Source organism: Coffea eugenioides, chromosome 6 (genome assembly GCF_003713205.1).
Source record: "Coffea eugenioides isolate CCC68of chromosome 6, Ceug_1.0, whole genome shotgun sequence".
In the NCBI taxonomy this organism is placed as follows: domain Eukaryota; kingdom Viridiplantae; phylum Streptophyta; class Magnoliopsida; order Gentianales; family Rubiaceae; genus Coffea; species Coffea eugenioides.
Window position 1 is genome coordinate 9,818,940 of NC_040040.1, and position 69,970 is coordinate 9,888,909.

General features: G+C 37.4%; 8 protein-coding genes and 1 pseudogene across 16 annotated transcripts in view; 2 read left to right on the plus strand and 7 right to left on the minus strand.

Moving 5' to 3' along the window:
* Positions 1–879: 879 nt before the first annotated feature.
* On the minus strand, positions 880–3,949 carry LOC113773508. The gene is made up of 3 exons (XM_027318151.1): positions 3,836–3,949; positions 2,260–2,862; positions 880–1,935 (listed from the first exon to the last, which is right to left on the minus strand). The coding sequence occupies exons 1-3, from the start codon at positions 3,947–3,949 to the stop codon at positions 880–882; spliced, it is 1,773 nt and encodes a 590-aa protein (XP_027173952.1).
* Positions 3,950–5,222: 1,273 nt separating this feature from the next.
* On the minus strand, positions 5,223–10,076 carry LOC113776411 (2-oxoglutarate-Fe(II) type oxidoreductase hxnY-like). 2 transcript variants are annotated; one of them, XM_027321558.1, is made up of 11 exons: positions 9,868–10,076; positions 9,159–9,354; positions 8,692–8,790; positions 8,538–8,589; positions 7,466–7,587; positions 7,297–7,397; positions 7,151–7,209; positions 6,734–6,790; positions 6,228–6,273; positions 5,887–5,966; positions 5,223–5,525 (listed from the first exon to the last, which is right to left on the minus strand). In XM_027321558.1, exons 1-11 carry the CDS (start codon positions 9,976–9,978, stop codon positions 5,498–5,500), a joined length of 951 nt encoding a protein of 316 aa, XP_027177359.1. In that variant the 5' UTR covers positions 9,979–10,076; the 3' UTR covers positions 5,223–5,497. The 2 variants fall into 2 exon arrangements, with proteins under 2 accessions (XP_027177359.1, XP_027177358.1); XM_027321557.1 differs by having other exon boundaries at positions 5,223–5,562; positions 9,868–10,075.
* Positions 10,077–21,529: 11,453 nt separating this feature from the next.
* Positions 21,530–28,279, minus strand: LOC113773509 (putative ABC transporter B family member 8). The gene is made up of 9 exons (XM_027318152.1): positions 28,034–28,279; positions 27,804–27,858; positions 27,242–27,420; positions 26,626–27,083; positions 24,675–25,215; positions 24,342–24,521; positions 22,768–24,048; positions 22,227–22,642; positions 21,530–22,111 (listed from the first exon to the last, which is right to left on the minus strand). Exons 1-9 carry the CDS (start codon positions 28,277–28,279, stop codon positions 21,757–21,759), a joined length of 3,711 nt encoding a protein of 1,236 aa, XP_027173953.1. The 3' UTR covers positions 21,530–21,756.
* An 8,519-nt stretch (positions 28,280–36,798) lies between these two features.
* LOC113775642 (uncharacterized protein C3F10.06c-like) lies at positions 36,799–41,602 on the minus strand. Of its 4 annotated transcripts, XM_027320595.1 has the most exons (8): positions 41,223–41,602; positions 40,577–40,740; positions 39,493–40,159; positions 38,650–38,750; positions 38,441–38,549; positions 37,823–37,882; positions 37,432–37,587; positions 36,799–37,100 (listed from the first exon to the last, which is right to left on the minus strand). In XM_027320595.1, exons 1-8 carry the CDS (start codon positions 41,521–41,523, stop codon positions 37,096–37,098), a joined length of 1,563 nt encoding a protein of 520 aa, XP_027176396.1. In that variant the 5' UTR covers positions 41,524–41,602; the 3' UTR covers positions 36,799–37,095. The 4 variants fall into 4 exon arrangements, with proteins under 4 accessions (XP_027176396.1, XP_027176394.1, XP_027176398.1 ...); XM_027320593.1 differs by lacking the exon at positions 36,799–37,100 and having other exon boundaries at positions 37,257–37,587; XM_027320597.1 differs by lacking the exon at positions 36,799–37,100 and having other exon boundaries at positions 37,257–37,587; positions 40,577–40,735; positions 41,223–41,380.
* Positions 41,603–42,798: 1,196 nt separating this feature from the next.
* LOC113775878 (senescence/dehydration-associated protein At4g35985, chloroplastic-like) lies at positions 42,799–45,059 on the minus strand. The gene is made up of 5 exons (XM_027320921.1): positions 44,460–45,059; positions 44,044–44,165; positions 43,698–43,864; positions 43,481–43,565; positions 42,799–43,156 (listed from the first exon to the last, which is right to left on the minus strand). Exons 1-5 carry the CDS (start codon positions 45,042–45,044, stop codon positions 42,991–42,993), a joined length of 1,125 nt encoding a protein of 374 aa, XP_027176722.1. The 5' UTR covers positions 45,045–45,059; the 3' UTR covers positions 42,799–42,990.
* Positions 45,060–46,920: 1,861 nt separating this feature from the next.
* LOC113775517 (cytochrome B5-like protein) lies at positions 46,921–49,061 on the plus strand. Of its 3 annotated transcripts, none has more exons than XM_027320428.1 (6): positions 46,921–47,116; positions 47,280–47,431; positions 47,546–47,583; positions 48,217–48,294; positions 48,409–48,500; positions 48,842–49,061. In XM_027320428.1, exons 2-6 carry the CDS (start codon positions 47,350–47,352, stop codon positions 48,906–48,908), a joined length of 357 nt encoding a protein of 118 aa, XP_027176229.1. In that variant the 5' UTR covers positions 46,921–47,116; positions 47,280–47,349; the 3' UTR covers positions 48,909–49,061. The 3 variants fall into 3 exon arrangements, with proteins under 3 accessions (XP_027176229.1, XP_027176230.1, XP_027176231.1); XM_027320429.1 differs by having other exon boundaries at positions 47,280–47,428; XM_027320430.1 differs by having other exon boundaries at positions 47,280–47,361; positions 47,491–47,583.
* Positions 49,062–49,492: 431 nt separating this feature from the next.
* LOC113773510 lies at positions 49,493–57,392 on the minus strand (annotated as a pseudogene).
* A 4,309-nt stretch (positions 57,393–61,701) lies between these two features.
* LOC113776207 (rRNA methyltransferase 1, mitochondrial-like) lies at positions 61,702–64,238 on the minus strand. Its single transcript, XM_027321314.1, is given in 2 exon segments — positions 61,702–63,193; positions 63,195–64,238. Coding segments are annotated over 2 exon segments (1,614 nt in total). The 5' UTR covers positions 63,938–64,238; the 3' UTR covers positions 61,702–62,322.
* A 5,192-nt stretch (positions 64,239–69,430) lies between these two features.
* Positions 69,431–69,970, plus strand: part of LOC113773052 (probable 3-hydroxyisobutyrate dehydrogenase-like 1, mitochondrial) — a 31,876-nt gene continuing 31,336 nt past the window's right edge. For all 3 annotated transcript variants that reach the window (XM_027317573.1, XM_027317572.1, XM_027317574.1), the window contains exon 1: positions 69,431–69,970. This exon is cut by the window's right edge and continues 537 nt beyond it. In XM_027317573.1, the coding sequence (XP_027173374.1) occupies positions 69,432–69,970 (539 nt within the window). In that variant the 5' untranslated portion in view covers position 69,431.

Sequence of the window (69,970 nt, forward strand, 5' to 3'; positions counted from 1 at the left end):
CGGCCTCGTTGCAAGCAGACAAGTATAGGAACAGGGTCTCTCCCTGATCCGAGGCGGTCAGAGCTGGCAGTTCGGCCAAGTATGCTTTTAGGTCGGTGAAGGCTGTCTGGCACTCCTCCGTCCATTGGAAGTCCTTTGGTGCTTTCAGGATTCGAAAGAAGGACAGCCCCCTCACCGCGGAGCGCGAGAGAAACCTGTTCAGGGCGGCCATTCTCCCCGCGAGCCGTTGGACCTCCTTGACGCTCCTTGGGGGGGCCATGTCCATGATGGCCTGGAACTTATCCGGGTTGGCCCGGATCCCCTTTCGGGAGACCAGGAAGCCCAGGAACTTCCCGACCTGACCCCGAAAGTACATTTCTTTGGGTTCAGCCGCATCCGGTTTTCCCGCAGAATGTTCAAGATTCCCCTAAGGTCGGGGACGAGCTGCCGACCAGTCCGGCTCTTGACGATCATATCGTCCACGTAGACCTCCATACTCTTGCCGATCTGATCCTGGAACAGTTTGTTGACCAGACGTTGGTAGGTAGCTCCAGCGTTCTTTAGCCCAAACGGCATGGTCCGGTAGCAGTAAGTTCCTTCCTCGGTGATGAAGGAGGTCTTCTCCCGGTCTTCTTCGGCCATTTCTATCTGGTGGTATCCCTTGAAAGCATCCAGGAAATACAAAACGTCAAAACCAACCGTAGAGTCTACTAACCTGTCGATTCTCGGCAGGGGGAAACAGTCCTTCGGGCAGGCTTTATTGAGATCCGTGAAGTCCACGCACATCCTCCAGGACTGGTCCTCCTTCTTCACCAGAACGGGGTTGGCTAACCAGGTCGGGTAGTACACCTCCAGGATGATTTTGGATTCCAACAACTTGCCCACCTCCTTCCGGATCACCTAATTCCTCTCAGGGGCGAAACTCCTCTTCTTCTGCTTCACTGGCTTGAAGCTGGGGTCTACGTTGAGGTGGTGGACAGCCAGGTCGGTAGGAATCCCAGGCATGTCCTCTACCGTCCACGCGAAAACCTGGGCATACTCCCATAGTAGGGCCTTCAAGCCCTCCTTCTCTTCGGGGGGTAGCGACGCACCGACGCGGAGGACCTGGTCAGGCCTGTCCTCTCTCAATGGGAACTCCTCGATCTGGTCCTGGGTGCCCAGCTGCCGGGCCTCCTCCCCCGGGATGTAAGGCTCCAAGCTGGTTGTCTGGGCGACCACCTTCTCATGTCCCCGGAGCACGGCCAGGTAGCAAGCTCTGGCCACCTCTGGATCCCCATGCACCTCAGCTATTCCTCCCGGGGTGGGAAATTTGACGCTGAGGTGGAGAGACGAGGGGATAGCTCTGAGGGCATTCAAGGCGGGCCGTCCCAAGAACACGTTGTACGAGGATTGTTGTTTGACCACCACGAAATTGACGGGGATGGTACGGCATTTGGGCGCTTGCCCTACCGTGACCATCAGGGTGATCATCCCCTCCGGAGTGATGGGCGGTCCGGTGAAGCCCATCAGGGGTGTCCGAACCGGGGTTAGCTGTCCGTCCTCCAAGCCGAGCTCCTTGAACACCCGGTAAAACAGGATGTCCACCGCGTTCCCCTGGTCGACGTACACTTTCTTCACCCGGTAGTTATTGGTCACGATGTCTATCACGATGGCCTCGTGGTTTCCAGACGCCAGGGGAACCGCATCCTTTGGTCCGAAGGTAATCTCTTCGTTCATACGCAGGCGCTTCAAGGAGTCATCCCCCTCCGGAGGAGGTCGCCTGTTCTTCCGAGCTGTATGGCTGTCCCCTCCCGTGGGGCCCCCAGCGATGGTGTTTATTACCCCTACCAAGTTCTGGGTGTCTTGGTCGGGGAAGTGGGCCCGAGGGACGTCACGCCGCTCAGGGCGGTCACGACGCTGGCCCTCGCCCCTGTCTCCGCGGTAGGTGCGTCCCGGACCCTGGCCTGGTCGACCTTGCTGCATGAATCACCCCAGGAAGCCGCGCTGGATCAGATCCTCTATCTCTTTTCGCAGGGCCCAGCACCCCTCCGTATCATACCCAACATCACGGTGGAAGGCACAGTACCGGTCCTGGTTCCTCTTGTTCCGGGGTGTCCCCATCTTAGGTGGCCGCCCCACTAGGCCCTTCGCCTCCATAACGGCCAGAACTTGGGCTCTGGGCCGAGTTAAGGGGATGTAGCTTTTTTCTGGAAGCTGCGGTTGAGCGAGGGATTCATCTTTTGAGAGCCGGTCGAAAACATTCTTCTTGGTCGGGCCGTCCTTAATTTAGGGCGGGTTTACCCGTCCTCTCCGATTTCCGAACTCCCGATCTAACTCTCTTTTCAGGCGAGCAGCTTCCTCCACTTTAGCGGTTGCGTGCGCCCTATTCAAGAACTCTTCCAGGTCCCCGGGAGGCTTCTCGGCGAGCTTGAGAAAGAGCTCTTCCACCCTGAGCCCGTTCATGAAAGCGGCCATGACTACCTTTTCATCATTGTCGCTGATCTGCAAGCTCTCCGTGTTGAAGCGGGTCATGAAGTTCCTCAGGGACTCATCCGGCTTCTGCCTGATTGCCATAAGATGAGTCGCATTTTTCGAGTAAGTTTTCGAGAAGACAAACTGGGCGGCGAACTGCCTGGCCAGCTCGGGGAAATTCCGGATGGACCCTGGGGCCAGACCTTGGAACCAGAGTCGGGCCTTCCCCTTCAGGAACATGGGGAAGGTTTTGCAGCGGACCCTATCCGCAGCGATTTGTAGGCGCATATGCGTCAGGAAGACCGAAAGGTGATCTTCCGGGTCGGTCAAGCCGTCGTACAGTTCGATGTTCGGGATCTTGAACCTCCGAGGTAGTGGGTAGTCCTCTATCTCCCGGGTAAAGGGCGAGGTGGTGTAGTTGTCCTCGTACAACTGCGGTTGCAAGATCTGCTCAAGCTCGTCTCGGACAGGCTTCCACTGGGGGTGGTCCCGCGGCCGGCTCTTGATGGATCAGGCGGGGGAGCGCTCAGGCTCCTTCCGCGCAAGCTTCCACGAGGAGGGATTCCTTGGTCGGCCCCCAGCGGACTGGTCGCGAAAGTACCCCTCGCTATCCCCGACCACCGAGGCCCGCGGCCGAAGGGGAGTCCGTGGCCGTTTCCTCCTGGGGTGCTGGTCCCGTGACTTATCCTCCGAGGGAACGGGAGGTGATTCCCTCTCCTTCCCCTTCGCCTTGGAGGTTTGGGCGCCCCCGGTTTCACCCCCTCCTTTGCTTGCCGAATTATGTCTTCTAGCATGGGAAGGTTCTCCGTCACGAACTGAAAAATCTGCTGTCTCCGTTCCCCTGAAAGTGCTGAGCCCCCGGCGCCCCGAGCCGCCTCGGTCTCCACTCGCCGGGACCCCTCGCCGGCTCCGGGATCGGTGTTCTCTACAGTTCGCTTTGAACGCGTTCTCGCTATCAACACAACTACTCGTACCTTCGTTCCCACAGACGGCGCCAACTGAAAAAGCACGGAACTTCCCCGGACCGAGCTGACCTGATGAGCTCGGCGTGCTGATGAGAAGAGCGCGTCCTAAGCCTGAAAAACGAACAAGAAAGTGATCCAATGGGGGAGCCCCGAGGTCGTCCCCGAGGGCACTCCGACGGTCAAGTTAGTTTTCCGGCGAGTGAGATCCACGGGAAGTAAAAATGGTCGGGAGTAATTGTCCAATAGGGAGCGTACCTTGCGCAGCCGGTGTGCGTTATTATTTATACCTGCTTAGGAGCCCGACCTCCATACGTTTCTGGACCTGCCCAGAATAGCCTCAATCCCGCACTGAGGGGGAGCAATCCCGACCTATGCGGGATTGTTCTCTGGAGCCCCTTGGAGCCCTAGCAGCGGAGGGCCGCGGGACGGTTCCCATGGACCTGGGGGTCTAAGCCCAGCTCAGGCCTCCCTGAGCTGCCACGTGTGTGGGCCCAGGACGGGGCCTCTGCAGTTGTCATGGACAGAGCCATCTCCAGATCAAACATTCCTTCCATTGGCTTCAAACAACTTTGTCCGGTTATAGTCCATTTGACCCTGTTGAATTCAACGGCAAAGTTTACGTCCCTGGCCAGGTTTAATAAATTTCTCATGTTCCTGATTTTGTCACAGTTTCCTTCATTAACCGAGCGAACAGTAATTAAATTATGCTGTCTTGGGAATGCAGGCAAACAATTGCTACATATTTCTTGGATTTGGTTTTGGTTTGGTCATGTGTGGTGCAATTCGTGTTCATGATGATATGCTTCTGGCAGCATGTAAGTATTTGCATCTCAAGTTTTGCTGTCATGTGCGGTGCCGTTTGGCGATTTTTCGCTTAATTCTCCAATATCTTCATATTTTAGGCCTTGATATTTGCTTATGATAATTGTAGTGTAGTATGTTGATACGTTTAGTCTCTATATTGGAACAGCGGAAGCTTTGGCTAAGCAAGTTACAGACGAGCATTATGCACGGGGAATGATTTATATCAGAAAAATCTCAGCTCATATTGCTGCAAAAGCATATGAGCTCGGTGGGTGCTCTTGACATATTTTCTTATGCGGGTGCTTAAAAGCCCCTCCTTTTTTATCTCTAAAACTCAAACGAGATTTGTGCCTAAATGCTGTTTGCTTATTATGTAGGTGTGGCAACACGGCTTCCTCGACCTGCGGATCTGGTGAAGTTCGCTGAGAGCTGCATGTACACTCCAAACTACCGAAGTTACCGGTGATTTCTCAGTTTTTTCCTGCTGCTGGTGTGCCTTCATCCAATGGTTTGTCTTATGATGGAGGACTCGGGTATCACAGTGGTCTCTAATAAGCTGCGACGAAATGTGTGCGTACACTCTGCCACGTTGTCAGCTGATTTGTTGTAAAAATATGACGCTTGCACTGGTCTGTGTTTCTACAATTTATCTCACAATGAGCAGGTTTCTCCTTGCTGTTGTGAGATCAATAAAATATTTTCCAAAGTTTGCTTGCCCTTCAAATCGAATATTGTTGCTCCTTAACGAGTCCGGGAAATTATTATTATTATTGTTTTTGTTCGGAGCAACAAGTTGAGAAGATCTAGAAGTGCAACACACAGATGCACTACATAATTTCTAGTTAGAAAAAAAATGCAGGGGAAAAGGGAAGGGATTTCTTTTGACACTGCAGAACTTGCAATTTGCATAACGTGATTTTTTTTTTTTTTTTTTTTGTCAGCAACGATACATTTGTATAAGCTACTCTATCTTAATCTAGGGAAGAGGAGGAGCCTAAGGAGGCTGTTGTAAAGGCTAGTGGGTATACAGATCCAACTAGATCAAGGGAGTGCTATGGCACAACCCTTTGATTTTTTGCATAACGTGATTGATATAGACAAAGTGAAAATGCCGGACGGAAAAGGCATTTTCATTTGTTTCGTACTCCGTACTAAGTCATAATTTTTGTGTTCCTAACCATCAAATACTAGGGAAAAACCAACAGATAGAATGTATATCCACCATTCGTTACATGAAACAACTGATCAGCAAAAGGTTCAACAACCATTGCCAATCCGGGTCGAACCATCCTAGGAGCTCAGATCAGCATGCGTATCTTCATATCTCTGCATCAAGTAAGCTCCACATGTGACGGGTGGGAACCTGAATACAGATACGATAAATCAATGGCACAATGACACCATTATATCTGGCCAAAACATACAAAGGTTTTCCGCTGATCCACCTTGGAAGTTAGAGGTCAAACTAAATTTACTAACTAAACACCTTGGCATCTACTATTACCGGTTCCAAGAGCGATTTTGACGAAAAAGAAAAAACTTGTAATTGAGAATTAACGACCAAACCTTTCACGTACGTGAACATTGCAACCAATAGCAGATCTCTTCTGGCCAAAACAACTAAAAGAAGATAATAATGATAATGACCTACAAAATCCCATATCATGTATCTAAATGCAATACATACTTCGGAGGATTATCCTCTGAGTGGCAGGTTGGCAGGCATTTGACAACACAATTGAAACTCGGCAGCATGAAGAAAGCAATCTGCCCACCATCACAGAGAGAAGAAGTTAGCAAGGCACTGATCGCTGCTTACAGAACTAAATTTCTTATGGAGAAATCAGCTGAGCTTGTAACGTCCACTCTATCTGTAAAGCTATGGCTTGAGAAAGATTTAACTATTTAGAACTACGTTTGAAACTTTCCTCGTGCTAATATATTTGACGCATACACTGTTTAAGATGAGGATCTCATTCCAACAAAACATTGCTGTTACAGAACATAAGGAGATTCAGAAAGCCTTACAGAATATCTTTCTTGACCGCAAACCAAGACTCGATGTAGTGTTGACCTGAAATGAAAGTTCAGTAAATTAGATATTCAATCATTTTATCTCCAAGAAACCATAAATTCCAGGCCCTCAACTATAAATTTTCAGGTTTCCTGAATTATCAAACCTCATAACCCGACCAGTGAATATGGATGACTGCTTTTACGGAGAGTTTGTAACTTCAGACATCAGGGATTGTTTTTCTTACAACGAAACCACCGTAAAGATAATTAGGTTCAATGTGTGCTAGAACATGAGAACTCCTTGACTGAAACAGCTGTCTAATTAAAAACTTAATGCTTCTAGAAAAGACTGGTAAAATATGGGAACTCCTTGTCTGTGTTAGACATTCAATTATTGGTGCATAATTTGTGTTAAAACACAGATAAGAAAAATGCAGTTGCAATAGCTCAAGATCCATTCTCATTTTTTCAGGAGGGGGAAAAAAGGATTACTGTGCTTAGTAGAAACTCATAATTACCTGAAAGAACAATTGCTCCAGCGCTCCAGTAAATCTCCAAGATTCACAATAAATGCTCTGCATACCGTGCATCAACTATTTATTTGCAGCCATCATAGAATGCAGCATGATACTTATCATTGGGACTAATCTATAACAGTTATGCTGCAACAATAATTTAACAAGTAGTCCTCAAATAAAAATAAGAATGGCAGAATGCCAAGAGCATAACCATAAGAAAGTTCTTTAGGTTAATGACCTATACTAATTCATGAGCTGAAGACTTTTTGATCTATGGAGTGACTGCATAATATCCTTTTTTTAATTTTTTTTTAATATATGTATGATGAAATGTCCAAACACACCAAACAAGGAATCATGAACAGAAAATTCGTTTCTACTTGAGAGAAACTGATCGTTGAGAGAAAAAGGCCTTACCCTTTTACCGGTGACACGTATTCCCAAATCTGAGGCTCAACATGCTTGCCCTTGCATATCTGCAATGGAACGGCAGGTTCATGGTCCCACTCAAGAATAATTATGGGATCATTCCTAAGCAATCTAATTCCAACGTTTGTGGATACCTGAAGACCAATGACATCATCTGTGGCTAAGAAGGTAAGCAATCCAAAGTCAGTGTGGGCACCTGCACCATATATTCCTCTTTCTGGTTCAGAGATTTTACCTGAAATTAATCAAGCTCATGTCAGCTTATAAATACAGCCTTCTTTAGGAAACTGTCCACAACCTGACCTTCATAATGTAGCAGCCGCAAAATTGCAATAGGATCGTCTAGCATTTCTGATTGATCAAAAGAGTTTCCATCCAGGTCAAGTGCTAGGGCTATAATTCTAGCAACTGCCCTTGCAACCTCACTGAACGCAAGAATAAAGATAGAGAGGATGTCAGTATCAAACAAGCTGTAAAAGCAGTCTGCAAGATGTAGAGCTAAATGTAGGAAGATTTGGAAAGAACTACTGAAAGTACATCACAAGATAATAATCAAGAACCTTTCAAATTTGGCAGTAGAAAAGATGCAGAACCAGACAACGACTTCAGTTTCATTTCAACATCATTGACTAGTATTATACCTTGGAACAAGATAAGCCTTTCCAAAATGAAAAGCACCAATATTTCAATAGTCAAACGATGAACAAAATGATAGGTTCTCGCTTGAGAAATGTGGTGATCATTGTTTAATTACCTGATAATTAAACACAGAATTCCATTCTTCAAACTAGGAAGAATTAACAGTGAATGTGTGGATTCAAGCAAGTGCTTAATGACATCATAGGGAAGACAAAAAATTGTGTCTAAGTCTAATCAATTAATGTATTAGAAATGAAAGCAAATACAAAAGCTATGTATTTGGACTTACTCAACGCGATTTGATGACACATATTCATCAATAATGACTGTTCCACTAAAAGAAATAATGATTTATCTGATTTTGTAAATATACAACCACATGGGAGCAGAGATATAACATCTTATGCATCAGTGACATCAAAATAAGTGATTTAACCGGATGGCCAGCAATTTGCAATCTAAATGGCCCAACAACCAATTTCATCAGAATTTAACACATCAAATGTTGTTAAGGTGATGGAAATGCAGATTGGTTAAGAAAAAAATATACCCTTGCACGCAAAGATGATTAATCAATATGATTAACTAAACTGACCTGCTGCTTACTCATACAACAGCAAAGATGATTCTGGTCAATACTTGACATTAAGTTACTTCTGCAGCACCGATGAGTACAACCACATGCAAGAGAAATAGATAGTTTTTCTATATACATAATAGGCATCTCAATACTTACAGTGCTTCGCGGTGGTATCTCTCCATAGTTTCTCTCCATCCAGGCAAAATATCTTTACAGAAAAAAAAAATTCCACTTGTAACCAAAAGATTTGCAAGATTTATGAAGCAAGATTGATGTTCACCATGTAACAATAATTGCGTAGCAAAGTTACCTGCCGTAGGCCACAAGTTTGGTCCATGAAATGGTTTTTCGGCTTGAGGATCATCTTCTGGTACTTCCACACCAATGTAATATCCTTCTTTATAATCTCCTACAAGAACATCAGGGCGCAGAAATGCTTAGCTCAAATAAAAACACGAACTTAGTTCTGCTGCTCATTCTGGTAAGTGGCATGTACAAACAACACATAAGAGAACAGAGGACGCAGAAAGAAAAGGAGCATATAAACAACATCAAAAGAGGCCTGATAAGTGACATTTGATAACAATGCAAAAATAGCCACAACCAGGAGTTGATACAGTCAACATGTAGGGCCGGAAGGTGTTGAAAATGAAAATATTCTAGAGCAACAAGAGAATGAACTCCAACTATTCACTTGTTTAATGCATTGGCTACACCTGTCCTTGTATTCTGGTATATAAAAATTAGGATAAACGCAGTAGGTATGAGAAAACAAACCATGTATCTGGTTGACAGGATCCAGATGCTCATCTAGAAGAGGAGTGTAACCACGGTTTTTTTCATTCCTGAGAAGCTTCATCTTTTCACCAAGTGGTAGACTAAAGAACCTTTTGCTTTGAGAAAAGACCTCATCCATAAATTCTGGGCTGATACCATGATTGACTACATAAAAAAATCCAGAGTCCGAGCAAGCCTAAATAAACGATAACATCATTAGAAGTAAGCAAATCAACTCCCAAAACGATGCCAATCATTGGTAAGCCCTGATATGGAAAATGGAAACGGCTTTAGATAAGGGTGTATATTATTGTAAGAGTATTTGTACAGGCACGAACAGGTTATCCATGTATAGCTGCAATAACAAATTAATGCAGCACTAATCGATAAAAGTGATCATAGAATTGAGATGCAGAGCTACGTTACTTGCTGTATCTATTACATCGTTGCATGGAAATACTATATACTAACTTAACAACTGAACAATTCATTACTTGCTAAGAAGTATTAGTCCTACTCTCTACTCATATATTCACTCCTTTAGTTCTTCAATCTTCAAACTAAATTACTCATCATCGGAAAAAACTGTAAATTTACCCCCACAGATAGACCAAAGAATGCACAAAAATAAACTTAAATCGAACGATAGCAGGTGTTGGGGGGGGGGGGGGGGAGGGAATAAAAAGAAAAGGAGGAGTGGAGTGCCTGCCTGTCTGAGGAGAGAAACAGATTTTTGTATGTCGGAATCGGAGAGGTCTATACAATTCAGTGCCGCCATATTTGCAGATGCTGCCGGAAGCTTTTGTTCGTCGAGATTCATGGTTAATATTCTTCTTTTGGTTTTCCTCGATTAAGTTAGGGAATGTCAGCAAGTTGCAGGGTTGACAAAGGAGTAGGGAGAAGCTTTTGAAGAAGAAGTCTTCTTGGGAAGTTGGATAAAAAAAGTCACAAAATCGTCTTGGAAATGGGCACAAAATCGGACTTCATTGGAAACCGATTCCAGTATTCTTAAACTCCATTTTCAATTGGGTTGTGAGTTGGGCTTACTTCTCATGTCTCTAGGAACATCTTCATTCTTTTACGGCACCACAGGATCAAACTATTCTGGAAAAAATATAAAAATATATTTGCATTCTTCACGGACGTCGATTAGCGTAGGATTAAAGCATCTTCATTGTCTACAGTAGCACAGGTTTATACTAGATTGCCACATTATTTAACTCTAAATTTCATGGCTTTTCCAACTCTATGGTCTAAAGAGCAAATATTAAGAACACCGAAAAAAGTGAAATAAAAAAAAAAAAAAAAACTGACAGTAGTATCGCCTACCTCTTGACTTTGAGGTTAGAACTTGGAATTTTGCAGCTAAGATAACACCGAAACAGGTCTCTTATCCGGATGCCATTAATTTGAGAGTTATAAACGTTAATAAACCATTAATAGTTTTGTTATATAAATAATCTTTCAATCTAATTTTACTAACCACTAATATTTTCAACCTAACTTATCCCTAACTTTTAAACGCTCATCCTTAACTTTTAGGTATTTCCATTGTTAGATTGTAGACTTTCATCCCAATTTTTTAAAATCTGAAACGAGTTCGATCGTTGAATTGTCTGGTCCGACTACAAACAAACGTGTCTTGTCTGGTCCCAACATTTCAGTTTCCATTCCAATCAACCACGTAACTCGTCAAGTTAAATCCGTTCTAGTCCGAGCCAGCGAACAAAAAGAAGGCATCGTTTTTTTCACGTGAAAAGATTGCGACAACATTCTGCTCTTCGGATCGTCGTATATGATACTTTGTTTGACGACATGTGATGGAAATGAATGTGTGGAGCTGATTCATCATCATTTACGCTACATTTTTGTGCCACAAAAGTGAGCATGGACTCGTTTAATTCTTTGGAAGGCAAGCACTCGATGCGTTTATGTGTTAATTTTTTTTCTTAGAAAAGTGGAGACCAATTGAAAAGACACATAAATGCAGAGGAGCTAATAACTACAAGTGTCTTCTTCTTTATTCATACAATAAATTAAGTATTATTTAGATATGCTAACGAATAAGTGTCCGCTAACACTTATTAGAAAACCCAAGAATAAGAATTGTTTGGATTCATTAGTTTTTTAAAAATTAATTTTTTAAATACTATAAAATTTTTTAAAAATATTTTAAAAAGTAGTCTAAATTTTTTTAAATATTTAAAAAATATTTCAAAATATATTCTAAAAATTCTATTATTTTTAGATATTTCAAAATATATTTTAAAAACTGTTACAGTAAACCCAAAAGGATTTCAAAAACACGCTAAAAATAAAAAATAGGTAATCCAAACGGATAGAATCGTTAACCCAGAAGGAGAAGAAATACGTCTTTAAACTATTACAACACAAATGCTTTAACGCAGCTTTGGATCCTATGTCTCAGTGCATTGCATATCTGCTGATAATAAGAGAAACAAAGGGGAAAAAGAAAAACTCGAGGAATAGAAGGAAGTAAAGGACGTCTGCATCTTCCATTCCATATCTAATAAAGGAGCATGAATATTCATAACAAATTGTAACGTCCTATTAATCAGCTCCAAGTCTTTATTTATGACAACGGAGCATGATTCAAGTTACAGAAATAATTAATTGATGCAAAATCGAAGGGGAAAGAAAAAAAAATAAAAGAATGTGTATTTTCAAATGATGAAGTGAGAGAAGATGATGTTTAGGTGGCAATAAGAACTGTGGATCGGCAAAGAGGACAAGAATTGTGATCGGAGAGCCACTGAGCTATACAAGATGAATGGAAGACGTGCCCACATGGAACTTGTTTACCCCCAACGCCGGACTCGAAACCTTCCATGCAAATTATGCAGTCTCCAACTGCTTCCACCATCGGCATTTCACTCAGTTGATTCTGGTTCAAAGTCTTGGCTTCAAACAACTTTGTCTGGATATAGTTCTCCTCCATAGTTGTCATGGACAGAGCCATCTCCAGATCAAACATTCCTTCCATTGGATTTGGCACGAGATTTTATAATTAGGATATAGGCTAGCTAGGAAGTACTCACCAGTTATCTGGGATTGCGGGTATTTTGTAGCGTCTTACGATCTTTCTTTTGCTTGGACGTGGATGTACTATACTATAGTACATCATCAATTGCTGATGAATTTGGTCTATATATATATATGCATACGCAAGAAGGGATGGAGGAGGAGGGGGGAGCTCAAGATGCATTGGCAGCCTTTGGATATGTGGTCAACCGTTTTGATCCTTCTGATTAGTTTCCTATATTGTGGTATTCTGTGGGACCATCGTTCGACAGAATTTCGACAGGGAAAGACCGACCATTGTATTTGTGGGCCTTAGCTAGCATTCATTGAGAGGGGTCAGATGTTAAATTTTTTTTTTTATATATATAAAAGTATAATTATTTTGAGAAAGTATGAGTGTGCGTTTTCACATGGTAAAGACTCAGGTGCAATCCTTATTAAAAATTGTATGTGATATGGGATCATCTGACTTTTTTGTACGGTAGGAAAGATGGCTGGTGCATCTATATATATATGGAAAAGGCCCGGACTTTTAGTATTTTGTAATAAAGCAAAGGGCTAATATATACATTTTGGTCCAGATTAATTATTTTGCCATGAGAGCAACTATGGTGATAAAGCTATTATATAGTAATTTTCATTACGAGTTATCGTCATGTTACTTCACAGAGGATTAGGTACATAATTGTGGATCTAAGACAATTTCGAAGAGCTTTCGTAGTATATGAGAGGTTAAGTCTGAATTCAATTAAATTGTAAAATTGATGGAAATAATCACTACTAACTGTAATCTAACTCCCAGGAAAAAAAAAAAAGAAAAGAAAAAGCTTCCTTCTTATCATGTGATTGATTAAGAACATTTATGTGGTCAATTAATTTGGTTTCTACGGTCTTTGTGAATTAATTGTAAGACCATAGAAAGATCTTGTTCAAAATTGCAAATATTATGTTAATTTGAAACTTTCATTTTCTCAAAAAAAAATAAAAATAAAAGGGCATTATGTTGACTATCCTACACGTGGTGAACATGTTCAATATGTATAGAAATAAAGTTAATGCTTAGATTTGCTTTCCAAATTAAAGCGTGGCGGCGTGCATCTAGTAGTAACTTCAATTCAAGGTTGACGGCAGCTGTTTCTGGCTCAGACGGTGTTTTACATGCATGGCGAGCAGAATGACTAAAAAGCAGAAGAAAACAAAGAAGAGGGCTGTAGAGAAAGACGTTTTATGACGACTTCTTTGAAGCTCCCACCATCGTTATTCATGAAGCTGACGGTCCGCGTTTAAGTACGTAAAGGTAAGAGAAACTTTTATCACGGACCTTTCCACCAACAAGGTGAATACGTAATTAGTATTTGGTTTTTTTCAGAAATACAGTTTACTACTATTATGTAAAGGGGGTGTGACTAACATATTAAATTAATACTAAATCATTTAACCTTTTTTATTCCAAGTCTTTGCTGAACACTATGTAGATAGTATATAAATGTCATGTAAATTTGAAAATTATGTTTGGATAGCAGATTATTTGGAAATTTTCTTCTTTTTTTTTTCTTTTAGAATAACACTAAAGTATCTCTTTTGTGGTGTAATATATGTAAGATAAAAAGGTGATTGAAATGATAAACAAGATAACTAGACATAATTTATTATGCAAGCCAAAGAAAAATAAAAAGGAAAAGGCTATCCAAACGCAGACAGGATTCTCTGTCAATTTTTCCTGTTCAATACAATATTACGTAGTTCCACTTATTAATATTGCTCATGTGTCACATAATATTGAATGCATATTTAAGGGGTGTTTGGTAAATAGGTTTCAAATTCAATAATATTCTAATTGTACTTATAGTTTTCTACTTTGGAATTTCACGCTGCATGATTCAGATGAGCTTAGACAAGCATTTGAGGACAAGATCCTTGAGTTTGTCAGAGTTGCAGTTAACGTGCAGTTTTGTTGATTCAGAAAATAGGCCGTCCATGCTAAAATTGAATTTAAAACTCATTTATCAAATATCCCCTAAATATGCATTCAATGTTACGTACCACATCAACAATATTAATAAGTGAAATTACGTAATTTTACATTGGATAGGAATAGAGGATCCGTCTGATCCAAACGATGTAGGGCTTTAGAAACCAGATTTAAGGTTTTCATGCATTAGCCTGTATTAACACATAGATAGAAAGGCAAAAATGGGATGGATTTAATTGCATCATGAAAGGCTAAAATGGCCATTGGCTCTTTTGATCAAACACCGCCAGCTGCGATGAAGCCCACTGGCAATTGATCGTGCAAATCGAACTGCAACTGCAAGTTGACGCTGACGTTGCCCTTATCTTTCTTAATTTCTTCGTCAGGTATGAGTAATATCTTCTTATCTTCTTCTTCTTTGAAACAAAATATCTCACCTTGTACTGCTACTACACGAATACCCATGTTGTATGTTTTCTCTCTAGTCTTGATGGTAATTGATAATGACACGCACACTTTCCAGTGATACAAGTTCCCAGTAAAAATTCGACCATTGTTTGAGGACCAAAACTGTCACCATCAATTTCTGTACAAGTTATGCTAAATTTTAAAACATGTACTACTCTTCAATATTTCATTTGATTTGAGAGAGAGAGAGAGAGAGGCTTGATTGAATGAATGAAGGTGTGAAATTAAAAATATCAGAGCAGCTGTTTAGGAATACGACTGCGGTCGGAGTGCGGGCCGCCATCAACTCATCGAAAAGATCTTAGACTAAGTCGTAGTAGTAGTAATTTGGACTTTGTACGGTAGCATATACTTATTAATATAACGGCAAAAAGCAATCTCAATTAATAAATTTGTTAACTTAAGAATCTTTGCTGGTTGACGTGCAATAGTAAGAGGAGAAGAGAAGACCATATCCACTTTTTTCTTCTTTTTTTATTTTAGCAAGAAATCCTTTATAGTCAAACCTAGAGGTGCTTGCGTGAAACGTCCCTCGAAAACTTTTTCAACGTTGAATGAATCTGCCGCCGGGGACAGCTAAATTTTGATTCTTGACCGGAGAGAAGATGCGGATAGAAATTTTCGTGATTAATGTGGTTGACCGGACAAGGGAAGCGAGAAAGAACCCAAAAAAAAAAAAACGAAAAAAGAGAAAAAAAATAAAATAAAAGACCTTAACCAGTTCGTACGTTTGGTTCCACAGGCTGCTGTGCTTGGTTGGATTTTAAGTTGTACTGTTCTAAAGCAGAACAGCTTAATTAATTAATTGGAAGCGTGGCCAAAAATAAGTCATGAATATGAGACGGCATGGGGGAAACAATTCACACCAAATTAAGCCGTAAATTGTACTAGTAAATGGAACCCCGATTACATGGTATATATGTATATTCCATGCTACAGTAACGCTGGAAAATTCGAAGGACCTAGCTAAGAAGTGGTGGTGGAAGAAGCTTGGCCGGCAGAAAAGACTGAGAACCGGCAAAGGGGGCAGGAATTCCGAACTGTGAGCCACTTTCCAATGCATTCTGCGTGAAAAACATGGCCACAGGGAACTTGTTTGCCGGTTTCCACAAAGGCTTCCATGCAAACAGTACAGGCACCGGTGGCCGCAACTGCCGGCAACTCGACTTGACGATTATGTCTGGAAGCATTGGACTCCGACAGCTTCATTGGATTCGTTTGATCGTCGCTGCTGGAACCGTCCAACCTTGTCGTCTCCGGTATTGTTGAGGCCGTGTCGAGGTCGAACATTTCCTCGAGATCAAAAAGTGACATTGGGCTGTGGAAAATACGTACGAGGATGATTAGTACTGCAAAGATATGATTAAAAGATAATTTGCACTTTGCAGGGCGTATGTGTGTATATATAGTTGCGGAGTGCGTGAGTGTGTGCTCTGCTGATCGACCGTCGGGTGCGGGTGTTGCAACTTGGAAAACTGTCAATGGCGTCGTTGTCAAAATTATTTAGGGGTCTGACGGCATTGGCAAGCTTTTCAACTTGTGACTCTTTTGTCTTTTTACCACTTTCTTCCCTTCTAACCTACCGTATTTTGCAAATGAGCAGGCAGCTGCAGAAAACAGTGGGACAGCTAAAAGTACTAGCACAAGTTGCTAGTGGAAGAAATGCATTGTGATAGGGAAGCTGTATTTTGTAGCGACTCTCAAGTGGCAAGTGGCAACCATCACCTATTACCTGGCAAGGGCCAATAGATGGCCGGAAAGATTTGGACTCGTTTAAAGAAAGGAATCTTGTGAACACAGTAGTGTGTTAGATATTTTTCAAAATTTGATATTTTCAAATATGATCACGGTGAACATAATGTCAGATATTTTTTAAAATTTGATCATGTGCATTGATGGGGCCGTATTAGAATCCGACATAAGATTCATCTTTCTCTGATTCATGCAATCGTCAGAAGTTGATCAAGTTTGCTTGGCAACTCTTCATGCTTTTTTACAGTTAATTACCATTTAAATGGTGTTTAAACGTCCAAAAATTGTCTGAATACTTATATTGATGTTGACGAACCTTTTGACCAATACAAATACACAAACCTTCAAGTGGTGAAAGGTTGCAACTCTTGATAATTACGAATCTCAACTCTCTAGGGGCCTAGTAGGGATAGTTTACTGCAAAAAAAATCATTTTTCCAACTACTAAAATTCTCTACAAAAATACACCATAATTTAAGTAGGTGTGTCTAATTTTGTGCAAGAATTTATGCAAATACCCTTCAAATTATCTTAAAGGATTTTTGTCCAAAATCTTTACACACAAAATTCTAGATAAATAAAAACTAGATGAAAGTGTTCTTAAGTCACGATTTGAAATCTTCTTGCATTATTTACTTTGTAACTTTTAGTTATTTTCTCTTGTATTATCCCCAACACATAGTAAACTTACAGCCACCTAAACTTCATTGTTTAGGGTAACTTCAGTTCCAATTTACACCCTAAATCCATGCGAACAGTGAAGTGTAGATGATTTACCTCTATTTCGAAAGGTATTTGGCTTGCATCTTGGATAGCTGAATTATTTCACATAATATTTGATTTGCATCATGAACAGATTTTTCAACCGTTTTTTTTATATTGCTAACTGTCTTTTTATCTCACATATATCACATTTCAAAAAATATTATAGTAATTATTATTTTAAATAAAGTGTTTGGATACCAAAATTATTCCAAATAATATTTCGCTTGCATCACAAACACATTTCTCAACCTACATTTTTATATTTCCAATCACCTTTTTATCTCACATACATCATATCACAAAAAGTGCTACAGTAATTATTCTAAATAATATTTCAAATAATACACTAAATATTTCAAACCATACTCTATCCAAACACTAGATTTCTCATTAGAGGTAAATCATCTAGACTTCACTGTTCGCATATATTTCTCATTATTTTCGTGTGGACACCAACTAGTTAAATTGCTAGTCTATCTGTCCAGTGTATTCTAGTTGACCTAGTCCGACCGCGCGAGCACCCACATTTTAATTTTACTTTGTTCAATTGAAGCTATGGGGGCAAACTTATTTCAAATACGACCTCCTAGATTTTCTAGCCCTTCAAAAGACCCTTTTCACTTTTTACTTTCTTCGTTACTGGTCCACGCTGTTATAATTTTCCATGACTCTTTACTTTTGACGCTTTACTTGTCAAGTAAAGCAATTATGAAAAACAATTCATGACCTAGAATGGATTGACGTGATGTGGTCCAATCATTTACTTTCATAACATTTTTTTAAAGTGAAATTTCATATAACCGATTAAGATCGGGCTGAGCTAATATTGCCGTGTAGTCCAATTATCAATTGTAATTAAAAAAATATCTTTTTGGTAGTTCCAAACTTCCAATGCAGTAGCCATGTGGTTCAGTTGTAAATTTTAAAAATAAATTTTTATTGTTGGATGTTTAAATAAATAAAGAATAATTTCAGAAACCTCCCCTAAAATTTTTAATAATTATAACCACCCCCATGAGATTTAAAAAATTATAAAAACCTTCCTTAAAAAAGTATATTTTGGTAACAGTTAATGATGTAAGTAAAAAAAAAAAAAATCCAGTGAATATCCAATATTACCTTTTCCTGGTACATAAAACAAATTAAATGCTAAAAATTCAACTATCACCATTATCCGTCATATGAGAATTTCAAGTTAGTTTTTTTGTATGAAAATTTAAATCACGTTTTGAAAGCACTATTTTTTGGTGCTTTAGACACTTTTTTCAATTTAATAATTTTTTAAGATACTTATTATAGCAAATGCCTCCCTAATTAGTTGGTCGACTTTTTGTGAATTGATTAATAAATCTAGTCAAAAAATTGGAAATAAAATATAATGCGCTAGATTAGATGATATTAGAGTTTTAGGATAAAGAAGTATTACCATGAAAGAATTTCCATTTTTCTTTTTTAAACTCATTCTCAGTTAAAATTTGTAAAATTTGTGAAGGCTATCATAGTCATTTCATAGCATTAATGGAGGTAAGTATAATTTTTTAAACATTAAGAGAGGTGGCAGTAATTGTCATCAATCTTAGGGGAGGTTTTTGAAATTATCCCAATAAACATTAAGAGCAAGTTGAGCTGATATGACTAGATTTGTCACAAATATGACAATACAGTTGCCATTGACAACTTATAATCCCCTGCCGCCTGCATGGTGCCGTGCTAATATCACGTAATGCTTATTTAATTATTGGACTAATATCAATGCATTAATACCTCAGTACGCTGGTTTTTGGACATCTAGTAAATCGGTGCTAGTGAAAAAGCAGGATAAACACTTTTGCATACTTTTGAATTACTTCTAAGCGGGCTCCTAAAAGTTCAATTGCGCCGGTCAAGTTTGAGCAAAAAAAAAACCTTCGACACGCGGGATTAACATGCACATATAATATATATACAAAAGTGCTAGCTAGTGTAAAAAAAATTACTATACTATATAAAAAGTTAATCCATAATATAAACTTGTGATCGTGAGATGCACATAAACGGCAATGAGCATTCGTCGATGGCCATTATTGTCAAAGCAATTGACAAACATACTCCCAAAATGGTCAAACCTTTCCTGCTCCAGTAATCTCGTCCAATAACCAGCGGACCCAGTTGTCCCCAAATTTCTAAACCCACTCCTTTGACTTTGCCTCTTTCGTTAGCTCGCGCCGCTCAATTATATAGTATATATATATACTAGAAGGAACCAGACTGTGCAAGCACGGTCTAGGCCCATTTATAAAGTTATGACTAAAATTCATTACACTATAATTTGCTTTCAAATAAAAAAAAATTATAATTGTCAAAAAATGAGCCTAAAAAAGTTTATCTTTAGTGGAATGTTCCAAAAGTTTACTCCAACTTGCTTATTGTAATGCAATAGGGATATATACTGTATTGTGTGGACAAACAATAGTAAAGAATTCAAAAATCAAACACATGAGAAATGCAAGACCGGGTCAATGTTAACATAAATGATACATGCTTCATAAAACTCAAGTATCATGCTATTATAATTGCAAATGCATAAAATTTCACTACTGTTTCTTTTTTAAACAAAACACCATCATGTAAAAACTTCTATCCCATAAATTCACAATTAAACTTTCAAGAAAGTTGAATGGAAGGCTTTTCAATGCATAAAAAGGGTACAAAAATTCAATACCAAAGAATTAGTAAAGGAAGTGCAAGATTCAATTATGCATTAAAAAGGAACTAAAACATCATAATTGCAAAAAATAAATTTTGCATTTAGATTTAAGACAAACCACACAAAAGGAAAATTGTTTTGCAGAACCAAAATAATGGAAGGCTCAATGAATATCAAGGGGATCAAACCAAAATAAATAAATACACAAAGGTAACATTATAAAGAGGCAAAACAAAAGAAAAATGATAAAGGCTAAAAAAAGTACAGTAAATAAAAAAAAGTTAAAAAATATCAGTGTGTTTGGATTGTCAATTATTTCACTTTACTTACACCTTATTTACACACACTGATTTGCTTGAATCATCAACACATTTTTCAATTACTTTTTTATCTCACATACATCATATCAAAAAAGTGCTATAGTACTTTTTCACAAAAAGATCTCAATTAATTTACAATCCAAACATAGTTAATAAAAAAATTTAAGTCCATATTTGGCAGCGTGAAATGAGGGAAGAATAGGAATAAAAAGAAAATGGAATATACCAGACAATAGGAGTAGTGGAGGTAAAAGGTCTATTGTCTATATTTTTCCTAACAAAAAAAAGATGATCATGATTTTTGAACAATAGAATAAAAGAAATATCCATTCCCGTGCAAGAAAAATATACATTCAATTAATTATAGAGGAAAAAGGAAAAAAATGCATTGATTGAGCGGAACGAGGAAAGGTAGAGAAAAATTAGAATGAAGGAAAAAGAAAAGAAAAGAAAAGAAAAGAAATACTAGATTAAAGAGTTAAAATTGATGGAATAGGAAGTGACAGTATAAATCAGTTGATTGTTGCGACACCTCTTCATAATCAACAATAATTATCTTAAAAAATAGTAAGAAAATAATCTTAATAAAATTAATTATGAAGAAAAAATTCGAAGGGGGAAAAAGAAAGATGAAGAAAAAAAAAGGGAGATGAAGCTTAGAAGCATAGGCAGAAAAAGGAAGAAAAGAAGAATTGGAAGGAGAGATATTTATGACTTTTGAGTAACTAAAAAAAATAGTGGAGCAAAAATTCAACTACAAATAGAAACTGACACTTGTCAAAATAAGAGATTATACACTTGGCAAAAAAAAGAGGTTGCTACAGTAACCTCTCTTTCTTTGTATATGCAAGGTAGATATATATATATATATATATTATTTTTTATTTTAATAATAAAATTACATATATATCCGTTATATTTTTTTATTTGTTAAGAAGGGACCTTGAACTGCAGAAAATTGACTTACATGAGGAACATACGCAACCTTGGACGCCATGATTAGCTGCAGCATCTTTTGATATTGTAGGGTAAATTCTTCTGAATTATAGTCGGTGCATATTTAATTTTGATGTATAAGATTCATTAGTAGTTTTGTTCATCAGCATTCATAGCAAACTGTGCATGTAATGGCTGTAATATCTGGAGGCCGTGACTTGAAATGCTAGTTTGTAGCTTTATAGGGTGATTGATGTTTGATCTGATGCTTGTAAGATACAAATTCTTGAACCATAAGTTATGTCAAAATAAAGATTTGGTTATTTGTGATCATTAATGTTTAGATTATTTCATTAGGATCTAAACAATTCCGCGGAACACAAATTACAAAAATCTTTACCCTGAAACTTTTAGTTCAGAGGCATAGTGAGGAAGCCTGGAGATTTTTCTGCAAGAAGATTCTGATTGTAGGATACAAGACTATGCCAACTTTCAGGCTCTCATATTTAAGTTGAGTAAATTACATAGTATTTAGTTTGACAACGGTTTGCCATCTGATATCAGGAAAACTGCTGTTGCATTACTTCCCAGATTTACTTTACGTAGTAAAACTAAACTTAAAAAACGTGGCTGTCAGACTGGCGGTGCAGACAATTCCTATACTTTCTGAAGGTTGAGAAGATTGAAAAAGGCACCACGCTTGTTCTTGAGCTGACCATAGCTTCCCTGCTCAATCACTTTTCCCTCAGAAACAAAGGCAACTGAGTCTAAGTTCTTGATTGTGTTGAGCCTATGTGCCACCACAACTGTTGTCCTTCCCACCATTATTCGATCCAATGCTTCCTGTACAATTTGCTCAGATTGCAAGTCGAGAGCACTGGTTGCCTCATCTAGCAGTAGTATGGTTGGATTCCTAATTATGGCTCTAGCAATTGCAATTCTCTGTTTCTGCCCTCCAGATAATTGCACTCCTCTTTCTCCACATTCGGTTTCATACCCATTTATCAGGGATCTGCAGAAAAGCAAATTAGAAATCATGTCTAAGCATTATATTTCTGGTTTTGATTGAACATTAAGGCTTTATGTATCGCATCTAAATTCCATTAAAATACTATGATCACACTTACGAGATAAATTCATGAGCATTGGCTGCTCTAGCAGCATCCACCACCTCATTTTCTGATGCATCAGGCTTCCCGAAGACTATGTTATCACGGATGCTACCTGAATATATCACCGGCTCTTGGCTTACGAGTGCCATTTGCCTTCTGAACCACCCAATGTCAAGCAACCTTATATCCAGCTGATCCACCTTAACTGTTCCTCCGGTGACATCGTAGAATCTTTGGATCAAAGCAATAACTGTTGACTTTCCACAACCACTTTTTCCGACAAGACCAATGCTTGTTCCTGGTTTCACACCCAAGCTAAAGCCATTTAATACTCGGATCTCAGGCCGGCCTGGATATGCAAATTCAACCTTTTTCATCTCTATGCCACCGCTTATTTTCTTTACCTTGGTTTCTGTGTAGCCATCACCGGCCTAATACATCATAAAGAATTAAAGTCTCAGAAGCTACAGTAGTAAGAGCAAGAGAGATTGACATATACTAGCATGAAAAAAACCTAAAGAGAATATAAGTCTAGTACTACTCTTAAATGACTCACTTTGTCAGTTTCTGGAATCAGAGATTTGCGGTCAAGAATGGCAAAGATAGATGCAACAGCTGCTGATCCCTTGGCTAGATCAGAAGTCATGCTCCCAGCTTCAGCTATAACTTTGCCAGTACTAACCAATATGAAGAAAGTTTTGAAAACATCCCCAGATGATATGTTCCCAGCATTGACTAGTTTTCCACCATACCAAAAGTCAAGAGCCCAGCTCATGAAAGTAAGACCTTGAGCTGATCCTATCCCAACTCCAGCAAGCAAGGATTTCTTTCTGGCCTCTTTCCTTGCCTCATCCTGAGCTTCGTCAAAAATCTGAAGAACTTTATGGATGCTTCCATATGAGGTCACAATTCTATGATTGTAAACTGCTTCTACAGCAATCTGAGTGCTATCATGCTGAGCCTTAACGAATTTAGCTGTGATGGTAGATAACAATACCCGTCGTGTATAAAAGCATAGAATTGTGAGTGGCTGGACAGCAATCATAACAAGGGCAAGCTTCCAAGCCACAATTAGCCCCATGATCATTGCAATGGTTACAGCTGAAGTTGTTTGAACCAAGAGAGAAAGCCTATCAGCAACAAGAGACTTAACTAAGGATGCTTCAGTACTCAATCTCGAACATAAGACTCCACTTGAATTCTTTTCTTCATCAAACCAAGCTGGTTCAAAGGTTAAAAGTTTCTCAAGCACTCTCAATCTGATTCTTTTGGTCAGATGTTCACCCATGTAACCAAAATTGTAATGTTGACAGAGATTCACAACCATGGAGACAAGGCAAAGTGAACTAAAAATTGTAGCATAAGTCTGTATTCGAGCTTGCATTTCTTCATGACTTGGTGAGAAGAAAGCTGAGATCATGCCACCAATAGTTAGTGCATAGACAGGTTGCACTGCTCCAAAAGCTATTGCTGAGATGCTTCCAATAACTCCTTGTTTCCATTCAGGTGAGTTCATGGAAAGTAATCGAAAAAATGAAGGGGGAGGATAAGGTGCAGATTTAGGGGTGTTGTCTACGGGCAAGGGTGAGGCAAAAATAGCTGGGCTTCTTGTTTCGCTTCTCCTGCCACCACTGCTTTTTGCAACTGAAGAGGCAGAAGCTTCCACATGATGCTCTTGATCAACAGCACTAAATTGTCTTTGGAATTTTGCCATCTTTGCGTAGTATCCGTTCTTGTTAATCAGTTCACTGTGCGATCCCATTTCAATGACACAACCACCACTCATAACGGCTATTAAGTCTGCATTTCTTACAGTTGAGAGTTTGTGGGCGACTACCTGGTTCAGGAAAACTCATGCAAGTGTCACGGCTAAGTGAAGATACACAGTTCCAAGTCATCTTACTTATTGGCAGCTTTAATGGCCATAATTGGAACATTGATCAGTTAGATTTTATTCTTAGATTTCTCTTGTGACTAGAACTAGAAAAATACTCTTAGGAAGAAGCACAAGAAACAATTTGGTATAGGATTAAAACGCTGAGAAGATTAACCAGGCTTTGCAATGTATCAAAAATGGGGACAATGAGATGAAGGCTTGAAGTAATTTGAAAATGACTAAGAAGACAATACCAGCGTAGTTCTTCCCATGGAGGCTTGATCTAGTGCATTTTGAACAAGTGTCTCCGATTCCGAGTCAAGTGCACTTGTAGCCTCGTCAAGAAGAAGAATCACAGGATTTCTTATGATGGCTCTGGCAATGGCAATTCGCTGCTTTTGCCCACCAGACAGAAGTGCTCCTCGTTCACCAACCTATGACCGCAACAAAACATAGTAAGATCAGGCCCAAATTTTGGTACAGACCCCAGCAGTACAACTTTCTAATATAGTTGTCATTTCACGACAATTGGCAATATAAGTTTGCTTAACCAAAAAAAAAAAAATCACCAATAATTATCACGGTACCTTAGTCTCATATCCATCAGGAAGTTGCCTTATGAAATCATGGGCATTTGCTGCCGTTGCTGCAGTTAGTACTTCATTCATGGTCGCATCATGCTTGGCAAACATGATGTTCTCCTTTATTGTTGTCGCAAATAGTGCATGTTCTTGACTAACTAAACCCATCTGTGATCTCAACCATTTTAGCTGTAAACATTTTATGTCTACGCCATCAACGCGAACAACTCCACTGTTCGCATCATAAAAACGTTGAACCAATGCAATGGCAGTGGATTTTCCACTTCCGCTTGCGCCAACAAGAGCCACGGTCTTTCCCGCTTCAATCTTAAGATTGAAGTCTTTGAGCACGAGCGAGTCAGGCCGGGAAGGATAAGTGAATTGGACATGCTCAAATTCAACTTCACCTCTTATTTTATCTAGCTGAGTCCCCTTTGTATCATCACCATCAATTTCTGGGATCCGATCAATTCTGTTAAAAATTCTAGAGACTGCAACAGAAGCTTCTGTGAAGTACTTCACCTCTGGTAAGGCCATTCCGAGGGATCTGCAGGACAGTAATTATTTCTTAACTGAGAAAGAATAAAATTGCTTGATGATTGTTTACTTGTTACTTGAATAATCTACAATGTGTTTGGAACTGGTGGCTTGAAAGATTCTGAAAACCTGATACAAGAATCGCTGAAATTGATGACACGTTTCTCCTAAACTGGTGATTTAAAGATAGACAAGGCAGAAAAGCATCTGCGACAAAATCAATGCCAGACAGCTTTTGTGATTCATGAATAATCCGAGTATAGGATGGTGAGGAAATAGAATTCTTTCGGTAATGTAAGATTTAAGATTCATGAGCAAAAGGATAAAATCGAGAAATCAAGATTCAGTTTTGAGATTATTATCAGTTAATTAGATAGAGAGGTATCGCTGGAAATGCTTATAGTCATATCATGCCAGCCTAATGCTTTTCCATATTTCTGTACATTACAAGTACTAGTCCATTTATTGTTGAAAAACCAAATTCAGCATTCGGGAACTGAAAATTGGCTTTAGAAGCAAGAGAATTGGCAAGGGTAGAATAAAAATTCAAGTGCATAAATCACATGCATTAGACCTGATAACCTCTTGAATTGGCGAACGGCACAATTAATTGATGATTTATTAGAAACATACGAAGTCACTAATACGTAGTCTAGGCACCATAGAAAGCTTTTCAGAGGGGATCTAATTGCATTATGATTTTGCGGTTGCAAACTCTTGGTACCAGGACTGATATGCTGCATACATTCAAATAATAAACGCGAGACAAATACATCCAATGATGTCATGCCTGCTCATCTGATGAACATTTGGCAGCTGATCAAAATTCTATGTACTCTAAAGCCGGTGAATCACTTAAAAGTTCTACACAAGCCACAGATGGAACATGTTTCCTCAAAACATTTTGTATTTCTATAATTATATTTCCTCGAAACACATTCAAAGAGAAGAATTTTTCATCATACATATGACACACAGTGACAATTAAAGAGCATTAATGTCTCTAGAAAAGTATTTCTTTGTGTAGCAGTTCTCAAAATAAACAAAATAAAGTCCTCCAGAATTACGTGATTTTGCAAAGCAAGACGCAGTGAATTCTTCTAGTCCCAAAGAAAATAGTCCTACAGGCGTGCAGACAATCTCTACTTACTAAAATCCAAATTAAGCAAATGATCCTAAGGTTGGCAATCTCGGATAATTATAGTCTACATTCTCTAGCTTGCCATAATAGGAAAAGGCTGAAACTAAAATTTTCATCTAGCTAGACTAAAATCCAATAGCGTTGGGCTGAAATCAAAGTGAGCCAAAGAAGATATTGTATATTACTTACGAAGAATTATCTGCTACTACTAGTATTGAAAACAATGCAAAAACTATAGACGCTGAGGGTTGTTGGAAGGAAGTAAAGAGAGTGACATACAGTCCACCCATGACGAAGGAAATCCCAGCTGCATAAATTCTTCCTCCACTTTCTCCTTTGTACATAACCAGATGACTCCCATACCAAGCAAGCAAAGCCCATATTGCAAAAGCAAGCCCCGTACTTCCAACAGCAAGACCTTTTGCAATCCCTTGCTTTATTCCCAGCTTCGTGGTACGATCCAAGATTGATGAATACTTCTGTACAATCCCTCTCTCCGCGGTGAACGAATACACAGTTTTAATGGAACTAAGAGCCTGCCCCACAATGGCATTTGCTTTGCTGTATTCCTCAGAGGACTTCTTGGATAGAAATAGGAGGTACTTTTTGTAGATCAATCCAGGGATAATTAAGAGTAGCATTGTTGGAAAGGCCACCAAAGCCAACCTCCATGAAAAGTAGGTAGAAAAACCGAGTGCAGATATAAATGATGTCGAGTGCATCAGAAATAGCGGTACCTAAAAGTAAGATGAAAAATTTTAGAGGTAACAGAAAGTAAAACGGACATACCAAATTAGGGTCAAATCTTGCTTCAAACTTTGATTTCTTGCTTCCTTTCTTGTTGTTTCTCAGGTGTTAAAGTGTAGGCCGTGTAGGTTAAAGTACTGTATTGTACCTTTTCACTCAGGACTTCTTGCATGAGAGAAGTGTCTTTAGAAATGCTATCAATAATTTCTGAAGTGGTCGCTTCCTGTGAATCAAAAAACCCAACTTCTTGTCTAAGAACAGCTTCTAGATACTTGTAACGGATTTTGAGGACCTGCCTCTCGCTGGTTTTGCTCCAACAGTAACCTTCTGCAATAATAGATTAGTGAAATAGTCAGTAAAATGAAATGAAGATGAAAGCAATCCTTTAATGAGTCTGTTATCTCTTTACTTTAAAAAAAAAGAAAATAAAATAAAAGAAAAGGTATAAGGTCCCGAGAAGTTTAGAATTTAGGGTTTTACTAATCAAGTTACTTCATTTGTATATTGAGTTCCGAACATTGTTAATTTATAGTTTTATATCTTTGTTGATATATGTCTAGCTCCTCATTGCTCAAGTACTCATCAATAGTGTGTTTAGATTTTGTAGAATGATTATGTTGTGGTTTATGTCGAAATAGTGAGTGACAGTACTGATTTCACTCAAGCGTAAGCTATCAAGGAATCCAGGAAAAAAGTTTACAGGAATATACCCATAAAAGCAACAACCATAACTGCTAATCCCAAGTAGACAAAGTATAAGCTGCACTGCAAAATAGATAGAAAACATATGTGAGAACTTTGTTAAAAGTTTCCCTTTTCCTTTAAAGGTTATTTAAGAACTTGAAACAAGAGAGAATACTACTGTAGAAAGCCACAGAGCTAGCAAGGGAGGTTGAGAATATGGAGATAAGAACAAGAAAATGAGAATGTATAGGCTAACCTTTTCAACCACGGCCATGAAATTCAAATGGTTCAACTGTGTCTTACCGTAACCCAAGCTATTAAATAGATGGGTGACATAGAGCAATAGGCAGTTTGTAGACAATCCATCCCCAATGGCTCCAACAGTTCCCAAGAACATTAGCGAAAGGTCTTGCCAATCAGCATATCTGAAAATGAGAGCTATAGAGTTCTTCCCATTTATTGTGATATCTCGTTTCTCCATATTGCCTGATGAAGAACTCATTTCTTAGGTTTCAAGTTGCAGCTACAATGCAATGGTTGAATATCAGTTTGATGACCAGATGTTCCCACAAAGCAAGCAGCTAGTAGAAACGCAAAACACATATAGAGCTCGTCAATATACTACACCCTACGGTTGCTAGCTTGATTTGTATCAATATAGAGGGTGCGACCAGTCTATTTATGCATACTAATCCTTATGACTTCTAAATTGGAAAAAAACAGGTTTTCTTTCGTGAAAAAAAAAATAAAAAAGCATGAGTTCAATCCCATGAAGAAGCAGCCCTACCAGTCAAGCTTTTAGGGTGGGGTTCGCGGAATATATAAGCTCTTTCAATATCAGGGTGGTGTTGCTTTCAATACCACCAAAACTTGAGATAACACTTTCGTAGGAGTGTCAAATAAAGATGACTATGACTCGTGTCTCCTTGTCCGGCTTTAATGTTGTTAAGCTTTATATTCTTTAGGCTTTTGTTGGTTTATTTGTGTGGCATGAAGTTGCTATTATCAAATTGCCCTTTAGCTCCATTTTGTGATCAATTATTGGATATTGGTGGATCTACCAAACAAATTTTTACTTAGGTAAGCAACTTGCTGCCATATTTGGCAAATGACAACTTTGTGTATCCAATTATGGAGATTTTCTCCAAGGATTACCACCTGCAAATGGAGTAGCAGGTGCACAGGATGAGTTTGCAAGTTCTTCTAGTTGCTCAACTTGACTCTACTATCATGTAGGGCAACTCAGGTACATATAATTGACAACTTCACACGCCAATATTTTTTCACGGTAAAGATTTGTTATACATTAAAAATTACATCTGACGTACGCTTATTTTTATCTGAGTACTACGCATTGTAGGTAGAAAAAATAATGTGTTTGGATAGAGTGTTATTTAAAATATTATTTAGAATAATTACTGTAGCATTTTTAATTACTGTAGTATTTTTTGTGATGTGATATATGTGAAATAAAAAAGTGGATTGGAAAATATGTTTATAATATAAACGAAATATTATTTGAAGAAATGGGGTATCCAAACAATATAGAATTCTTTAAGAACCCTCTATCATAAATAATGACTTCAACTAGAATTTCGGTAGAAGAAACCTATATATATATTTTTTACAACCTTTGCTACAATGCCCCGACAGCCCAGCCCAATGAAAAAAAGAAAAGGCAAACAGAAATAAAAACTAAATCGAAACCCCCTCCCCCCCCCCAAGCAAAAAAAACCCAACTACCCCTCTTTTTTTGTGGGGTGGGCGGGGGGGGGAGGGAAATCTAAGAAACTTTGATTGTGTAGATCTACTAATTGATAACTAGGAAACATTATTGAAACCACCCCAACCCCCCCGGGCGGCCGCCGCCCCGCCCCAAACCCCCTTCAAAAAAAAAGGCATAACCTGGAAATATGGAAGACCAGGCTTGCTTTGAATCGACGTGAATGTGGTCCTTTGTACTCTTACCATTGTTTTTTATGCCCTTATGTTTGTCTCGAGGGAAAAGTTTAAATTTGAAAAGATGTAAAGTTACCATGATACTCATGTTTTGGCTTCACTCTTAACTGCTACTCGTTTTCTTTTACAACATTCTGTACCAATTCCTAATTGCAAGGCGTACATCGTCAGGCATATTAATCCGACAAGGATTAACAAGATTAGTACGTGAAATTAGAGAACGTTTCTTTTATTCTGGTTCCCCTCGCTAATTAGAAACTGAGTAACACCCATTGGTTTAAAACCTAGTCGGACCGGCCCCTAGACCGGTTGAACCATCAATGGTCTGCTTTCTGGTCCGAGCAACCCTCGAAATTAGGAGTGTGTAAAATCAAAAAATTTCGATTTACTAACCAAATTCGAAATTCAACACTGAAATCAGAATTTTCGATTTTAAATTCATAATTCGAAATCGAAATTTCCGATTTCAATTTCATTTTATAATATATATATTTATATATATAATAATTTTTTTATTTCAATTTCATTTTATAATATATATAATAATATTTTATAATATATGTAATATAAAATTTATATTATATAACAATACATCTAACAAAAAAGAAAAAAAAGGAAAAAAGCTTTCTGAATTCGGTGAATTCGGAATTTACCGAATTTCAAATTGAATTCAGAATCAATTTCGAATTCGAAACTGGTGAATTGGCAATCAAATTCGGTCAGTAATTCTATTGCCAAATTTTTGAAATTTTCGAATTCAAACTTCCGAAATACCGAATTCGAATTCGTTGCATACCCCTACTAAAAACTCAGTTGTGCTTGAGCAAAACCAGAAACCGTTGACCCATTAAACCTGGACGGTTTTGAGAGAACTAACTGGTCCAATCCCTTCCTTTAATTAAGTCTAAAAATTTTGAAATTGGTCAATTAATGTCGTTAATTAACATTCCTAATTCAAACCTTACCAATCATGGATGGTAATTGTCTTCAATCAACTAGACATAATAAATATTGCCTTATCCTTTTCCCTTGTCTATCTTTTTCATAATTATATTTTTAACAATTTTCTAATCAATTATGGATGCATAATTGTCTCTACAATTGTAAGTATTGCCTTATTTCTTTTCTTTTTCTCTCTCTTTTTTCTAATTATATTTTAACATTTTTTCTAACATTTATAAGATATAGTATAATGATCTTTTTTTTAATGCATTTTTTTTTTTTTTTTTGTCATTGCCTTTAATGCCTCTTTTTCAAACTGCTATTCATATAATTTAAGAAAAATTAAAATGTTAGAAATAGTACTATGCAAACTTCTTTTACCTTTTACATATATAAGTTACTTGAGTCTCAAATTCAATACTCACGAGATTAAAATGACAACTAAAGTAATTATTTCTAATATAAGGCTAAAACTTATACAGATATTTGCATATTGTTAAATAATATCATGAGTTGATAATGGTTAGCCCAATGGTTGAACTAGTAATTCTTGACCCAATCATTTTTTTCTTTGTGAGTCAATGAATGGTCTAGATTTCAAAACCTTAACACCTATCTCCACCAACCCATAGCAATTCAAAGAAAATCTTCTTTCTCTAAGCATAAAAGGTGAAAAAGGAAAAGATGAAAGTATCCCTTTTAAAGGAGGACCAAGTGTAGCCGGGAAGGTTAGAGTTGGAATATTTCAAGAATCAGTTCTAACGTGGAATCCTAATCCATTGATCCTTGGCCCTCCTCCTGGCTAGTTGTTCGTAAAGTCTAGCCTTCAACTTTTTAACTTTTCAATTCATGCTATTATATGTTCGTCAAGCAACATGTTTACATAGACAACAGCAACATACGTGACCACATGAATGTGTGTGTATGTATATATATACTTAAAATTAAGCAGACAATGTATAGCCAAAACTACTTACAGATTATACATGCAGTGTTACAGGCTTGATGTGTCTCTGTGGAAGCCACGCATCATCAGAAAGTAGCAGCTCATCAAACCAACACCAATAACAGATTGTTCATAAAACTTCTACCCAACATAAGGAGGATCGGATTTCTAAGCACCTGAACTATAAAAATCTATACAAGAATGGATCCTAGTTTCTGTAAGTATGGGACATTTTCCATCTTAGGATATTGACTTCAGCTAGCAAATGCTTCACTCCTGGTCTGCACATATATATAGTGCTGCAACCGATTTAATTCAATCACATGCTTGTGACCTGATGAAAAAATGAACGTGTTATTCGTTTCATTCTTTGTTTATTCCGATATAGCACAATGACTGATTAGATGCAATCCCAAACATAAGAGTACCTTTGTGTCAAGTTTGATTATTTTGATGAATTTCAAATTTTGTTCAAATTTAGCTTATTTACTTCAGTACTAGCTGAATTCGGATGAACTTCTATCAAGTCGAATTCAAGTTAAACTCGAGTAGTATGAATTTTTAATATATAAATTTTACTTCTACGTTAATCGAGTCAAATTTGAGCCAAATTTGAAAAGCTGTCAAATATAAAACACTGTCTAAATTTAATTTTTTATTCAGATTCAACTTAATTAGTAGACGAACTCAATTCGAATATCGAATAACTTGTTTCGATGGTACCCAAACACTTGGTCAAATACACCCATATTCACATAAAGTTCAGCAAATTAGCACATTGATCATGGTTGGAATGGCATCAAACAGCCTTTTACATATTCAGATACTTTTTGACGTCTAACATTGTTGACCGTCGTCTACATTTCACGTGGAATAAAACCGCAAATTACGAAGTATGTATTTTAATCTCTTCTAAACTTGTTAATTGCCGCGGACCAAGTGGGTAGAAGAGCACTCATCATAGGGTACCACATTGATTAGCTAAATAAATTAATCCATTGGGTGTGAAAGATGATTGTAGCTGTGGAGGACTTTTGGTGGAGGCTAGGCTTAGCACTAGCATTATTTATGATAATTTAAGGTTAGTGGAGTGATGACGTCCTCCATCATTAATTTGAATGCTAAGGAGTCCGAATTTGAAAACCAAAAAGCAGCCCGTCACCTGATGTCTCGTGAAATCCTTTATTTTTTGGTCCTTTAACTAACGATGATGAATCTGCTACCATAAAATATATATTTTTTTGGGAAAATTCATTGGAAACGTGTGTTATAGTACATAGACGGCGAAGAGTAGTTTATAAATCACTACCGCCTCCGGACTTGAGATTCTTGGACGGAACCAAAACAAACACGACTACTTCTACTTTGCACCCCTAATGTTTTTACAATAATCTTCACTTTGTGCTCTCAACTTTTGTGCTCAACACATCACACCCTAAATTTGAGAATTCATATCTAAATACCATAATTGTATGCATTATCAATTTCACACGAACAATACGCACCTATACACCATGACACTTTTTGTAATCTATTGTTAAGAAAGCGCACTGGTTCTTAAGAATCTCAACAAAAAAAAACGAGTAAAAATATATGTTGTTATCTCCCCTGAGGTTTCTGACAGTCTCGTTCTCCTCTTCAGTGGTTTCAAAAATATCACAATCCTTCCCTAAGGTTTAGAATCAGCCCATGATGTCAAAAGTGAACATAAAAAAGTGTTTTCAGGAAAGAGAGGGAATTTTGTTTCCATAAATGCCCCTGAGGTAAGTGTACAATTTATATTAGTGAAATAATGAAAATTAATAAAAATAAAAAATAAATTAGAAAAAAGGGATAATTTCAAATACAATATGTTATTCATCAATAATATTATATCAAAAGCTTTTACTAGATAGTTATTTGTTCCAATTGCATATTAAATCAATCATTAGTACTTATGAGAGTGCATTAAATATTTAGTAGAGAGGTAGTTTACTTCAATAAGTAGCATATATATAAATACTTAGTGAATGTACAATCTGGTTGAAATAATGTACACCGTATTGTCGACCGAGTACGATGCATAGAAATTGTTGAACATGCAGTTATTTGTTCACATGCATATTACAATTAGTCATCGCAGTAATATACATAGTGCAATGGTATGTATACATTTGGAATGGTTATTGGTGCTTTGACCCACTTATGCATCTCCTTACAAGCTGTAGTGGGTATGTAATTTTATCTATATGACTAATACTAATTTGCCTATAAACACCTCACACAGGGTGATCTATGAGGTACAATCAGTTTACAAATATATACATTATGTTAGATGTTAGTTACTTGACTATGTATATCTATAAAAGATAGTGTAATGGTATGCATAAATTTGGAATGGTTAGGTGTTAAAAAAATATACATCATGTTAGGTGTTAGTTATTTGACTATATATACATGTAAAAGGGAGATTAGATATAGCGTAGAAAAAAATAATTACGTAAGTTGGAATATATTTGTCCTGATAATCACGAAATATTAGCTGACTTGTGAGGGTATTTAAGTCTTTTTGGCCATGATGATGTAAAAAATGGGACCTAAATTCTGACAGGGGAGGTTTGTGATATTTTTTAAACCACAAGGCAGGAGAGTGAGACTGTCAGAAAGCTCAGGGGAGGTATCTGAAATTATCCCAATGATATTACCACAACATGTTTTGAAATCCTGTAGTAGATTTCTTTGAAATAACATCAAAGCGCTTCACTAATCAAAGGTAAATTCATTATACAAAAGGCGAATTTGTTATTTCAAGCGATATATGTTGTGGAACCAAAAAAGGTGTTGTGATGATATCATTAATCTTTTATCTATTTCCTTTGACAATATAAGCGATTGAAACGATTTGGACCATTTTAGCAGATTTATGAGTATGAAGTGTCCAAAATAAAAGTTAAGGGTGTAAAATATGACATTACAACAAATATCAGTGAGCGCGGAGTGACATTAGTCCGAACAAAACACTACTAATATACAGAGTACTAAGAAAATCAAGCAAAAGCAAATACAACAGAAGAACAATTTCCCAAGGATATCTGAGTGAACTGGGGCGCAACCATACTATTGCTATAGATGTCTGGACTCTTATGTGCATCTTAATTTGGTCTCAAGAACGGTGACTTAAGCTATTAAAACCAGTAACAATCAACAGGAGGGTCTCTGTTCTTCTATCCGCTGGAATATTGGTATCGCAACAACACTGCTTAGGATATGCATGCTGAAGTCTGATTATAACTCTGCCACGAGTTTCTTATCAAGTAAAAACCATTATAATCTACCTTAAATACAGAATAAACATTTCAGAGTATGATTACGACCATTATAATCTACCTTAAATACAGAATAAACATTTCAGAGTATGATTACGACTCTATCGTCAATTTCGATAAAGTAATAATGACTGAGTACCTTTTATGTTATTCACGGTGGAATGAAAGGACTATCATCGTTTCTCTTAATTTATATGCTAAAGAGTTCCTAACTTTCACTGGTTGGGAGGCCCATGCGATACATTAGGCTTTGCACAGCAGTTTGCAAGATATGGTGTACGTGAAGATAGCGAGTCCCCACTGCAAACCACTAATTGAATCCTAAACCATTATGACGAAGCTTTGCCTTTGCCATTGAATGTACCAGACACATATTTAAAGCTTGCTTTCTTCTTTTGAGATTGGCGTCGATTGTTTACAACGATCAAATGGTTCGGCCCCGGAACTCTGAATTTTTGAACTTTTATCATATACCCATACTTGGTGACAAAGAAAGCACGCAAGAGTTATTTTATTTCTCTCAGGTATATCCTGATTCTCACTTTACTCTCTAATCTTTTTATTTGTGTCATTTAACCTCCAAGAGACAAAATACCCTTTCATTATGCCGATTCCCCCCCCCTCCCCCTCTTATCTTTTTTATTCTAAACTAGGTTTGAATTGTTTAGTTTGAGAAGATAAAAATTTTCTCCAACAAAAAGTATAGGAAGTCCATTTACTAATTTACAAAATTGAATAAACTATACATATTTCTTCTATGTAATTAATTAAATACAAATCAAGTTCATCTATTTTCCAATTTAAGAAATTAAGAAAAAAAATATATTCCATTTCCTTATGCGTAGACAATTCAAAGTCAATTACGGATTTTGTACAATCACGCCGCGTTCACATGTCAGTTATTTCGGTTTTTTTTTTCTTGTCTAATAGGTTTTGTTTATTAAGATCTTTTCTTTGCAATTTTTTCAAAATAATCAATTGTTAGTGTATTCTCTAATACACATGCTCCTTTCATGTAAAACTTTAATACCATAGATTAGAGCGGTCAAAATTAAACCACATGTTAAATTTCATTGGAAAAAAGAGGTAGAAAACTTTTTAAAATAAAAACGTAGTATAGTAAGGGGGTATTTTTGTTAGAGGTCAAGCTTGCAGACCCATTAACTCACACAGATATTAGAGGTCATGTTTGTTTGTTTGTTTGTTTGTTTACACAGATAAGTATTTTGCAGGCGCATGATTGCTCGTAATTATTGCAGCGATCTACATTTTAAAAAGCCCTAATTGCTGCTATCGTACGAAAATGACCAAAGAAAAAGTAATTTAAGATCTCAATTAATGGAGCGTACTATTAAAACTCACTTTAATCAACAGCGAGGTTAGCAACTCACGACAGGCAATTTTTTACAGTTTGATCTGATGTTTCAAATGTTTGCTAAGCTGGCCTAACATCTCAATCCCCAAACTACTTAAATATTGTAGTGCCATGACGAGTCCACAGAATCTGGCACACACTTTAACACCAAAAATCCACTAAATTTTGGAGTGGTAAGAGGAGTCCACATAATCTTTATGAACTGAAACCCAATCCAAGCCGTAGAACAATTACCTTCGCTCAATCCTTGGCCCATAAATTCATTATTCTAAGGGATAAGGACAAAGGAAACAGGATGGCCCTATTGTTCTAAACCGTAAAGCACCAATAGCAAAAATTGAGTAGTTATATTGGCAGAGGACTCGTTTAACTAACTGGAAAAAGACACAGACCATACGTGAAGGAAATGGGGCAGGAACGGTTGTCAGATCTCTGACAACCGTTCCTGCGAGTTCACGGCTGTGATTTTGGCCCAAAAATTTGTGCGACTCAAATTACATGTGGTAACTCGATTTTCACACCATGTGTGAATCCCACAGAAAAGTGTTCTAAAATTATGCTATGTATAAAGAAAGTTACACCCTGTGCTACCGATGTTACGCGCAGTACAAAATGCACACAATTGATACAAACGGTTGCACCTGCAACCGTTGTGCCCCTTGTCCGTGCGTGAAACTTGGCTTTAGGCTGCTCACCTTTTCTCATCTCAATTAAAGCAAAGGGATGTATGCCCTCTTTTTCGTCAACTACAATAGAGTTGGTCATCCATCCTTCGCGGATTTGCTTTCACCTTAACCTGGCAATCAATCAATGTCACCTCCACTTTTCATTTCAACCGCATTAGTCCAATAGCCAAATGAAAGACAGTATAGCGACGCCTAATCAAACTCCAGCACCGCAAGTGTTTTAACTGTGGACTAGTATTTAATTATAATCTATATAGCAAGGGACGTAGAGGACAAACAGACAACACAAGATTCCATTTTAAAGAAGCCGTACACAACAACGACAGAAGATTCCATTTAAAAAACCATTTTCTTTTTATCTCTTATCGAATTGACATTTTTTTTTAATCAAACAAATCGAAAACCTCAAGTCTTTCAAATGTTATTTAGATGAAGCATTACCGGCACTCCCGCCACTAAGATAATTAAAGACTTGCTTCAAATTTCCTCTGGAAGGGCGAGCATTTACAGCAAATTTACAGATAAAAACCAACCGCCGTCGCAATTCTGACTTAGTCATATGTGTCTCGCTGAAAGATTTCCCATCATCGAATTGTCCTGGTGAAAGTTCTTAACATTAGAAAATGACCGCTTAAAAGACAAATGGTGATCTAGCAACAAGCCCCATCACAACGGATGAAAACTTTCAAGCAGGCTCCTACATGATCAGTTAGAGTAATTGTCTAAGAAAGAGGCGAAAACAACAATACAAAATTGATCCGGTACCCCCCCCCCCCCCCCCAAAAAAAAAAAAAATAAAAATCATGATTTGGTTATATATCTTAATGCATACCTTTGTCGTTGAATAATGATACCAAGATTGCCAGACAAACACATATACTGATGTCTTGTCCTGCAAGAAGAACAAATTTCATCACATTTAAGAAGATACACAAAGATCTTAAGCTAGGTTTAACGCGTAAAAGACACCATTAACAGGAGACCTAAAATGTGGTTAAACAGGCTCTTCTACTATCTATTCCACATGAAGAAATTAAACTGCAGCAAAGCATATCCTATAAATTCTCATTCCCAACAGATGTCCCTGAAAAAAAAAAAGGTTTGAACTATGTTTAGCCTGACATTGGTGGTTACATCTCTAGGGTCATTTAAGGCTGGAAATTTGATGAAAAAAGGGGGGAAAGTATTTTTTGTGGCAGAGAACAAAGCAGAATGCCAATTGCGCTGCAGTGGCAAGGCTGTAATTGGGGTAAATGCTCAGCACAGCATATGATAATTTACAAAAACAAGATAAAATGTCAAGGTTGCAAATGAAGGACCAACTCTACCCCTACTATATGAAGAGAAGCGTGTAAAGAATTAGTTTATGAGCTATAAAATTGGGAAGGGGAAGAGATTCCATGCCATTTCCATAGAGGAGAATACAGTAATTGCAGGACACAGTGCTTACCATCATTGCAGCAAATAATGAGTCTTTTCCCTTGCCTTAAGTTCAGCCTAGCAAAATCCAGGGCATAAGGCAGATTTCTAAACAGGGAAAACCGATCAAATTTTGAGCTCTGTCCATGAAAAAGAAAAGAAAGTGTAAATGAGAATGCATTATAGCATTTGTTACATTTTTATGTAACACCTCTCTCAGACAAAATCAGCAATACATACAACAATTTGCAGATGTAAATAAGCTTCGGCATTCTCTAGGCATCGTGAAAGTGACTCTCCACCGCAACTCAACAAGCTGTCACTACATGAGATCTCCATAGCTGCATTTTGTAAATCTTATTCAGAGATAACAAAAGGACTTAAACAACTAATAGCCACAAATGCAGCAATTAATAGACAGAAAACTGATGTGGACAGATGAAGTTCGTAGTCAGTCTACTTCGTAGCTTCAATCATGATGGAGAAACAAAAAATCGGCTCATTCTCACAAAAACTATGCAATCAAAGCACAAAGCTCCAGAGAAGAAACGTTAATGCATATATTAAAGAAGGGAACAATAAAGACTACCGCATAAGACTGAAAATTATCTTACTTTTCTAAATAGAGTAGCACTTCAAAATCATAATGTATCTTAAATGGTGTATAAAAAAAAAATGTGATCCCAAGCACCCTTGGTAAGGAGATACGCATTTTTATTGTTGTTCTTGAATAGTTGAAAATGCCAAAAAGGACTCATAGTATGCAAGATGAGAATGAGAACTGGTGTCATTACAAGTTATCTTAGCTCCCTAGAAGTGGAGCTCTCACTGTCTTGCTGTTCCTGGGATTATCCAATTGCATTATACCAGGGTACAACGACCACATAAGTTGGTTTCCACACAACTTGTCATCATTGTTTTGTGTGACTCTGTTTATCCATTTTCACAAAAAAAAAAAGGGTAGAATTTCTACTGCCATTTGAGTTCTTGGAAATCAGCTATTTACAAAAAGAGGATAGCAACAACGAAAGAGAAACAAGAGTAAGCATTCAGCCAGGAAAGGAGAATAAAGAACCAGTATACCAAGACGAGTTGCACCAACTGCTACATTTGTCAAGTCCAGCCAGAATATGGTAGAGTTATCTAAAGTACTTGAACTTGAAGAGTCTTTATTTTCATCTAGGTTTGGAACTTCCAGTTCCATTGGCTGTTTGATAGGTAGGTCATCCAAGGTCCTCGAAAATTTTGAAGGCCTGACAGATATCTGAGAAGCATTTCCCCCTCTTTGAGCACGATATACTCTATCCTTTTCAACAATGTCAGCCACCTTCTGGTTACATAAATTGGGTCCTGAGTTTATAAGATCGTATGCATGCTTCCAGAAAAGGTTAGGTGATAACCCTCTAGCCCAACTTTCTTCATCATCTCCAGCCCCAGGAATATAATTCCAACTAAACTCAGAGGTGGTCTTTTGCTGATAAGCACCACTTGGGGAGGAAGCGGACACTAACATTATAGGTGTGAAATCCCAAGAATCATATTCAGGCACTTCATTTAACCAGATGACAGTTTTGTGTGAGATCCACAAAGGACGCAGTGGTTTTTCCAGGGACAAAGCAAGAGACGCAATATCAGCTCCACTTGCCTCTAGTTCCGCGGTCCAACCTTCCAAGCGGTCCTCAATAAGCAATTTCTCAGTTTCTGATACCCAGAGGGGAAGATGCAAGGACCAATCCCAATCAGAAGAGACCTGCATTGTATCATCTTCTCTAGGTAAATCAGAAACATTTGATACCCGTTGAAGCACAGGTATATCAAGATTTATGCAGGTAATATATTGTACAAGAACTTCTGTCAACAGAGCTAGTAGTTGTGCATTAGACAGCTCAGTGAAACAGTTGACCGGTCTTTAATTACCCTTCAACATGGAGAAGTGAAACAGTTGAAGAGATCTTAAGTCAAAAACAGTATATTCTGACTGCACAAGCAAGACAGAGAATACAAGCACAGGAAGATGCAGCATCCAAAGAGATATACTGCACAAATAGTAACAACACAACATACACAAACCAGCAACAAATTTGTAACAATTGTAATTTCCAATCCTACAACCAAACTGTCAAAAACAATGTAAAATTCACAAACCTTTAAAAAACTTGTTACTTACTCTATCCTGGGGACTTCCAGAGCCACCACCCACTGATCTATTTCTGTAATTGAAGATTGCACGATTTAATACACAGGTCCAAATCGGAATGGTCTTTGACATACTATCTGGAAATCTCTTCCCTTTTCTGGTTGAATCAACAATCATGCATCCTCCCTTCTGTCCTACCCATCCAACATAAGATTAACTCCATAATCCATAGAACCTATCCTTTAACAAAAACAGCTTTTTATTGGATCAAAGATATTTTCCTCGAAGCATCTACATTTATACCAAAAACCATAATGCAGTTTCCTGATCATCCTCCGCATAACTGAATATAACTTACCAACGAAATAAGTGAATGTCGCAATCCAAAGAGTTCAGAATTGATACTAAGCTACTTATACAAACTTTTATTCCTGCATTACTTAACTTATTTTCGCTTCTATTTTCTGTTACCAATTCTCCTACTCCTAAGGCCCCGTAGGATAAGAGTATCATAATCAAACCAGTTGTAGCCTTATTTTCTGCTCATAAAATGATGTCAAAGTGTAATTGCTATGTCCCATAATACTAATAAATTCAGAAATAATAATGGAAAGAAAAGACACGGAAAATTGTCTAAAAAACATGTTACAGTCATCCAAAATAAGGCGAGAGGTACCGGAGAGGAGGGCGACGTGGAGGTTGAGGCGAGAGGTATTGAAGGACCAATTGTTGGTGTGGCCATCAGTGGATTTGAAATAACAGGTGGATTGAAAGTTGGAGGAGTACCAGAGGCCGCAACGGAGGTTGGCGAGCAAGGGAAGCTCCGGCCATATCTGAGAGATCTCACCGACGAAGATAGAGTCCTCGTAAATCGAGCGGAGAGCGTTGTAGAGAGTGTTGTCTCTGCGCTTTATGGTCCGAGCTGCTTTGTATATGCTTAGTCGTTCCATGTCTAAGTCTAACGCCGCCGATTCCATTTCCCTGCCTGCCGCCTGAAAATCGTTCGCGCTACTAATAACTTTTCAGCTCGGTGCAGCCTGGATGCAGTTGAGGAAAAATCTAAGATGCGCCTTCGATTTCGAGGGGCGGTCTAATATGACTGAAATAGTAGTGTAATTACTGGTTGAGATGGGCATTGCAATGCAAAGTTATTGGGCTGAGCATGACGTGTGCTCTTCTGAATTTTTTTTCTTTTTTATTATTAATTTATTTTTACACTCTTCCGAATTTTGTTAATTCTTCTCTTTGATAATAAAAGAATTGAAAAATAAAAGAGAGCCACCTTTAAAATATGTAGTACTCCAAATATATTTATATTTCGAGTATTGATAAATTGCGTATTTATTTTATTTTATTTTATTTTTAACAAATCAGTTGCAACTGGGCCGGCGGAGCAGGACAAAAGCTACAGCAACCGCATGAATGAATCTACCTAATTAGAGATTTTAATATGCAATTATTTAATCCTTACCAGGTGAGAAGTGATTAATTGTGATAATTAAAAATTGCTACAAAAGTTTTCAATTCATCGTTTTTTGTGCGAAAAGATTTGTCCCTTTGCCGATGATGATATAGCAACGCAAGCTTCCAAAATGAGAACTTTGAGATGCTCTACAAAATTGGTGCATGGATCCACAAAACATCTATACATTTATACAGAGGTAAAAATCGAATCGAGTCGAATTCGAGTATCGCCATACTCCAGTCGATAATCAAGCTCTCGACTCGATATACAAGAGAAATACTCGAACTTGAATTCAAATGAATAGTATTATTAGAACTCGACCTCCAGCTTGATGATTATTTACAGAACTCAAATTCAACTCGTATTAGCTCGAGCCAATGCGAATCTTATCGAATTCGAGTCAGAAAAATTTCATTTTCTTGACAATTTTTGAGTGAAAAAATATTATTATCCTTTAAAAAATTTTCATACGATTTGAAACATTTCGTAAATTCAACCACTTTTTTGAACATAAGGATAATTTCATAATAATAATACATTGAAAAATTAAAATAAAAAAACTCGATAAAACTTGACAAGCCTTCAAGCATTACATCTGAATACTCAAACTCGACTTGCTCGGCTTATTGACCTCGACTCGAACTCGGTTCGAGTCAAGTTTTTGACTGCTCACGAGCAACTCAGTTTGATTACAGCCATTAGAAAGGTCCTTTCAGATTTGAATAGTGTTAGGATTAGTAGTTCTTACTCATTCAAAAGAAAATAATGTCTGACAAAACAAAAAAAGATAGAATAGTTAATTAAATGATTATAGTACACTACCATTCAAGACCATTGTTACACTCGAATATGAGAGCTATTAAGATACACGAGACATCAAGCTTCGAACCACAATTCTTCATGCAGTGATAAATGTTCCCCGGAAGAAAAAAAGGGCAATATATAAATCAATTTGAATTCAATTACGGGCTTAATCAATCTATCGCATAGTTCCAGTCTTTGCTGCATTCTTGAGAACCCCTGAGGACGCAGATGATGCAGGATTTATGGCTTTCCTTATCTTGAACACGTTCCAGGCGAAGCCTGCACAGTGTCCTGCAGTCGCCAGCACGTCTTCGGTTGCCTCCCCTGCACTTTCTCCAAACCTGTGTTTTTCCAGTATTACCAAAACAAATCACAAATCTTTGCTGTCATTATTTATCACCAAGAAAGTATAGGTGGAGCAATGTCGCTTGAGAGAATGGATGGATCATTAAGCACATTTACGAATAATATGGTGGTTTATTCGAGTGGCGTTCGCATTCTTGATATGCATGAAACATTCAGGATCGAATATTGTAGTTAGGAAAACATTTTGCAAACCAGAAGACCATACAATGCTTTCGAACCTATAGCAAGAAGCATTTGCAAGAATTGGGAAATGAGAAAGAAAACCACGCATGACTCTTTCAATTTTACAAGCGCTTCACCTTTTAGTCACCATCCTTGTCACAGCGCCTGATGTAGCAGACAAAGCCTGTTTCTCAGCAGCTTCAGCTGCATCGATAATCTTGTCTGTGGTTTTATGGACAATTAAAGTACCACTAATTAATCTATTCTAAAAAACAGAAACTGAAAAAAAAAGTCCAAATTTAAAGATTTCGTAGAATGCATAAAAGGGCATCCAAATTTAAAGTTTTTACTTACTGACAGCATCAAGGGAAGCCAAGAGTACCTCCCCTGGTAGCATGGTGAAGAATGCCTTTCCAGCTTGTGATCGAACAACTGGTGCCATCACTGACCCAGTGGCAATACCAACCCCATCAAGCATTGCTTTGCTCATCTTTTCTGTCATCTTGGACAACTTTCTCACACTTTAAATAAAAAGATTTTTTTTTTTGTGAGGTTAGTTAATACTTTCGACTTGCCAAAATAAAGTGACAACTTTCTGCCACTAATGAAATGGTAAAATCCAGTTAATACTTGCGACGTTCTGAAATAAAAGTGCTCTCTGGAATAATAAGCTAATGCAGGTATTGAAATTACATAATACCGTTTCAGGCTTTTATTCACAGCATTCTTCTTTTGGGAATCACTATTATTGCTCCTTTTACTGGAAGTTGCCGAAACACTATTTCCCTCTGCTACCAAAATTGTTTCCCCTCCTTTATGAACCTGCTTGTTGCAAGCAAATTCCGTATTCAGAATGCAATCTTGCAAGATTTCAGGCTAATGGAAATGAGAACTAGTAAAACTGTGAAAGGAAAATCACAAGCGTCGTGACCAGACAGCAAAGCTTTCTAGAAGCTGAGTAAGACAGAACACCTTTCATTTATTTGCTCAAATGAAAATTTGGTTTTGTAAAAATGCCTTTTGACCAGGAAAAAGCTAAGCTTATGGAAGCAGTAATTTCAGGTTAGGAGGGAGCAACTTTTATTTTGTTATGTTGTTTAACTTACTAAGACTGACCTGGTTGGCATAAGCATTGCTACATTTGAAGATTCCCTTGACAATCTGGCCTGTACCTCCCGCGATAGCCTTTGCCAAGACATGGTTATAGTTATCAATTCTCGGTGCAAACTCCTTCCAATTGACGTTCTTATTTTTAGTCGCCGATGCTGATGCTGTCAATAATGCATGCTCACTGAGGAACGAGTCCAGCAATCCCAAATTCCCGCTGTTCAGTCCTGAAAATGTTATGCCATAACTCAAAGGATCACCATCTTTCATTGGTAAAGAAAACAGATAGTGAAGAGCATCAAGCTTCACCACAGGTTCATCTTTTGTCAAAGGCCACTGAAGTTCATCACCAATCTTTATGACAGTAGCAAGAGAAACATTATCATCTGATATACGAACAAGCTCGAAATCTCCGCTGGCGAGCTCAACGGTTTCTCCTGCATCCATCAGATGAGCTTTGCATCCTGGAATGCTCAATAGAACTTCATGTCTTACATTTTTGCTTTCTGGGATTTCTTGCTTTGGTAACTGATCAGCCGATGCTGGAGTCATAGTCGGGGAACTTTTTGATCTCTTGGGCCTAAAGCAGTTCATTTTCCTCTTCCTGTAGTGAAAATGAGAACAATCATAGAGAAAGGAAAGAAATGATAGTGGGAGGAGATTATAAAGATAAAAAGTAGATGGTTAACAGAGAAGGTTGTGCTGCGATTGATTCCATGATATAGTAGCTTTATTCCAATCTTCAAAAGCAAGGTCATGTCAAGGTATTATTCTTCCTTTCGTTCCTGATTTCTTTGACTTCTTGCAAAAGGTGATTTTTTTTTACTTTCGGCGGAAGACATTTATGGGCTCGAGTCTCAACTTTGTTGAACAGTCGGCCATACCTGGTCAGGCTGCTGAAAATAGTCCAATGTCAGTCTGGAGATTTTCTATCCATTTTCCATCTGAATTGTTTGTTTGCGATTCGAGTCTACTCAATAATCAAGGCTAACCTGGTTGATCCATCGGTCAAAAGTCTCAGTTAAAAACATTTAGGACTCTTAGAAAATCCGATCATTATCCTTTTTATGAAGATGGGATTCTGGCTACCCCTTTAAGTTTTAACGCACGATGCTGTATCATCTTCATCTCATTTTTTAACATTTTTTTTTCAACAATGGGATTATGCTCTTCTGGGTAGGACTATTAAGCCCAAATGAAACATGGTCTAATTTAGTGTTGGCTCACCGGGAGAATTTTTTCAACAATGAAAACCCAAAAAAGCATACATATCGCATACGAAAGTTCTGAATTGAATTAGTAATGATAAAATGTCAAACGTTTGATTTTTTTTTTTTCTGTAGGAGTTCCGAGTTAGTTTTCTTTTGTAGTTTTTATGTTATCATCTCTAGAGTTGATACATTTCCTCAATAATTTCTTGACCTAAAAAGTAAACTACAGTGATTATTGCACCACGCCTCCATAAGTTGATGCGGGACTTTTTTTTTTTAAAAAAAAAAATTTACAATGCCAATAGGTCTTAAAACAAGAAGAAATCGAAGTATTGATAACAACTCCAGGGTCGTTTAATTCAAATTTCACAATTACTTTCGCTGTAGAAATCATTGACGAATAACGATATCGAGTTATAAAAACTGTATAATACTAACAAGATATATTAAATAAATGGGATAATTGCAGAAACCTCCCCTGAGGTTTCTGACACTTGCACTGACCTTCCCTATGGTTTGAAAAATTGCAGTGACCTCCCCTGAACTTACTAATCCTTTGCAAATTCAGTCCAAATGATTAAAACATTGTTTTAGGGAGTGAAATTAGAATTTTGTACCAGATTTGTCTTTTGTGCTACATGTCCAATGAATGACAAAGTACTACAAATCAATTAACGATTAATAAACTTTAAAGGGTGTAGTTTAACATACAAATCTTTGTACAAATCAATTAACAATTAATTTATTGTAGATTTGTATTTACACTTTAAAGTTTATTAATTGTTAATTAATTTGTAGTACTTTGTCATTCATTGGACATGTAGCACAAGGGCAAATATGGTACAAAATTCTAATTGCACTCCCTAAAACAATATTTTAATCATTTGGACTGAATTTGCAAAGAATTAGTAAGTTCAGGGGAGGTCAGTGCAATTTTTCAAATTACAGGGGAGGTCAGTGCAAGTGTCAGAAATCTCAGGGGAGGTTTCTGCAATTATCCCTAAATAAATTGTACAATAGTGACAAGATACAATAAATAAATAAAACTCTACTTTTCTTTTTAATAATTAATTGATTGACGTTACACAAACATTCCATACGAATTTAATTGAAATTGAAACCCAAGTCTTGACTTGAAAGTTGAAACCTATTTACCAAACACCTCTAATTAGTTATTAATTAAAAAAGAAAAAAAGAAAAGAAAGAAATGCCAGCCCGCTGTCCACAACTCCAACTCCTGAATCTCGACCCGTGTGCTACCCTCTTTCAACCCCAAACCCGCACGTGACTGTCTGGAACGCGGGCGCACCGCGCAATACCAGCAGCCTTTTTCTTCCACTGAACTCTCTCAACTTGCAACTGGGCCTCCGCCATTAGTCGCCGGCAACTCCACTGCGGAAAACGCGCCGGAAAATCAACTAACCGATTAAAATACTCCACCCAACTGCAATACAGGTCAGCCCCCTCTTGACATTCCTTTTATTAGTTCTTCACACTTTCTCACTCATTCACCCAAGCTGCGTAGCTATCTAATTGCACTCCATTGAAATGGTTTCTCATATCTGTTATGCTGCTTTATCTCTGGATTATATTAATGTCTAATTATTTCATCACTTAGAATTCTGTGCTCTATCTCGAACTTTTTCGCTCTACTTGGAGGCTTCATATTGAGCTATAGAAGTTGGGGAATGGATATTGCGGTAATAACTTTGGTTTTGAGCTTCTTATTGGGTTTGTTGCTTGTCATCCCTCGGCTGCGAAAATGTGGTGGTACTTATTTGTCCCATGTGTTTATTATGTTTTGTGATTTGAATCTGGTGATGGAATAGAGTAAACGCGAATTTAATCTCTTGTCCATTCATGGTTGGAATCTGTACAATGCAGATCAAGGGAAACAGGTACATTCAAATGCCAATTCCAAGGTACTATCGAGACTCTATCTGGTTGATTAATTTCTTGCCTCAGCTCTTCTGCTTGATTTGAGTTGCTTGTTTGTTTTGTGTAGAATAAAGCATAGAATCGTATTGGTTTTTTGCGTAGCTTTGCTGTCAAGAGAAAATATTGCTAGGGTATTCTTCAGTCATTGTTTAAGTTGGACAAAGGGCAAGATAAAAGTGTAGTAGTTGATGCAAATTAACTGGAGGTGTGAGCATGTTAAGTGTCGCTCCAACGAAATCAAGGCATTGCTGCTTATTCCGTTGACCAGAATCCTTTCAGATTGACAAATACAAATATTACACGTTCATATCAGGATGACCTTATCAAAGTTTCTTGTTTGAAACCTCGACACACTGAATGTTGCTAGAGGATGTAATGTATGAGTGACTCTACAAATTACATCTATACGGGACAACAGTTCACTTTAAAAGTACCACAGTCTGTGCTTAATTTAGCATGCTTTTCCACCTTGCTTTGGGAAGCATTATCTGAAGGGAGCTGATAACCGAGTCATCTACCTTAGGTGGATTGCTTGTAGTGTTCCATTATTATGTTCCTTGTCCATTTCTTACTCTCTTATTGACTTTTTGTTTCTTCTATCCATTGCTTCTATTCAGGCTTATAAGACATACTCTAAAGCTGAAGTTTCATTGCATAACAAGCGGGCAGACTGTTGGATCATCATTAAAGATAAGGTTCACTTCAGATTATCATAACAGCTCCTGGAAGTAGAGAATTCTGCCTTATGCAGAAGAGATTAATAAGACAGCTGATCTCTGATTAAACCTTTGCATTTTCTGGTTTGATAGGTTTATGATGTTACCTCGTATGTAGAAGAACACCCCGGTGGTGATGCCATCCTCGCACATGCAGGTGATGACTCAACGGAAGGCTTCTATGGGTAAGTCTTTGAGTATGGAAAACGTTTCCTTTGTCATAATCAACCTTGAAAAGTGAAAACATAATTGCCTGCACCACGACTGCAGAAAATGGGAGAATCAACATTGCCTATTCTCCCTCGTTTTTTGTCTATAAAGAATTAAATTCAGTAAAAGTGTTCTTTGTGTGAATTCATTTGGTCCATAATTGTTTTTCACTTCCTTGGCTTATTGCCCTTTATCTCTTTTGGTTAGTTGCTGATTTGCTTCTGTGATCTTACCTTGTTTCTGAAATTTGTGCAATACTTGTTGCTTTACTTCTCCGGCTTTAGAGCTCAAACAAACTACAATATTGTCTTGGCAGGCCACAGCATGCTACCCGAGTATTCGACATGATTGAAGACTTTTACATTGGAGATCTGCAAAACTAACATTTGTCTAACGATAAACAAGTAATCCTAGGCTTATCTGCCCATATGAGGCATTTTCTGGTTGTGATAATCTTCTTGCTTTCATTATGTTGTGCCTTCGCATTGTTTCCCATTTTTCTGCTGCTGCTATCCAACTAATGCCTTTCAAGATCATTTTAAGCATGACTGGCCCTGTATTAATAATTTCTCAATAATCAAGATTCAAAAAGTAATGCCGTAGTTTCAGACGGTGAACAGATACTTGACACTACAGCGGCTTCTAAGTTCTGATTACTGAATTTGGAGCTCTAGAATTACAGTATACCAATTGGAAAGAGAATAAAGTCAAAAGGAACAGATTGCAGAAATTGAACCCAATGTTCAGACGAACAATCTTCCGGAGAAGTAATTATGTTTTTAAATGTTTTTGGCTTCTGCTATAGATCTCAACAGTTATTGCAAATTGAAAGTGCATGATGCAGGGACTACTAAGGAGGTTCATTAACATCCATAAAGTTTCACATTGTCTACCGAGTGGCAACAGTGAATCTGGGATTCTTGGGTGAAGATCAGCAACGAAAAAGGAGAAAAAGGAGCACAAAGAATAAAAGTTCTAATAACTTTTCTTGCATGAATGGGGAAATATTCTCATTAAATTACAGCAACGATCAATACAATTACAAAAAATGGGCCAACTTGGCCCCCCAAGAATCAATCGATTTAATAAATCAATATAGACAACCAACCAAAAAACTACCGCTTAATCTATACTCGTTGATCTCGTCCATAATCAGGCGAAAAATGATGATCCCCAATGTCCACTGTGGGCTATCAGAACCGGGAACAAAGAATTACTTCTAGTTGCTAAAGGCTCTTCCTATACATCATACTTCTTGGGCTGGCGCCACTGTGCCAGATTTCTGGACAAAGAATAAAGAAGAGAAGCAGTGGGCTGAATACCTTTCTTCCCATACAAACGCTTTCCTCCCAAATCCGTAAATTTTGGACCCTTTCCCTTGGGTCTGTCAATCTGTACAATAGGCAAAGAGGTGGAGAGAGGGAAGGGGAAAGCCATACATTATATTCTGCATATTCGAAGGTAATATAGCTAACAAAAGTGATATGCCCTTAGGGGCAAGCAATGATACGAAATGAAGCCAAACAATGTTACAATATCAGAATTTAGAAAAGAATTTGTCCGTGTAAGCAGAATGCGGTCGGGGAAGATGTTCACAACACTTTCACCAAAAAAAAAAAAAGGTTCTGCAGGACTGGAAATTAAACTCAGGATGAAGTAATCACTCCCAGAATCTAGCTCCAACATAAGGAAATTGAATAAGTATCGCAGAATGCTACCTCAATCCAGTCATAGCCGGAAATGAACGCTACTTACCAGAAAAGAATAAGCAAAACGCAATATAAATTTATCAAATCACTAGCGCAGTTTTGAAATGCATAAAAAGTAATGCAAATGCATGCACAGGCATGCAAACATTCATATATATATATATATGTGTGTGTGTGTGTGTGTGTGTGTATATATATATTTATTTATGTATGTGTGTGTGTGTGTTTAAATTCTTGTACTTGTAACAGCAAATATAGTTTCAATAAATTAAATGAAACAAATTGTTAATGGGGAAAACTGTATGACAGAGTGTCCACCTCTTAATTTCTCCAACAGAAATTGTTTCTATAGATTCTGTTTCACTCTGTCTTATCAACCACGATGACATACTTTAAAATATTTTCAAATAAATTTTCCATTCCAGATAAGAGCAATATTTTAACAAAATACAATCTGAGAGCACGATGATACTTATTAAGACACACCTTGCTTATCTTCCCATTCTTCAAATGATATCGGATGCCAGACCAGTTGATAGACTGACAAAAATGTGATCTCACTGCTGAAATCGGATAGAGAAAATTATCCACCAGCAGAGCACAAAATACCTGATCGCCAAACGTCAAATGAACAAGGTAAGGGGCTAATTTGTGATCTTATGGTCACAAAACTTTTCAGGAAGTGTCCTCACTCATGAGTTTTGACCAGCTCCATTATGATAAAAATAAAAAAGAAAGACTCTTGGTGTATTTCCAACCCTAAGATCACTTGGTACTTAAATTGATTCACCATTTATAAAAAGTTCTTTGCTTAAGAATAAAACAAAGATCAAGTTTGTAATGTTGTTTATACTTTTTTTTCCCTTTTTATACCAACTTCTATAGCAATCTTAGGATGAATTATGAATTGCACTCTAAATGCCAAGGGTTAGACAATCAATGAAGAGCATGCATCACGAGTTTGTTGAGCTAAACTTACAAGAAACCAGTTGTACGTAGCAAGAGACAGCTGAGGTGCCTCAGGAGACAAGAAGTTGCATAGGTGAACTTCAATCCTGGTCAAGTTCCACATGGAAAGGAGTTCCAGAGTTGTGCATATGGTAAGGCAGCTAGCAAGTAGCAACCCTGGACAAAACAAGCACTGCCTTTAAGGATGCCATAGACAGAGTAGAAGTTCAAAAAGTAAGTGGACAGTGCTTAGTTTAAGTAACAACTTTTGGCATTACTATCAGTTTTTCCAGATTGAATTCTTATCTTCAGAAACATCAAAATATCCAATAAGAGGAATCACTGATAATCAGCTCTGATGGTTAAAGTGAATTAAATTGCTCACCTGTAGATGTAAAGGCTGCATCTTCAGATGAATAACCTTTGTAATAACATCTTAAAGCTGCTGCAACATGAATCCCAGCCATAAAATATGGTGCTACAAAGCCCCAAGAGAGATAGCAGTGGGAAGAAAATAATGCACGATTCATTATCCAGTTAACCTTTGTTGTGTATGACTCCAAAACAAAAGTTTGTTTCCTCAGATAATTCCAGTACCTTCAAACATTAAAAAATCCTTGAGTTTACTTAAAATCTTCAAGAAAAGTTCCAACCATATCTACCAACCTTGAAAAGCTAAGGTCACTAGCAAGAGGATGAGGAAACACAGCAACTGGTGGTGATGTGATGAGCCTCTTATGAGCTCCTGAAACAAAACGGACCACAGTTAGAAGGGAAAACTAGATATCCAAGACAAGTACTAAAGCTAACTTTATTACAGCATTCAGCTAAGGTCCACATTCTGTAAATTCTAGAATAGCTAATTCCCTGTATAGTTTAGAAGCAAAAGTTTCAAGGTTCTGTGAGTACAAATTCAGGTATGAACAAGCACATTGGTTTCTGTAATTTATGGAAGATCATGAATTGATAAAGGGATCTATTAACAACCACAAAGTAAGAGTCAGGAAATTAGACGAGCAGGGCAGCATGTAATGACAAGAATGCAGATATCAAATGCCCAAAAACATTTAAATTCTTCAAGAACTATGGAACAAGAAAATTTCATTTGCATCAACACTTCATGAAATTTCATAGAGTTAGCATGCCCGGCTTTAAGTATATATAATCCCTAGAAGTGGAAAATCCAGATATATATACAACTACCAGCCACACAATCAGTGATACAGTTTAACCACTATAAAAGAAATTACCAGCTATAGCAGCAAGAGTCATGTCATCTGAGTAGCCCCCATCTAGAAGCTCCGAAACAACACCATGCTTATTGGTTCTAAAGTCATCTGCATGCATCTGAAATAAAGAAGGAAATTGAAAACTCAACTTATTAGAAGAAAAATTAAATTCCAGATGTGCGTATCAGAAAGCTGATAGTTGGGGAAAAGGATTACCATCATGCATCCTCCCCACAAAAAGAATGTTCTTCCACCAGTAGCAAATCCCATTGAACAGGGCTTTGGAAAAAGAGAACAAGTTCAGACATTAACAAAGATTATAATAACAAAGAAAACATAAGGTGTATAGCATATAGAAAGCCACTCAAAATCTTAAGCTACCATCAGACATCATTTCCAGAAAAGTACTTGATTACAGGAAGCAAATATAAGGATGTATGGACTTTTCAAGTACGGGTGCAAAGAACTCTTTTCAATTTACAGTTACCATAAGTTGCAACTCCATGAAAAGTGTTTCACTTTTCAAATTTGGAAACCTTTCCAATTGATAATGATCAAAGAGCAATAGTATGAAAATGTTGTAGAACAATCCCACTAGCACCATGGCCATTCACTAAGAAAGCAAACACTAAAATAATGAGCCCCAATAACCCGAAACCTTTCCCACGAAAGACTAGCATAGGAAATGCTACACTAATATAGAATGCAGGGATGTAAAGATCTTTCTCTGCTTTGGTAAATTTAAAAAATTCTATCGTATGTTGTCCTCACAAGACCAGCCTAGGAGTCATATAATTGTCCCCCGCACTGCAGTACCCAATATTTAAGACTCCCTTGCGGAATTAGAATTCCCTTTACACTTTCCCAGTGTGCTACCCTTTTCTACCCTCTGCGTTCTAAAGTAGACATTATAGTGAGTAGAGCTTAGGATGGAACTACTGATATCATTTGGAGGCTCCACCCTTAAAGAGCCCAGCAGACAAAAATAAAAGCATGAAAAGACACCATACCATGTGATATTCATAGATGCAGTAACTTCCCAAACTTCCAGATGGCAAATCGAGTGGATATCCAGTTTGAATAAAAATCTGAAGAATAAAACGGGTAGAGTCATGATACAAGTAAAAACATATTAATAAACAGGAATAACATCAACACTAATCAATGGAAAAATTTATGGAGATCGCTTAACCTCAGGGTTCTTTTCCATTTCTACAGTAAGTGCACCAATAGATCCAGGATGTAACCTAACATCATCATCTAAAAATAGTACATATTTACTGTCTTTATGCATTTTCTCCACACCAACCTGCAAAGTACCAAGCTTTAAATGAAACCACAAACCAATAGAATGTATTTATCATAGATGGTATAACCACCAATTACATAATTCAGCAGTAAAAAAGGCATGTATCCAGCCTTTGCATGGACCTTAAATCATCTGTAGAGGAGTCCACAAGTTAATTTTCCTTTTTTGAAGTTTTTTTTTTCCTAATTTACATTTAAAAATTATCCAATCAAAAGGTCAATCATGCTAACATTAGAAAATAGTGTTTAATCAGACTTCAAAAAGAAATCTGGCACCATAGTTTTTTTTTTTTATAGAGAACTAATGATTCCACATTTAATGTATAACTGTGCCCTGTCAAAAGAATGAAGAACATAAGATTAAAAATCTAAAAACATACCAATTGATTGTGAATTTTCTGACTGCAGGTTGTCGACAAACCAGCAACAATAATCTTTGCCTCAAGATCATCCTGGGAATCATTTAGTGAAGCAGGACAAAGAAAGGACAAGCAAGAAGGAAGATAAGAACGCAGACTTGCATGATAAGGGCATGTATCAATGGCTGATATGCATGACACCATACTTCATGTAAAGAGTACAACCTTTCAGGTAATAACTTTCTTAATTTTCAACCAAGTAGGGTACAAACCCATGCATACAGAACCAAAAATAGTATATGCAAATTGAGATATGAGCAACATAGCAACCACAAACAAAAGCTCAACCAGAAATGTTTATCCTAGAAACACACACACACAGATGAAGTCTATGTATTATGATTTTCATTTTCTTTTATTCCTTTGTTTACTTAATGTTCCAGATAGTATCTTGCGGCCATATAGGACATCTTTGAAGCTGCTTCCAGGCACTAAATGAAAAAAGATTTATTCCCATTAAAGACATTCAGAAAACAAATCAGGAAAATAAAAAACAACGAGAAGTAAGAGGGGTCAAGACATACAACTCAAAGCAACAAGAATACAGTACCATGTTATAGATGCCCTGGATATGTGATAGTTGATTGCAATGACTGAACTAAACAGAAACCAATTTGTACCTTGTAATCAGCCAAAAGTCGAGACACAGCATGGTAAGCTGGGTCTTCTGTACTTTCAACAACAAAAAGAAACTCCAGTGGGCCACCATAAAGAGATGTAATCTGCATTGTTGTCAAGGGGATATATTTGATCAGGCCAAGAAACTCTCGCACTTTCTAACTCTTTAAAGGAAAACATTTGCTGCAAAAGTTCAAAATTTAAACCAAAATTAACAAGAACTACTAGCTGCCACATGATCATTTTTTTTTTCACCTGAGATCTCCAATTGTGGTAGATTATGCTCTCCAAAGCCCTTCAAAGGCATGATAACTGACACTCGAGGCAAATGGATCTGATTTGAATGCTCGAGCTCATTAATATCACTACAGAGAAATGCAAAAAACTGTTTGCCAGTTCTCATTCTCTCAGCCATCCGTCTTATTTCTCTGCTTCTATAGTAGAAAAGGAAATGTCATAGAAATATGTTAAGATTGAAGTGAACTTTTATAAAGCCAGAGTAGAGGAAATGGATCATAACTGTAACTAATTTGGTACAAGATCCCATTATCCCCATTCCCTGCAGCATGAATACAAGCCTCACAATGTCATATATAATACAATTCATAAAAGAAATAACAGTTTGAGAGCATTCCCTAGATAAAAAACAACAAAAGAAGGTGAAACATAAATTGTAAGAAAAAAAAGTCATCAAGCACTCTTCAATCCAATATTTCTACTGTCAAGAATCTCACAAAATGCAAACGAAAAACATTTTAAACCCCTGAAGATCTCTGCTTCTTCTTCTTTTTTTTTATCAGTTAGAAAGGCACTTCAAGAGTTAAAAACAATAAGACTGTTAATAAGACTGTTAAACCCCATCATAAGCCTTCAGAAAGAAAAAAGGAAGGGAATCATACAAATAGACACCCAAAAAAAAAAAAACAAGTGTGATTTTGAGAATTTTATCTTATTTATATCTTTTCCAAGTTAAGTCAGTACCATTGGCTCAGTTTGTAAACTTGAAATCTACTCTAGCTAAAGATGTTCCAAGCAATAATATTCTTAATTTGTACTTTTGATGAAAGACGGATCATGATTAGAAGTTGTCAAGATCATTTTCTCTTCATCCTTCCAATTTCCATACAATAATAGAAAAAAAAAAACCTAATGTAAGTTCTGTAACCACAATTGCAATTATTAAGAGACAAAATGGAAGACTAAAAATTTTCCTTCACATTTTCTGTTTGTTTCTGCTTCAAAAGCTCCATGTCCAAACTCCAAATGGGGCCATAGTATCCTCTCTCTCTCTCTGTAGTTCTTAACAGCACTCTCTTCCCTAATCTTCTGCAGAGGAATGAAATCTCTCTTCACAGAAACTAAAAGGAACTGTCTGCTTACCTCCCAAGCATGATTTCAAAAAGAACATGTTCCCTGATATAGGTTGAAGCAAGTTGATTATAATCTATATTAGGGCAAAAAGCTGTTTTTAGGTGTTGCCCTTAAGCTGCAAAAAGCTGATTCTACTGAGCAGCCACCTGTCCTGCTTTTCTAAACTGCTTTTGGCTGCCCAAATCTTCAAAGTAAACGCACTTGCACTTTTTAAATAGATTTCAACGAGTACATTTACTTAGTCAGCTTCAGAAAAGCTTAAACCAAGGAGAAAAGGCCCTAACTGATAACACAATCTGTAAATTATCTTTTGTTCCCCCTCTTTTCTCCAGGAGTAAAATTCACCACCTCTAGAATTTTAGAGCTGCATCATCTGCATAAAATTGGCTCACATGTTGTGGATTCAACCCGGAAGAAAATCCTAAACTCAGAGATATAGGTATTCATCATTCTTCACGATAGAGAAACAATAAATGCTACAGCGGCCTTTAATGAAATCAAGCTCCCCAGATCCATCCAACACTCACCACAAAAGCTCTCCATACATTTGGTCTAGGCCAACAGAAAGAAATGGGAAAACGAAATCCAAACTCCACCAAAAAACAAAAGAACATTAACAAATTTCCCACTCAACAATCATGAAAAAGATTTGTGGTAGTATAGTCTTCTGAGCGTCTGATATCCGACAAAATCCAAATCCATTCCTCAGATCTAGGCCTTAAACAATGCAAAACAAAATCAAATCCACACAGCATTTACCGCCTTTTCTATAACATTTTGCTCAATTCTCCTTAAAAAACAGAAAACAGAGCAGTGAAAGAAGCATATATGTACCTGGATCTGAATAAAAATGGCCAGCGGACTACAGCATGCTTTGCTTGCACCTAACAAGATAGCGTCCAATGTATCCATTACCGGGGAAGATATTTTTCTCAACAATGCACGTCGTCTCTTCGTCTCGTTGTTTTTTTGTCAGTTATCTTGTCTATTCTACTTTTATCCAGCAGCTCGGCAACGGCAGGCAGGGCAAGAAACAATGCCCTGGGAACTTAACCTTCCACAAACATATAATTTATCTTTTTCCTGTCGTCTTCCCTCTCAAATCACCATGAAATAGTGTACGAACGACAGAGGGACAGAGACGACGAGAGGGAAGAAAAAGACGAGAAACGAAAGAGCAGCAGAGGAGAGGAAAAAGGAACCAAATGTGAGAAACCGCGTAATTTTATATTTTCGAAGGTGAGTGTGTGCAATTTGTGGGCGTGGGCGAGTGTGTGCGTGGGAGCGCGTGTGCGGGGTATTTGGAGAAATAATTGGAGAGAGACCGTTGGCTGAGTTGGTTAACTTAAATAGGGGCAGTATGAGGAAGGGAGAGCCTCCGGGCGTTTGAGAAGTGGGGCGTGGGGGGTGGGGAATCGAGTTCCAATGGATGGCTTTTTTTTTTCTCTTTAGGAAGATGCTACTTTGTGATTCGGATCTTGGCGACCCACCAGGCCCTTTATTTAATCCTAATTTCGGAGTATAATCCTTTGGACTACAAGCCTCGTATTTCTATATTCTGATTAGCATTGAGCTCTACTATTTAAAATTGTTTCAAACATTCACTGAAAGCATCAATTTATATCAAAGGCATGCCACGAGTACATCATACTTGCCTTTGGTTAGTTAGCCATCGAGAAGATATTTAAGTAAGCTAGTTAATCGGTCCATATGAGTCAGATTTCAACAAGTTCAAACTCGATTCATATAATTAATATCACTTTTGAATTTCGAGTTATGAGATTTGAGTTGATAAGTGTGAAACTCATACTTTACTCACAAAATATTCGAGCTGTGAATCTAATTCTGGTTTAATCCAAATTCATCTCTTGCTCCATAATTTCCTTATTATAATTATTATAACTATCAAGTTCTGAAACTAATTTAACATCCACAAAACTACAACATTGAAACTATACACGAACTAGTAACAGATCATTTAAACCAAGAATTTTCTAACAACAATATATCCGATTAGTTCAAAGCACGTGAAAAATAGTAATAAAACATGATCAATAGTCAATACATTTGCAAAGGTTCTCAACTTGCTCGTACTAAATTTTGTCCTTCAGAATCTTATGACATAATTTTGTATATTTAATATTTCTTAAATATATATATTAATATACTTTCACACATAATTCATAAGTATAAAAATATTAGTATTATATATATGCAGATTAAAGGGTTGAGATTATATCTGGTTTAGGTCTAATAAGGCCCAAACTCAACTCATATTTAATTTGAGCCTAATATTTAGGCCCAAACTCAATCCAATTTAATGAAAGGTTAAATTCATCGAATCTTTTCTCAATCCGCCAAACTCGAGCTAGCTCCTTCAAAATACAACATGATAAATTCAGAGATGCTCCTTCAAGATAAATTCTGAATACACGTTCCCACACATTTATTGTAATTCTGTATTTAGATACTTTTACAATTAATCTCTCCATTTTAGCCAAACCCTTTTATAACCATTGAGGTTCAGGTCTATTTATCATCAAATATCCGGAACCAGGATTCAGATAGATCCATAAGATGAATTGATTTGAGATTCGCGTGCAATGTAAACTGGTAACGGTTACACGCCTAAGTTACACTAATGGAAAACGATTAAGTTTGGAAAGTGACGGAGAAGAGGTCTTAAACATTATTAGGGTATCATAGCTCACGGAACTGTTTTCGTATGGTTGTAGCTTTTAATTTAGCCAATCTTACACGGAATTAACTTGAAATATAGGATCTCCCATTAATCTTGAATTGCTGATAGAGCCGTTGAATCGAACAAGAATTAGATAGGTTTTGTCGTATTCTGTTTTCTACTGATTTTCAAAATTATTCTGGGAGGGCTTCGGTATATGTTTTACCTAGAAAACCCTTAATGATTAAGCTTCGATATAACATATCCGTGGAACCAATATTGGCAATTGGCACAGCCTCCATCTTCTCTAGTAAAGATGACCTTCGTGGCAATCTTCTGTAAAATGTTTCTTGGGTTTATACCAAGTCCAGGAATTAACGTCTTGATTTGCTTTGTCAATATCAATCGTAGGTAAAATGTAGCTGATGGAGACACCTCGACGAGAGCGTCTTGCCAGCGACGAAGGATGAGGTCACAGAGCAAGGCTTTATGCCCCGTCTAACTTCGATGCCTAAATTAGCAACCGAAATAATTGGTAATAAGGTCAGGGAATGAATTATGCAATTAACTAGTGAGGAATCAGTTAATTTCAGAAGATGGGATGAGGAGGTATTTATAGTGGGAAAATGGTACGGCTCGTGAGTAATCGAATCACCTATTTGAGTCGGCCTACCATCAAAGAGTGGCGAGCATCATCAGATAGGCCTGCTAAAAATCACATCAAATAGCTTTTATTCCATCAATCTGATCATGTCACATCTAAATTCAAATATGCTCGGACTTCCCAAGCTACAAGGAGGGACAAGCAGAACAAGAGCAGCAAATCCAGGGGCTTACACTACCCAACGGCCATAGCTCAATTATATCATCCGCAATGACTCTTATTTATGACGATATAAGGTCAGAATTTGTTGCTTATTCCTGTAGTTTGTTAGACAAGAACCAATTGAATCATTTGTGAAAACCGGATAATTTTCTCGAGTGTCCTGTGAAGTGATGAACTAAAGGAATGCGAAGAAGGCAAAAAACCTTGAGGAACACATTTATGTGGTCGTGGTCCCGAAGAAGGCTCTGATCATAGTGAAGCATAAAATGAAATTTCTGACTTACATAAGCTGCTCCCTTTTTTTTTTTTTTTTTCCTTTTTGTGGTGCCCTGAATTTTGAGTCTACAAAACCCTATTTGCAATCTGCAGAATTATAATCCTCCATCGAGAAGCAACTGACGCAGGCAGAAACAGATGCTACTAACTCACGTGGATACTCGGCAAAGTAGTCGAAACAAATACTAGTACTAGTAATTCATAAGTTGCTGTGGATGCATCAGGAATGTGCAGATGCTAGTACCAGTCCACGATTGTCCTTTGGCTGAGGTCCTACCTAGTTCCCACCTACAAGTCTTCCACTCCGAGTACCTAAGATACTACAACGACTCTATTCCAGCTGTTCTTATTGTTCAAGGTTACTCATTATTTTGCTTTTTTTTTCCAAAAAAAAAAAAAAAGAAGCTTAATTCAACAAATATGTGATTATACCTGACTAATTCCACCAATATTTGAAAAAAAAAAAAGCGCTAACTGTTTTAAATATGCTCCAAATTTGCAACATTGGGGGACCCATATTTGTTATTGACGAAACTTTAAGCACTAAAATTGCACCGTGTACCAAAAATATGGAACTAGATTTGTTTCTGCGGAAACTTTAAAGACAAAAATTGCATAAGTGCCAAATATTGAGGACCAAAACTGCATTTGTCCCATAATAAGAACACCATACAATGAAATTACTCTCAATAGGTGGGCATTATTGAAATTCACGAGTAGTCCGTAGACTAATGAATTAAGTCACTGAACGGCAGGCCTGAACCACGAGCTTTGTTGACAATGGAAAGTTAGATACAATAGCGAGAAGATCCCAAACATAGTTGGGTGTGCGTGTCTTATGTCGTTTTCGACAAAAAGAGAAGATCCCAAACATATGCCATGTGCAAAACTGCAACTGCATGTGAGAAGAAAAGACTTCCGCCCTCTTTCACTTTCAACCATGGTTGTTGTAATGCATGAGTTTACGTGTGGTATTGATGCAACTCACAGGAGTCTGGTCTATTAGCTAATAAGTGACACCCTGAAGTAGTATAAACTGCAATGAAATGAATCCACTTACAACCTGATCATGTTATGTCACGTTGCAAACAGCTCTGCATGACAACAGAAAAGGATGTAGGCAGACACCAAGAGAATGTTCATCAATATCATCAAAGTTGAAAGGCATTTACGATTCTGTTCATCAATTTTGGTACCACAAGCATAAAATCCAATTTACCTGTAAAGATGTAGCATGACATCCAATTCACCTGTAAAGATGTTATAGCGACAAAACATGCAAGAATAGCATGGAACGTCCATAATTACCCTAAAACATTCCCCGAGTCCCCTCTATCACTCCAAAAGAAGGTCGAAGCAGAATGGAGCTTGGGGCTAAGGGAGCAATACGAACAGGGTGCTACAGAGAAATGTCATAGCTTCTTTCAAGCCTTTCGAAGACGTTTGGGAGTGGGAAAGAGTAGGGCAAATTTCCCAAACCCAAAAGATCCTCAATCGCTATCCGAAGTCCTAAGTTGGCCAAGTGATTATCACACGAATTTCAAGATCTTGTATTATGTTGGTATTATTTCACTATGGCCGCTCTACCTGTACTTTTTTTTTTTTTTTTTTGGTCAACTCTACCTGTACTTAAATAACAAATATATGTACCAATGAGATAATGAATTTAACAAGGCAATTCGACCACGGGTTTTAAATGGTCTAACAAATAGTTTAACCAGAAAATGGCATCATTTACGTAATATAAGAACAGTATTGTTATCAAAAGCTAACAAGCTGAGTACTGATTCTTTTTTTTTTTTTAAGCTTTTCCTTGGGTCAGGAGGGCAAAGCTCAATCTACGGATTACAATTAACTATGGCAGGTGTAAAGGTGTGGTAACACCCACACTAAAATCTGATATCAAAGCGCACAGATTCTCAGGTGTACCGATGTGGTTTTTGGCAAAATATCGGTTTCAAGATGTAGACCTTTCTATATGAATAGCAGCAGCTAAGGGAACCCTTGTACTAGTTCTATCTACCATATAAAAAAGGAAGAAGAAATAGCGAATAAAAACCGTGTCAGCACCATTCTAGGAACAGTATAGAAATCTGCAGATTGTCTCCATTTTGGTGTTATCCCCAACTCATGATCTCATAATTTTTGATGCGCTGGCTTGTTTATACATTCTATCATCACACACATATTGGTGCTCAAACTCTGTAGGCGATAATAGACTAGAATAATGAAGCCAACTCCAATTAAGGAGGACTAAGTACACCAGTATATCATCCAGATACCAGCATCTTTAACAAATGGTCGTTTCATGTATCAAGAAATTAAAACAAAACTAGGACAAGTATGCACTCCCTGAATTCCAAGAGAAACGAGTGACAGGTTCACATGAACTTCCACAAAAATGAGAACCACATCAACTCTCTCCCTTGGGGCCATTGTCACTGCATTTGATTCCACTCAAGTGGTGAAGAAGCACACCCGCCGCAACACTTACATTCAAGCTCTCCACAGCCATAAAGGACCTGAACTCTTTACCTGGAACCCCATGATTGACCTCAGACCTTTCCATCTCTTCGTCTTCACCAGCAATTACATCCATGGGAATGTTTCCAGGAATCCTAATCAATTCAGTGCATGATCTCTCTACCAAAGGCCTCAAACCAGTGCCCTCACTGCCTAAAACAAGAATTGTGGAAGCACCAGGTACAACCTCATTCAAAGGAACAGCTCTAGAAGAAACTGAGCCCCCAAGAACCCGCCAACCATTTTGAGCTGAAGAAGACAAGAACTGCATCATGTTCTTGCATGATCTGAGCTCCATTAACTCAAGTGAGCCAGCACTTGCTTTGCTGACAACCCCACTCAGAGGAGCAGAGTTCTTAGCACATAAAACCACCCCTGAGGCACCAAAGAAATAAGCAGAACGGATAATAGCCCCCAAATTCTGAGGATCAGTAACCTCATCCAATGCGACCCAAAGAGGGCCGCTCTCCCCCTCAACTGAAACTGGTTCTAATTCCTTGATCCCGACCATCTCTAACGGAGAAGCATCCAAGACTATTCCCTGATGCGGCCTGTTATCAACAACCATATTCAGATCATGTTTGGATATCTCCTTTTTGTTCAATCCAATATTCTCTGCCATCCTTAGCACTTTCTCAAACCCTTTCTTGTCCTTCTTCTTCCTGTTATTTCCACTAAGATCAATCCCTTCTTGAACATACAAAGCATAAAATTCTCTTCTTCCAGCAGATAATGCAGCTAATATTGGACCAACTCCATATCCCCTCGCCAACAATCTTTGGCACTGTGGATTCGGTAGCATCTTTCCATGTTTTCCTACCCCAAATTTCCTGCTTATTCCACTTCTTAAATTCTGGTTTATCTGAACCCAGTTTCGCTGCACCAATTCTATTGTATTGATTCTTTATTTTATCCCATCTTGGATCATCAATATCCTCAACTTCGGCTTCTTCTTCTCCATCCTCTTCTTCAATACTTTCATATTCGCCCCTGTAGTTGTGCTGGCTACCTTCCCAACCCTGAAAACCCCTATCTTTTGCGGCAGTTCCACCACCTTTTAGGAACTTGTTTGCTGACTCCTCCCATGAAGAAGTGCTGGTTTTCGACACATCCATTTTCTCAGGCCTCCTTGTATCTTTAGCCCTTGATTTAACTAACCAAGGAAGATTCTTGTCATTGCGTTGAGCGACTTTCTGAGAATCGGAACTCGAAAAACTTCTAGCCCCATTAACCAATTGGAAATTCCCCGAATCCCTTGAAGCATTCTTAAACGAAGTCCCACTTGCAAAGCCCTTAGCTATTTTACCTTCTTGAAAAAGGGTTTTACGGCGGAGCTGAACTAAGCAATTTCTGTATCTTAAAAATTTGAAATTTTTATTGGTTATGTGATTCACCAAACACGAGAAAGTCCTAGAATTCACTTCAGAAGTATACCCTAGCAGCGTTGGATTATATCCGTACCCAAGTAGACATTGAGGTTTAGAGGTATGAATTTGCCTTAACATCCTGAAAAGCCGTATATTTTCCTTAAAGGAGCTAAACGAATTGCAATATACTACGGATTGACCTTGCAAACACTATCCAATTATGCTTGAGATAATAAATTAGAAGGCTCCTTAACACGAAGTAAAGAAGCAGAAAACTTAGAGCACAACAACCCGTTTACCTTAGTTCTGCTTGGGGCGAGTAAACATTTATGAATAACAAATTCAGGCCAAGAGTTGTTGTCTTCCTGACCGGCCACTCCCTCAGTCACTCTCCTCCTGTCCGGAAAGCTGTAGGACTCGGGAGGAGTTCTGTAGCGGGTGCGGAGGATAACGAAAGAATAAGAAGAGGGCCGAAGGTCCGTAAGGTTTTGCATGAGCAACGGCGTCGCTTGGTATTTAAGTTATTTGTGGAGAAATGCAATTTAAGTCCTCACAGTTTGTTGTGTCAGGCAAATTGGTCCCCAATATGTTGAACAATAGATATATAATTCCCAAATTATTTATTTGAGCTAGGTTCCTGATTAAATAAATGTAATCTCCGCTATATTTAATTTGAGCCAAACTGGCAAGTTGCACTATAAATTTGCAAAAAATTGTAGTAACAAATCTTAAAAAGTAGTGTAAAAGCGTAAAATAAGTGTCTTATACATTGTTTTTACTATGTAATAGATTTTAAAACATAAAAAATAACATAAATTTCACAACCTATAAAGCTATTGCTAGATAATTTGTCACCTGTAAAAAAATTCTACAAATAATAATTAGCAATCATGTATGTTAAATTACTAAATCAATCTAGTAATAAGTATGGAAAAATAATCACCAAACGTGATTTATTCTGCTGATTCAATTAGTGAAATTTGTGATTTGTCTTCATTTGGTCAAAAATTGAATGCTTTCCACTTGTTTTTATTCATTTTTGAATCTTAACTTATGAAGTTTATACAAACTTTTCATAAACACTAAGAAACGTATGTATGCCTTGTACTTTCATAAATTTTCTTAAATTTCTATGTAGCAACAGGGACCATTTGGGAAATTTTCAGAAACGTATTTGTTGAAGGAGAAATATTATAAACCGAAAGGGTAGGAGAGCAAATAGGTTACATTTGGTTGGGTCTAAACTTTTAGAACCAATTCAATTCGCAGCCCGAACGTTGAAAATTAAAAATGCATATTTTCGTACCATCAGTTCAGCTCACAAAATGACAAAAATGGATAAGATTTGTAAGCATTACTTTCATCCCCTCACGTATTTTATTTTATTACAGTAAATCTTATATATACTAATAATATATATTATATTTACAAAGTGCATATTGATATAATTTTGTTTAGACATACAAATTAAAACGGATGTGATATAGGATACAGAAACATTTCATTGTTCATGAAATGGTATGGCGACTAAGGTTCAATACCGCATGAGACATGAGTCATTGCAGGCCTCCATGTATGGATACTTGGTAAAATTATATGAGATACTTAGCTATAATATTTACTTGCATGTCTCGATGTTTTATTATTTTCCTATATTCAGAGCATTCCATTCCATTTACCTCCATAATATTTTTCGTCACTTCTTCTTTTGTCATGCAATCAAATATAAGCCCATTTGGATTGTTATTTTTTGAAAATTTTATAAAAAAATATATACTATAATGATTTAATATATATATAGTAATAATAATAAAATAATTTAAAAATGCGTTAAAAATAAAAAAAATTTTGAAAAAAAATAACAATCCGAACAAGTTTGCAGACACCATATCATATGTGTGCCTTTCCCACTTCTTGTTGTACTGCTAGTACACTATTCCCATTTTCAGTTCTAGTAGACTAGCGCGGAGTTACCTTAATTGATGAGGACAACTATGCCTGCTTTCATAACACGATTCCTTCTTCATTTTACTGCAAAATACACACCACGCTAAATCCCTTTATGACGCCACTAAAACCATTGCTTGTCCTGGGTTGATCTCAGACAAGAGCAGATTAAAGAGGCCAATCGATAGGGAGGCCTTGGAGGGGAAGGGAAACAGATGGCATCCTCATTCTTGCATTTGCATTGTTGAGCATGCTTAGAAAACCTGTGGTATATATTGATGGTGATATAACTGATTTTTTTTTTTTTTTTTTTTTTTTCTTTTGGTTTTGCCTGGATTAGCACTACTCATTTTTGGCTCCTTTGATTTGGCCGCTTGAAATTGCACATGCTTCTTCATCTGATTTTAATTCCTTATTATTTTTAATCAATAGAATGTTTTTTCAATAATTACAAACTAAAACGAAGTACGTGCCAACTTGGTAAGTATTCTTGCTTCAAGTTTGCATCAACTGAGGCTATTCATTCGGTTGAAGCATTGAGTTCTGTGGTTAATAAGTTGTTAGATTGAAGAAGAGTATTTGGAGAATATTCATTCGGTTGAAGCATTGAGTTCTGTGGTTAATAAGTTGTTAGATTGAAGAAGAGTATTTGGAGAATTTGTGCGTTCTGGATAGGAAATTATTTGAAGAAAAATATTCAGAATGATACCGTAACACTTTTTGTGATGATGTGAAGTAAGTGAAATAAAAATGTAGTTAAAACTTATGTTTATTATGCAAGTTAAATAATATTTTACTTTTTTTTCAAATCATATTATACAAATAGAAAATTTTTCATCAACTAAGTCCGTATGATTGGCATAGAATTTTCCAAGAACGATTAAAAAATATACATGTGTTTCAGTATCAAGTGCATCAATCATCATCAGAGTATAAAGGTCCCTGTTGAAGTACGATGCAGAAATGGTTATGATCCAGCTTCTATAATGCCCTAAAATCCCACCGTTGTTTAAAATCATACTGTCAAATGTTTTTGGTTGTATCGCTTGTGCTTCTAATACGTCTAGTTGGTTACACATTTCTGGGATACAAGAGTTAAAACTATTCGGCGTAAAGGTAGGCTATAATTCAAATTATTTTAATTTTTACATCTCGGACCCAAATTTTTTTAAGTAATTAAAAAATACAAAAGAAACAAGAGCGAAGGACTCCAGCTAAAAGTTAACCTTTTAATTTGTGGATGCTTGTCGTTTGATGCAAGAACCAATAGGAAAATGTTAACAAGAAACAGTTTGAAGTTAGAACCGAGGCCAAGTTGCATCACTTCCTTCTACAGACTTGGCAAGAAAAATTGTGGATGCATGTAGTTTGATGCAAGAACCAAGAGAAAAAAGTTATCCTTTTAATGCAATCCAATAAATGGTATCCGGAATCTCTCTTAGTCCTCGATGGCAGTTCAGTCCCTCCAACTTCTCCATTGACCCTCTTAGATAGAAGTATGTTCAGGATCTACTGTGTCGACAAAAAAAAATAAAAATAAAAATCTCTCTCCTTTCAAAATAGCCTACTACATGACCTTGTCAAAAAAAGTCACCACCTAACCTTATTTTGTATTTTTGAATTTGCATCACCACTTCATTCTGCACTTTAAATTTTAATTTTAAATATCTTGCATCCTAAACTCTTAATTTCAGATATTTTACATTCAAAACTCTCAAGTCTTATCTTATCTAAATCCCAATCAATAACAACTTTTACAAAATTTATGAGATAAAAATTGGTGCGTGGATATTGTCAATGTCGGATTCATGAAATATGTGCAAAAGTTGAATTTCAAATTTAAAATTTACATAGTTGTCATTCATCCAACTCTGACAGTGTATATACTGTCAGTGTAGGAAATATTAATCTTAAATTGTAATGTATTGTTTTGTTTTAATTACAAACTCTTATACTTCATTATGATCACTTTGAACACATTGTCATTAATTTGTAGGATATTTTGGCACTACTAATTTTGCTAACATAATTATTGTCATTAATTAGATTTAAATTATTAAAAATTGAAAATTTAAGATATAGAGCGTTCAAAATTGAGAATTTAAAGTACAAAGGATCCGAAAGTTCAAGGCGCAAAGTACAAAATATGGTACGTACAAGTTCACGGATGCAAAGTGAAGTTACTCCAAAGGCCACAAAAGAATTTCCAAGGGAAAACAGTGTTTTCAGAACCGGACCGGACCGGCCGGTTCGACCGGTTGGACCGCGAACCGGCCATGTCACCGGTCCGGTTTAATGCTAAAGCCGGAAGTTCGTGGAGAACCGTTGAAACCCGGACGAACCGTGTGAACCGTTAAAAACCGTGAACCGGCGGTTTTTTAAATTTTTCAACAAAATACCAAGAATAGTGTAGCCATGATTCGAACTTGGGTCTCCCAGTTTGCATATGACAATCTTACCGCTAGACTGTAGTTAAGTTTGTTGAGAATTTTACTTGACTAAAAAATATATTAAAACATCAAGTTCTTCTCTTATTTTTTTTTTCAATTTTTTCTTCTTAACCATTTTTAACCCAAATATCCACAACAAGATTTTCTCAAGTCTTCACCATTATTATCAGGTTATTATCTTTAGCAGATTGTAAACAAGTTGAAAATTTCAACTTTTCTTGTTTTCCAACATCTTGGTAAGTTTAATTTTTTTCTTTTCAAGGCTTTTTTTTTCTATATTATTATCTTTAGTTGATTTTTTTGCATTTTCTTCTTTTTCCCCTCAATTTTCATATGTTTCCCTCATTTTTTGTTTTATTTTTATTTGATTAATTAAGGATGAAATTTTTGCAAAAGTAGTGCACATCCATGTAGGAATTGGGTAGGAATTACAAATAATAACATTGGGCTGGTAAAAAATATGGTAGTTGGCACATAATCGAAGCTATTGATAATTGAATTTAAAATAATTAATGGTATAGGATCATTGAATTTAATATAACATGTTAATTAGTAATGTTTAGTAGCAATTAATTTTTTATGTGTTTAACTGTATATTTGTTTTTCAAAAATTTTTAGTTTTTTTTTTAGTTTGAGCAATTAGATTTATATTTTTATAATAAAATTTTAACTTTTTAAGCTTAAGTTGATTAAATTGTGAAGGTGGTGTGGTTGCTTATCATGCCACTCATAAAAGTTTGCTATTCAAATGGTTTGTCTTAACTTGAACTCTTTTATGGATTTTTTTAAGGGTTGTAAAAGAATTTCAATATTTAATTTATTTATTTTTTGTGTTTTTATTTGTGATAATTGGTGAACATTTGGATTGTATCTATTTATGTTTATAATGAATTTATGAAAACTTGTGGTGAATTATGATATTTTAATTATATTTATCATTCCATGTTTTATGTATAACTTTTAGAAAATTTATTATTATCATAACTTAAATTAAGTTATGTTGGTAAAGTTCAAGTGTAGAATGAAACCTGCTTAGTACTTAACACTAAAAAAAAAAAAAAAAAAAAAAGTGAACCTATGAACCGGCCGGTTGGACCGGTCGGACCGCGAACCGGCAACCTCTCCGGTTCATTGACCGGTCCGAGTTTAAAAACATTGAGGGAAAAGGACACCCAGATACCGTCAAATTACAACTGTACCAGATAAACTTTTTATATTTCATATGAGTCAAAAACATGCGACCGTGGTCACTTCTCTCCCCACTCTACAGTCACTGCCGTCGCAGCTCCTCCTACGTATTTGCCGCCATCTCCACCCGGACCACCACTATCACCACCCATTTCCACCGCACCATGGCCACAACAGCCTCCGAGCCGACAAGCCCATCCAACACCCGTCTAGGTTGGATTGGAACTGGAGTCATGGGCATCTCCATGTGCTCCCACCTAATCAACGCCGGCTACAATCTCACCATCTTCACCCGAACCCCCTCCAAGGCCCAATCCCTCCTCTCTCTGGGTGCCCACTGGGCCGACTCCCCCAAAACTGTCGCCTCCCAATCCGACGTCGTCTTGTCCATCGTCGGTTACCCATCCGACGTCCGCCACGTTATCCTCCACCCATCCACAGGTGCTCTCTCCGGTTTACGCCCCGGAGGTATCATCGTTGACATGACCACCTCGGATCCCTCACTCGCCGTTGAAATACACTCGGCAGCCACCTCTGCCGGCTGTTCCGCCGTTGACGCCCCAGTATCCGGCGGCGATCGTGGCGC

Coding starts and splice junctions, on each gene's coding strand:
- LOC113773508 (XM_027318151.1), bottom strand. CDS start 3,949: ATGGAAGGAATGTTTGATCTGGAGATGGCTCTGTCCATGACAACTGCA. Junction 2,863..3,835: donor AGCTGGGCTTAGACCCCCAG/GTCCATGGGAAC, acceptor TTGCAACCGCAG/TTGTACGAGGACAACTACAC. Junction 1,936..2,259: donor TCGGAAATCGGAGAGGACGG/GTAAACCCGCCC, acceptor TGATTCATGCAG/CAAGGTCGACCAGGCCAGGG.
- LOC113776411 (XM_027321557.1), bottom strand. CDS start 9,978: ATGAATCTCGACGAACAAAAGCTTCCGGCAGCATCTGCAAATATGGCG. Junction 9,355..9,867: donor CTGTTTCTCTCCTCAGACAG/GCAGGCACTCCA, acceptor TCGTTTATTTAG/GCTTGCTCGGACTCTGGATT. Junction 7,210..7,296: donor ATGATGTCATTGGTCTTCAG/GTATCCACAAAC, acceptor GTTCCATTGCAG/ATATGCAAGGGCAAGCATGT.
- LOC113773509 (XM_027318152.1), bottom strand. CDS start 28,279: ATGAGTTCTTCATCAGGCAATATGGAGAAACGAGATATCACAATAAAT. Junction 27,859..28,033: donor TCATGGCCGTGGTTGAAAAG/GTTAGCCTATAC, acceptor TCTATTTTGCAG/TGCAGCTTATACTTTGTCTA. Junction 27,421..27,803: donor TATGGTTGTTGCTTTTATGG/GTATATTCCTGT, acceptor CTATTATTGCAG/AAGGTTACTGTTGGAGCAAA.
- LOC113775642 (XM_027320593.1), bottom strand. CDS start 41,523: ATGGAATCGGCGGCGTTAGACTTAGACATGGAACGACTAAGCATATAC. Junction 40,160..40,576: donor CTGGAAGTCCCCAGGATAGA/GTAAGTAACAAG, acceptor GATACAATGCAG/GTCTCTTCTGATTGGGATTG. Junction 38,751..39,492: donor AGTTGGTGCAACTCGTCTTG/GTATACTGGTTC, acceptor TACAAAATGCAG/CTATGGAGATCTCATGTAGT.
- LOC113775878 (XM_027320921.1), bottom strand. CDS start 45,044: ATGAACTGCTTTAGGCCCAAGAGATCAAAAAGTTCCCCGACTATGACT. Junction 44,166..44,459: donor GCAATGCTTATGCCAACCAG/GTCAGTCTTAGT, acceptor TGCAACAAGCAG/GTTCATAAAGGAGGGGAAAC. Junction 43,157..43,480: donor ACAAGGATGGTGACTAAAAG/GTGAAGCGCTTG, acceptor GGAAAAACACAG/GTTTGGAGAAAGTGCAGGGG.
- LOC113775517 (XM_027320428.1), top strand. CDS start 47,350: ATGGATATTGCGGTAATAACTTTGGTTTTGAGCTTCTTATTGGGTTTG. Junction 47,432..47,545: donor TCGGCTGCGAAAATGTGGTG/GTACTTATTTGT, acceptor TGTACAATGCAG/ATCAAGGGAAACAGGTACAT. Junction 48,501..48,841: donor TCAACGGAAGGCTTCTATGG/GTAAGTCTTTGA, acceptor TTGTCTTGGCAG/GCCACAGCATGCTACCCGAG.